This window comes from Archocentrus centrarchus, chromosome 7, assembly GCF_007364275.1.
Source record: "Archocentrus centrarchus isolate MPI-CPG fArcCen1 chromosome 7, fArcCen1, whole genome shotgun sequence".
In the NCBI taxonomy this organism is placed as follows: domain Eukaryota; kingdom Metazoa; phylum Chordata; class Actinopteri; order Cichliformes; family Cichlidae; genus Archocentrus; species Archocentrus centrarchus.
Window position 1 is genome coordinate 2131633 of NC_044352.1, and position 72089 is coordinate 2203721.

Sequence of the window (72089 nt, forward strand, 5' to 3'; positions counted from 1 at the left end):
TAAGATTGAGAGCAATATGGATTTGGCAAACTGGGCCTTCAAGACCATTGATCGAATTTTTTCCACTATGAGATCTGGGAAAGGGGAGCCTGCGTGTCCGAGTGGAACAGACCCGGTTGGATACGTCATCGACTCTTGGAGCTCGTGGAGACCTGTGTGCTTCTCGGCCCTCGAGGTGGAAGACGTGGAAGACGCTTACATATTTGGCTATCTGGTAGCGGTATCTTTTCTGTTTGGGCTTGGAGGATACCTGATTTACCGAGAAATCAAGAAAACCTGGACGGCAGTTCGACATCTGCAGAGGCTGCCGACCCAGGTGGATGGGCTGACCAGAATGGTACAGACTCAGACTCAAAGCCTGATGAACCTGAGCCGTAGACTTGGGGAGTAGCAGGTGAGAGGGGTTCAATCTGGAGATAAGGTACGGTTCTGCTCAGTGAGGACGGTAACAAATGAATTTGGATTATTGGATTTATTGAATGGTTTCCCAGTGAGACTGAAGGCTGTTGAAAAAACAAGCAGCCTGTTCCAAAACAACACCTGCATTATCAGAATTCGGCTCCCTAGCCGGCCTTGGCTGGCAATCATATCTCTCCAGAGCTATGTGTGAAGGCCGCTATCCCCCTCAGCCCTCTCTGTGATTTGTGAAGCTGGATCTGGTGTACCAAGGCCGCTGATGAACTTCCATCACTATCAGCGAACTGTTTGGCTGGGAGCTGGCATCTGGGCTCCACAATGCCCCCACCCTCTCGTCTCCGTCTGCATCCCCTCCTGACCCTGACCCTACCCACCATACTGCTATCCCGGCTTTATATGTGCAATATGCTTTTTGCTGAGGTGTTTTTTGGAACCTCGTAAGGTGTTCTTTATGAACACAGTATGAGATGATTTTTTGAACCTAACTATCCCAGTGTATCTCTTTCTGTCTCTCTGCTAAAGGTAGCGCCGTTGAGAAACGGTTGCATGACCTCAGACATCTGTCCCCCCCCTGTCTGTGTTATGTTTTTGTTCTGGATGGATGTTCTGTTAACTGCAATTTCCCCATTTGTGGGACTAATAAAGGCATTCTTCATCACCACAGTGGACTCTTTTCGCTTCCTGGGAACTACCATCACCCAGGACCTCAAGTGGGAGCCCACCATCACCTCTGTCATCAAAAAGGCCCAGCAGAGGATGTACTTCCTGCGGCGGTTGAAGAAATTCAACTTGCCAGCAAGGACCATGGTGCAGTTCTATACTGCCATCATTGAGTCCATCCTCACCTCCTCCATCACTGTGTGGTACGCTGGAGCCACCACTAGGGACAAACAGAGACTACAGCGCGTTGTGCACTCTGCTGAGAAGGTGATTGGCTGTAACCTCCCATCTCTCCAGGACCTGTACACCTCCAGGACACTGGGGCGTGCAGGTCGGATCACAGCCGACCACTCTCACCCTGGGCACAGACTTTTTGACCCTCTCCCCTCAGGCAGGAGGCTACGGTCCATACGGACCAGAACCTCCCGCCATAAGAACAGTTTCTTCCCCTCTGCTGTTGGACTCATGAACAATTACCCTAAGACTGTTACCACCACCCTCCACAAACGCTGATGACCCTATGTCTATGCACCTGTCTGACTGCACTGATGTACATATTAGTGGAATATAGTCTACATTCTTTTATCTTTTAATTAGTCTCTGCACTGTATATTTTGTAATTTTGTAATATTGTGCTATAGTTATAGCTCTAATATCTCTGTATATTTGCAATTTGTATACTGTATATTGTCTTATAGTTTTTATACTTATTTGTTTTTTTCTGTACGCACGAAGTACCGCAGCAATTTCCTAAGGCTGTGAACCTGTTCACCCATATGGCAATAAAAACCTTCTGATTCTGATTCTTGATTCTTGATTCTTGATTCTTGATATGCTCTTCCAGTATTGCTCCGTCTCCAGCCTTGGTGGGGGTGCTATTCTCATATTGTTCTCCTGCCACTGAGAGTATACCTTGGATGGTTCGGTGGAGAACATCCGGTTTATTTTCCTGGCTTCTGTCTCTCTGGTATACCTCTTCAGGCGGTCAGCCAAGGCTGTGAGTCTTTGCTTGGCAGTCTCTAAGGCCTCAGGTATGGACAGCCCATCTTACTTCTTAGGCACTGCTTTCTTCTTCATCCCACGTTTCTGCAACTCTCAGAGCTGGCTAACTTCCCTCTGTGCTGCCTCGATCTTAGCCTCCAATTGTCATTTCCATGGAAGGTACTGCTCCTTAGTGCTGTTCTTATAGCCAAGCATCTCAAGGATCACTGCTGCTGTGTTATACATTTCAGTGATGGTAGTGGTAGGGATTGTCCGTAGTGCTGCATTCGCATCTTCTAGTAGGTCTTCAGAGAGTACTTCACATAGTCTTGGTAGTTGGCGTCGAGGGGTCCAGTTTGCCGTCTTAGCCATGATGTTATCTTTCAGGTCAGCTGCTCTGGTATTCAGTGTACTTGCTGTTATTATTGGGGCTTGGTACCCAATCTCAGAGTGTGTGTGTGTGTATATATATATATATATATATATATATATATATATATATATACACACACACACACACACACACACACACACACACACACACACACACACACACACACACACACACATAAAGAAACCACTATCCTTGTGTGTGAGAGACAGAGAGAGTAGAAGAAAACAGGATTTTTGCTTTTTCAACAGCTTTTTTTTTTGCTGGTTTGCATACGTAATCATATAAATTTGTAAATTATGCATTAAAGGAATTAAGGAAGTTCACTGAATGTCAGCAACCTTTTCCAGTTACATTTGGTCCTTACTGTAAATATTAATCTCAGTTCCTCTTTGCCATGAACTTGAATCAGTTTCCCACGCTGACACTTAATATGTCATTGTACACTAATTTCAATTCCAGTTACTTTAAGTAAAGAAGTGCCATAAGCATCAGTCCTGGGACCACTCCTTTTTATTCTCTATATTAACAATATTACACAGAATGTAGAGAAAGTGCATTTTCACATTTACACATTTACACTGATGTGTTATATAAGGCTCAGCACCTTCTCAAGCACAAGCAATGTCCCAACTACAGCTGGCTTTTGATACTGTACAACAAAATCTTTAAAACTTGTTTTAAATGCAGATAAAACAAAAGTCATGCTGTTTTCTAACCTGTGAGACTGTCCTGAATATCTACATCTCAGGGTGCCCAAATTGAGTGTGTATCAGAGTACAGATGTCTTTGGATCTTAATAGAAAAATCTGTTTCTTTAACTCTTCACATTCAACAATTAGTCAAAAGACTAAAGCTGAAGCTGGCTTTTTACTTTGGAATTAAATCGTGTTTTTCAGTTGAGTCAGGAAAGAGATTGCTCGCTGCAAGGTTTCTCTCTGTGTTTGACTACACAAATGTTCTTTATGTGCATTCTTGCTCTCAGAGCTGCATGCTCAGAACACTGTGTATCGCGGATACACAGTGTTCTGAGTGTTCTCATGTTCTGAGTTCCAGCAATAAAGCTGATAAACTTAAGTCCTGTCTTGTTCTGAGTCCTGCACTGGGGTCCTCAACCTGCTGCCACAGTGAAGTTCAGGAAAAGCTAAATACATAGAAGTCAAATGAAGGGTGGGTGTACTTTGTTATTTCAAGGAGGATTTAAGTATCATCATCTGGGTGGGCCCAGTTTTTTCTCCTACTTCTTCCTCTTTTCTCTCTTCCTTTCCTGATCACCACCCTCGTTCTCTCCTTCTCTGCATGTTGTTATCTGTAGTGGGTTTAAAGGCTGGTTCATCCCTCCACTCTCTGCCACACTGTTGTTACTAGCAGTAATCAGGCTCAGTGTTTCTGTGCGTAACATTAGAGTTTAACTTTGTTGTTTGATTATTGTTCCTCTCTTGTTACTCCTAGCATGTGGGTGATTATTATGAGTATTTTTAGTATATTTAGAATATTTTTCAGTATAATGCTCATACTGCTTCATGGAAATGGAAACTTTCTGGAAATCTGCCTGCTCCCTGCACGGAGCTGAAAATGATCCTGGAAAGGAAATCAGACTCTACAAGCTTTCCCTAGCTGTCCACTTACAACCAAAGAGCATACTTACCTACCAGCCACTCCTCGTCTAACAAATAAGAAATTGTTCACATTGTTATGACCTAAAAAGTACCCTCAGAAGTACTCTCTCTCTCTCTCTCTCTGCTTGCTCTCTCTACCCACTTCCAGTATACCTATTATTCTGGCCACTTTTCTCACTGAGCTGAAAAATGACCTCCCTGCTAAGCCTTCTTATTGTTAACAGTAAAATTCTTCAGACTGTTGTCTGAGTCTGTGCATGACTCCATCAGTTCTGGTTACTTCTTGTAATCATACTGGAGGTTCGAGCAGCTGACCAACAACCCAGAGGTTGATGGTTTAATTCCCTGTGGTCCTCTCTCTGAGAGAAGCTTTTGAGTGTGATCCCCATCAAAAATAAGCATCCATCCATCTTCTTCCATTTATCCAGCTCAGGGTCATGGTGGGGCTGGAGCCTGTAGGGCCAGAGGCAGGGTCCACCATGAACAGGTTGCCAGTTTGGGAGCAGCAGAGTTTCACCCAGAGGCAGACTCTCTCCAGACCCTCACAACAGAACCTCAGCACCTTTGTTTCTATGTCAAAATATGATAATAATAATAATGTAAACAATGCCTTTACACTATTGTAGCCAGATTTTAAAAAGCTAAGTAAGTAAATATCCACTGAAACAAAATCATTGTACTCAGTGATCATGTTTCACCCTCTACTTCACATGTAAATGTAAGTTTCTGTTCACAGCAAAACTAACTGTGAGGAGCTGTTTGTTCAGTGCAGTCCTTTCATAACACAACTACTACATTATAACAACATTAACAAGTTACTGTGCAGACATTGGCAGGCTGTCAGTGTCCAGCAGCCAGCCCATCAGGGATGCTGTCACAGAGAGCAGCAGCATCACAGCACATCTGAGCAGCTCTAATGCTGCTACAACAGGTAAACATGAGCCAGGCATTCAGAGTTGAACCCTCACACTCTGAGACACAGCGGACTGACTCTTTGACCCCTGTGTGATGAACCTCTGTCCATGTTAACAAATGAATACTATTGAGCCAGCTCATGCCAAACCCATCCAAAACAGGAAGTTAGAAAGTACACTCATGTTCTCTGATCATTTTTCTGCTGGCTGAGCAAAAACAAAGGTCATTTCTATCTTTGTATTGGGTGGGGGCTCTGCTGTTCTTCTTTCTTCTTTTATCTCTCTCTCATCCTGATCCAAGTTTGCTAAACATACTGGAACTCACCCCCCATCAAAGGAGAAGTCTGGTCAGTGTTACCAGTCAGTCAGGTTCACATTAATCCTAATTTAATGCTGTAAAAACTGGCTTCACATCATCATTTTTAACCTTTCTTTGGAAAGTGAATATTTTTATGCTATTGTTGAGAAAACAGTAAAGATGTCAAAGTTCTCATTTACCTTGTCAAGTGAAATTAATGTACTAAGTAAATAAACTGGGTCTTATATACTGTAGCACTTTTGGACTCTACTCTGAGCACTCAAAGCACTTCATACAGCATGTCTCATTCACCCATAATTCATACAAACACTTATGTCTATACCTACTCGACCTCCTGAGTTGCAGCGACACCATACATATAACTACAGACTCTTTAACAAGAGTCCAGGACTTGAATCATGAATCAGTGTAGATCTAATTTAATGTCACACAGAATAAATTAGTTTTGGATAATCAAATTTTAAATAATTTATGATCACTGCTGCTTTAGAACTTACAGTACTGTGCAAAACTCTGGAGTCACCTTGTTATGCCCAGCTTTTTTAGGACATAACAAAGAAGGGAGACCCACACAGCAGCAGTTTTAACAAACCCATTTGTTGGTTAGTTAATTAGTTAATTAGTTAGGGCTGGATCAGGTGACCCTGAACCCTCCCTTAGTTATGCTGCTATAGGTCTAGGCTGCTGGGGGGTTCCCATGATGCACTGAGTGTTTCTTCTTCATTCACCTCTTTTCACTCTGTTTATACTCCACTCTGCATTTAATCATTAGTTATTATTAATCTCTGTCTCTCCCCCCTCTCAGCAGATGACCCCCCCTCCCTGAGCCTGGTTCTGCTGGAGGTTTCTTCCTGTTAAAGGGAGTTTTTCCTTTCCACTGTCACCAAGTGCTGCTCATAGGGGGTCGTTTGGACTGTTGGGTTTTCTCTGTATTATTGTAGGGTCTTTACCCACAATACAAAGCGCCTTGAGGTGACTGTTGTGATTTGGTGCTATATAAATAAAACTGAACTCAATTGGATTGGCTTGGCTTGGACATCAGGGGATTTGTATGCAAAGATGGAGTTTATTTTATATAAAATGTGATGGTATGTGTGGTTTCCACAAAAAAGAACAAAAAAATTACAAGATCATCATAACTGACGACAAACACCAATATTACAACCCTATTGAGGAGTAGAATCACCCTAATTGTGCGCTCAAATACAAGCACTTCAAGTGTTGCTCTTCAGACTTCCAGTTTGCCTCTGTACACCAGGACTATGGTTCAGGAACACTTACACTTAATACAGGAACACGATACAATTTTTAATTTCAATTAAATTCAATGTATTTCAATTATGTAAACAGTATACAGAAAGTCATTTAGGGGACAAGAAATACTGTATTAAATAAAGCAAAATACACTCCAGTATTCTCCTCTATTCTCAAAGGAGTGAGAAGAAGTAAACACTTAAAGTCACATTAAACGTGGAAAGAAACGACTACACCCTGAACCATGGCAGGAACTATCAAATAATCAGACAATTACTGAGGTAATGAGCAATTTACAACTATGCTAAAGGTAGCTACAACAAATATACATGAAAGCAGCAAACACAGTCAAACACATGTGATGCACACCAGTCATATCAAATAAAGGATGGGTAACGTAATCAGCTGCCAACAGCTGTCTGCTTCAGCGACATTCATGGAAATTTGAAACTGCTGGCTAAGGCTAATCGTAGATTTGGTAAGATCGTTATTCACGTCGGCAGTAATGACACCTGGTTACGCCAATCGGAGGTCACTAAAATTAATATTGACTCGGTGTGTAACTTTGCAAAAACGATGTCAGACTCTGTAGTTTTCTCTGGGCCCCTCCCCAATCAGACCAGGAGCGACATGTTTAGCCGCATGTTCTCCTTGAATCGCTGGCTGTCTGAGTGGTGTCCAAAAAACGACGTGGGCTTCATAGATAACTGGCAAAGTTTCTGGGGAAAACCTGGTCTTGTTTGGAGAGACGGCATCCATCCCACTTTGGATGGAGCAGCTCTCATTTCTAGAAATCTGGCCAAATTTATTAACCCTCCTAAAAACTGACTACCCAGGGTTGAGACCAGGAAGCAGAGTTGCAGTCTTACACGCCTCTCTGCAGCTTCTCTCCTCCTGCCATCCCCCCAAAACCCCATCCCCATAGAGTCGGTGCCTGCTCCCAGACCACCAAAAACCAAAGCTAAAATCAGCAAAAAGCTATTTAAGCATAAAAGTTCAAAAACAATAAATAATACAGCTTCATCAACTGCACCAAAAAATAAAACAATTAAATGTGGATTGTTAAACATTAGGTCTCTCTCTTCCAAGTCCCTATTAGTAAATGATTTAATAATTGATCAACGTATTGATTTATTCTGCCTTACAGAAACCTGGTTACAGCAGGATGAATACGTTAGTTTAAATGAATCAACACCCCCGAGTCACAGTAACTGTCAGAATGCTCGAAGCACAGGTCGAGGAGGAGGAGTAGCTGCAATCTTCAATTCCAGCTTATTAATTAATCAAAGACCCAGACAAAGTTTTCATTCTTTTGAAAGCCTGACTCTTAGTCTTGTCCATCCTAATTGGGAAAATCAAAAACCTGTTTTATTTGTTATTATCTATCGTCCACCTGGTCCTTACTCAGAGTTTCTGTCTGATTTCTCAGACTTTTTAACTGATTTAGTGCTCAGTTCAGATAAAATAATTATAGTGGGTGATTTTAATATCCATGTAGATGCTGAGAATGACAGCCTCAACACTGCATTTAATCTATTGTTAGATTCAATTGGCTTCTCTCAAAATGTAAAGGAGCCCACCCACCACTTTAATCATACTCTGGATCTTGTCCTAACATATGGCATAGAAACTGAAGACTTAACAGTATTCCCTGAAAGCCCCCTCCTGTCTGATCATTTCTTAGTAACATTTACATTTACTTTAATGGATTACACAGCAGTGGGGAATAAGTTTTATTACAGTAGAAGTCTTTCTGAAAGTGCTGTAACTAAGTTTAAGGATCTAATTCCTTCATTATTATGCTCTTCAGTGCCAACACAGTGCAGAGCAGCTACCTAAACTCTGCTCCCAGTGAGGTCGATTATCTCGTCAATAGTTTTACATCCTCACTGCGTATAACTTTGGATACTGTGGCTCCTCTGAAAAGGAAAGCTTCAAATCAGAAGTGCCTGACTCCGTGGTATAATTCACAAACGCACAGCTTAAAGCAGATAACCCGAAAGCTGGAGAGGGAATGGCGTCTCACTAAATTAGAAGATGCTCATTTAGCCTGGAAAAAGAGTTTGTTGCTCTATAAAAAAGCCCTCCGTAAAGCTAGGACATCTTACTATTCATCATTAATTGAAGAAAATAAGAACAACCCCAGGTTTGTTTTCAGCACTGTAGCCAGGCTGACAAAGAGTCAGAGCTCTGTAGAGCCGAGTATTCCTTTCACGTTAACTAGTAGTGACTTCATGGATTTCTTTACAAATAAAATTTTAGACATTAGAGAAAAAATTATTCATAACCATCTCAAAGATTGATCTTCATGTTCGGCTGCTTTCAGCACTGCTGGTATTTGTTTAGACTCTTTTGCTCCAGTTGATCTTTCAGAGTTAACTTCTATAGTTACTTCCTCCAAACCAGCAACATGTTTATTAGATCCCATTCCTACTAGACCAGTCATACTCATCTCACGGCCCGCGGGCCAAATCCGGCCCGTGATTGGCTGGTGACCAGCCCGCGGCCATTTCTTGTAATTGCTCAAAATTAAAATAATTTTCCCTTTTATTGTGTAACAAATGCTGAATAATTCCCCCTTGTGTTCACAAAGTGAACTGTCTGTAAGACAGAATCATTAGTTTGTACATGGCCCTTTAGGTCCTAATGATTTGGGCCTTTAAGGTAGTGAACAGTTTGCGCAGGTCAAGAATCACTGCTGATCTGCGAGGAAAAGACGTGTCCTTAAATGAATATCTTGGCAAAAAATGAGTGAGGTTAGTAAGCGGAGAAAAGTTGAGGTCGAAAACAGACAGTTTAATAACAAATGGACAGATGATTTTGCATTCATTTTGCCACCTCATGCCAACGCAAAACCGTTGTGTTTAATTTGCCAAAAGACAGTTGCTGTATGCAAAGTTGCTAACATTAAGCGGCATTACGAGTCAAAACATGCTAGCTTCAGTGCAGCTTTCCCGGTTGGTAGCATTGCACGAAAAGACAAGACTGAGGCCTTAAAGTTGTCTTATGCTACCACATCAACAATCTTGACGACTTCCACTACTGCTGCTGAAAAAGCCACCGCTGCTTCACTGCGTGTAACCTGGGAGCTGGCTAAAAAGGGCAAGCCATTTGTGGACGCTGAGCTTGTGAAAGTGTGCACTTTGGGAATCGTGGAGGAGTTGTTTGCCGGTGACAAACACAAAGATGACATCGTTAACCACGTGAAGCAGGTTCAGGATTCAACGGCGGCACGGAGACTAGAAACTTTGTATGAGGACAGTTTTTCTACTTTACTTGCTGAACTGAAGTGTGTGGATTACATGTCAATAGCTATGGACGAGTCTACAGATGCAACAGACACTGCACAGCTGTCCGTGTTTGTGAGATATTTTAACGGGGAGCTTTTCAAAGAGGAGCTGCTGTGCCTTTTTCCCATCAAGAGCAATGCAACAGGTGAGGCCATGTACAATTCTATGAAAAGTTTCTTTGATAAGAATTCTCTGGAGCTGGATAAAATCAACCTCCTTGTAACTGACGGTGGGCCATCTATGATAGGACAAGAGAGGGGCTTAGCATCACGTCTCATAGCGGACCACCCCACAGTTAGTTCACTACACTGCATCATTCACCAGACGGTGTTGTGTGCCAAACTGTCTGGTGAAATGAAAGGAGTGATGGACACAGTGATCAAAATTGTAAATCACATTTGCTCAACTTCAAGTTTACAGCACCGGCTTTTCAAAATGCTACTACAGGAGCAAGAAGCTCAATATTCAGACCTACTACAGCACAATGATGTCAGATGGCTGAGCAGGGGGCGAGTCCTACAGCGCTTCTTTGCACTGCGCAAAGAAATCACAGAATTTCTTTCCGGTCAAAAAACAAAGAAAGCAGATGAGTTCTCTCAGTTTATGCAAGATCAGGAATCTGTGGCTCTGGTTGCATTTCTGTGTGATATCACTAATCACTTGAACCATCTTAACCTGCAGCTCCAAGGTGGGGATTCGAATGTGGGAGAGCTCTTTGAAAAAGGGAGCGCTTTTCAGACAACCTTGGGCGTATTCATGACGGACATAGAGGGGAAAAAACTTCACTTCCCTACCCTGCGCGATGTTCCTACAAATGGGATTGTGCTGTCACGAATGGTAGCACTGTTAAAAAATCTGTCAGAGAACTTCAGATCGCGGTTTCACAACTTCAAAATCCCACAGCAACTGCTACTGTTTGTGCGCAACCCGTTCGCCGTTGCTGTCACCGGGAGCTGCCCAGCAGAGGCAAAAAACGCTGTGCCTGCTATCAGTGAGGGCGCTTTCCAGCTGGAACTGGTCCAGATGCAGGCTAATGATGTCCTAAAAGCCAAGTTCAGAGAGGAGAGACTGTGTGAATTTTGGGCACACTCTGTTCATCAGTATCCGAACTCTAAAAGACTCGCTATATACATTTTGACAATGTTCGGATCCACTTACATATGCGAGTCGGGGTTTTCAGTGATGAATCTAATTAAGGACAAAAAGCGCAATAGACTCACCGACTCACATCTCAACCAGTGCTTGCATATTGCCTTGACCTCTCAGAAACCAAACTTCAGTAAGCTCTCAAAGGAAATGAGATGTGTTACCTCACATTAAGCATGTAGTCAGTAACTAATAGTATGTGATGCATGAAGAGGTTAAAACATAAACATCTGATTACATACCTGTGCTGTCTGTTCCAAACTTTAAAATAACTGAAATATAGTAAAGCAGTTTTTTTTTTTTTAAATTGTATTTCTGAACTATTCCAACATTTGGTGGCTTGCACTGTGCAGTTATGTGTTTAATATATTTTATAAACAGCTTTCACACCAAAAGAGCTGAAATATGTTCATTCTATGCCTAAGAACTGTTAATAATCATTTTCATTTTTGAATTTGTCCAATATTTGCCTGCATAATAGGAAACGTTCCAGCTATGCTGTTCAAGATGGTTCAAAATATATCTTGCTGAATTGCAGTGGAGCTAATAAAATGCATCAAAATATGAGCACAAGCTATCAGTCTTTTTTAAAGTTTGCTCATTTTATATGAATGTAGTTTAATGGCTGGCCCTCGGCCACTTCTCATTTTCCAAATGTGGCCCTCGGCTAGATCAAGTTGAGTATCCCTGTACTAGACTGTTCAAAGAAGTCTTTCCAATTATTGATGCTTCAATCTTAAAAATGATCAATCAGTCTTTATTAGTTGGCTATGTACCACAGACCTTCAAGGTGGCTGTAATTAAACCTCTGCTTAAAAAGCCATCAGTGACCCAGCTGTCTTAGCTAATTATAGGCCAATCTCCAACCTTCCTTTTCTCTCAAAGATTCTTGAAAGAGTAGTTGTAAAACAGCTAACTGATCATCTGCAGAGGAACGGTTTATTTGAAGAGTTTCAGTCAGGTTTCAGAATTCATCACAGTACAGAAACAGCATTAGTGAAGGTTACAAATGATCTTCTTAGAGCCTCTGACAGTGGACTCATCTCTGTTCTTGTCCTGTTGGACCTCAGTGCAGCTTTGATACTGTTGACCATAACATTTTATTACAAAGATTAGAGCTTGCTATAGGTATTAAAGGTGCTGCACTGCAGTGGTTTGAATCATATTTATCTCATAGACTCCAATTTGTTCATGTAAATGGGGAGTCTTCTTCACACACTAAGGTTAATTATGGAGTTCCACAGGGTTCTGTGCTCGGACCAATTTTATTTACATTATACATGCTTCCCTTAGGCAGTATTATTAAAAAGCACTGCATCAATTTTCATTGTTATGCAGATGATACTCAGCTTTACCTATCAATGAAGCCAGATGACACACATCAATTAGTTAAACTGCAGGAATGTCTTAAAGATATTAAGGCCTGGATGACCTCTAATTTCCTGCTTCTAAATTCAGATAAAACTGAAATTCTTGTACTCGGCCCCACAAATCTTAGAAACATGGTGTCTAACCAGATACTTACTCTGGATGGCATTACTTATGCCTCCAGTAACACTGTGAGAAATCTTGGAGTCATTTTTGACCAGGATATGTCCTTCAATGCACATATTAAACAAATATGTAGGACCGCTTTTTTGCATTTGCGCAATATTTCTAAAATTAGAAACATCCTTTCTCAGAGTGATGCTGAAAAGCTCATTCATGCATTTATTACTTCTAGGCTGGATTATTGTAATTCATTATTATCAGGCTGTCCTAAAAGCTTCCTGAAAAGCCTTCAGCTGATCCAAAATGCTGCAGCTAGAGTACTGACAGGGACTAGAAAGAGAGAGCAGATTTCTCCCATATTCGCTTCTCTTCATTGGCTCCCTGTTAAATCTAGAATAGAATTTAAAATTCTTCTCCTCACCTACAAGGTCTTGAATAATCAGGCACCATCGTATCTCAAAGACCTCATAGTACCATATCACCCCAACAGAGCACTTCCCTCTCAGACTGCTGGCTTACTTGTGGTTCCTAGGATACTTAAGAGTAGAATGGGAGGCAGAGCCTTCAGCTTTCAGGCGCCTCTTCTGTGGAACCAGCTTCCAGCTTGGATTCGGGAGACAGACACCCTCTCTATTTTTAAGATTAGGCTTAAAACTTTCCTTTATGATCAAGCTTATAGTTAGGGCTGGATCAGGTGACCCTGAACCATCCCTTAGTTATGCTGCTATAGGCCTAGTCTGCTGGGGGGTTCACATAATGCACTGTTTCTCATTCACCTTATTTACTTTGTTTATACTCCACTCTGCATTTAATCATTAATTGATATTAATCTCTGGCTCTCTTCCACAGCATGTCTTTCTCTCCCCTCAGCCCAACCGGTCGCGGCAGATGACCCCCCCTCCCTGAGCCTGGTTCTGCTGGAGGTTTCTTCCTGTTAAAAGGGAGTTTTTCCTTTCCACTGTCACCAAGTGCTGCTCATAGGGGGTCGTTTTGACTGTTGGGTTTTCTCTGTATTATTGTAGGGTCTTTACCCACAATACAAAGCACCTTGAGGCAACAGTTTGTTGTGATTTGGCGCTATATAAATAAAATTGAAATTGAATTGAATTCAGTGTGGACCCAGGAGATAATCATACCTGTGCTAGGATGCACAATGTCTAATGACTGAATAAGGGCTGCTGGGTAATGCAGTTCCATGATTAACATGCACTTTTCTACAGCAGTGATCCCAAACACACTGACAGTGCAGTAAAAGCATACCCACTCGCTCCCACTAAAGTGAAACAGTTATTAACTAAAGCCATCATCATATTGAAACACTGCTGGGACCAAGACTCAAATTCATCAAGTGTGTAGCATGAATCAAACAGAATAATTGACTGATTTGAATTCAAGCTTTTGTTTTTCGTCAAAGTGTTTCCTGAGGTCACAGATGGGGTCGTTATCTCAGAGATTTCTGTGCAGTCAGATCTTTATTTTTATTTTTTGCAGCTACAGGAGTCACCCTCCTGCTGACCAATAGCAAGAAAGCAGATTTCATGCTGACAAGTGTGGTTTTTCAGACCTAGAGGCTCCAGCCATCTGTAACAGTCTGTGGTTGGCCTGTGCTGTGTGTGACTCTCCTGTTGTCACACTGCAGCACTGAACTTCCTGTTGGTGCTCAGAGCAGCTCCGGATGTGCCGGTTTAAGCTTAATGTTTCTCATAAACAGATAAATCCACAACAACAGCATCACTCAGTAAATCTGTGAACTAAAAATATAAAATGACTTAATGACTACAATAACTGTATATAAAATACTGTAAATATAGTTGGAAATGTGGCTTCTTTGTAACAAACTGAGTGACTGAAAAAGATGAGTTGTTCAAACACCACCAGAACATGTTTGCTCTTGTATTGTCTGGCTGCTCCATCTTCTTCATCCTTTGTCCAGTATATCCACTCCTCTCTCTCCCTCCTCTGCACATGCCCAAACCACCTCAGCCTTGCTTCTCTAACTTTGTGTCCAAAGTGCTCGACCTGAGCTGTCCCTCCGTCTACTCATGTAATCCTGTCCATCCAGGTCATTCCCAACAGAAATCTCAACATCTTCAGCTCTGCCACCTACAGCTCAACTTCCTGTCTTGTGGTTAGTACCACCATCTCTAAACCATACATCACAGCAGGTCTCACTCTCATCTATTAATCACCCCGACATCTCCTCACACTCCACATTAAACAGTTTAAGTGGCCACGTTTAAGTCTGCTCTTAAGACTCACTTATTTCGTTTGGCCTTTGATTAATATGAGCGGCTGTCTATTGAAATTTGTAACTTATTTATTTCTAAGATAAATTATGCTTTTATTATTGGTTTTATTTGTGTGTATTATTTTATTGATTTATTGTTAGGATAAATTATGCATTTTATAGTTGTTTTATTTGTGTGTAACTTTTAAATCTTTTACCTTTGTAAATGTTATTTTTCTCTTGTCCTGATGTGTTTTATGTACAGCACTTTGGTCAGTGGTTGCTGTTTTTAAAGTGCTTTATAAATAAACTTGGCTTGGCACCCTGCCTGCACTCTCTTCTTCACCCTCTTGCACACTGCCCATTGCTTTGGATGGTTGACCCCAAATATTTAAACTAATTCATCTTCTTAATATAATTGTGAGTATTCACATAAACTTGGAGTACCAGTGGCACAAAGTTCCACTCAGTGTAATGGGGCATGTACCTATAAACGTAAACGTGTGCAGTTCGTCACACAGTGTGTCTGCCAGCTGAAAGAAGAGCTGCTGTATTTCAGGGAGAGCAAAGAGAGAGAAAACTTCACTCAGATGGAGAAAGATGGAAGAAAGAGGCAGAAACGTCCTCCAAGGAGATACTTTTACTTTCTTACTTTGAGTACATTTCAGAGCCTGTACTTTTTTACTTTTACTTGAGTACAGAAGTTGAACCAGTACTTCAACTTTTACCAAAGTATTTTTTCACACAAGTACTTTTACTTAAGTACAGAATGTCAGTACTTTTGCCACCTCTGCTAATGGCTATGTTTGTGGAATTGTGTTGTAATTTCTCCTAGCCAAATTATAGTGCACCAGGTAAATACAGACACTTGGAAAATTGAGAAATTTTGATGTGTAATATAATAGATTCTAAAAGTGTAAAATATTTGTTACTGTTGGAAGAAATGTAAAAAAGTAAGCCTTTACTTAATTGTTGAAGGTGCAGAGTAAATACAAAAAAAGTTAAATAAATACATAGTAAAAGTATTACAATGTATTTCTACTATGGTTAACCCAAAATCTCCTGAATCCCTTTTAGAAAAGTAAATGATTTAATAAATAAATAAATAGGCAGAGAGCTTAACCCCCCCAATGTTGGACCCAAAGTTACGCCCTTGTATGAGAGGAAGCTAGAAAGTTATAGTCACAATGACATCATGCAAAGACAGACAGACTGAAATGCTGTAACTGAGCAGTTACTTAGGTTAATAAACATTTGCTGTCCTCATTTTAATAGCTGAAAACTGAGGTGCATGTGTTTATGCACCAGCACTGTCTTTTTATTCCTGTCATAATTTTATTGTGTTTGTTGCTGTTCATCGACAGAGTAAACACAGAAGAGCAAAGGGAAGCACTGGGATCTTTTTTTTTAAGGAGGAATGACGTGTTGGTTCCTCCTTAATGCCTTGAGCTGCATCAGCTACTACTTTGGAAACCTGATGTAGAAGGAAGGCTGACTTTAGTGCTGCACCAACAATCAACATGTCCAGTGAATGCATCAGCCTCATGTTTGCTTTCACTCTTTCAGAGCTGAGCCATAATATTTAATGTGTGCTTTGAATTAGACTAAAAACTTTGATTTTGTACGTGGTGGTCTTAGTTACATTAAGTGCTAATAAGGATCGTGATTTTCAGGATCGTATCTGGCATTTTTTTCCATCCACAGAACCTCCACTGATCAGTGTGAGACTGCTGTGTCACACTGAGCACAGGCAGAGGACCTCAGCCCTGAGACGAGGAGCTCTGAATGAAAGAGCATCTGAAACAGCACTAGCTAAAGGTTGATTGACAGCTGTGGTCATGTGACAAAACTGACAGCATTAATATTTAGATTGTGCTGTGTTCACTTATGGCATCTGGTCCAATTTATATAAGGAGCATAAAAAGAGCAGACATAAGAAGTATTCACAGTACTTTTACTTGTAACTGTTTCTACAGGTTTCTATAGAGTTGTTTCTTTAAACTGAAGCTTTTCCACTTTTATTGGTGATCGATTATTTGCTATTTTTTGTGTTTTTAAGGAAATACTGCAAAGCTCTGGCTGTGCCAACAGTCACTTTGTCATTAGACCGTCACAGGTCCAAGCTGCCTCTGACAGACACACAACAACTCTGCACTGCATTTCAGAGGTGATGCTGGTGAAAATCCACACAACTGGAGCCATGACTGGAATAACTCCAACACACAAATAACAGGCTCATAAAAGTCTTTGTCACAGTTGCTCCTCAATCAGTAAATTTAAATTGTAAATTTGAAATCATAAACGGTTCACTTAATATCTCCATCAGTTTTTCCTCAATCTGTTTCAATTCTCACATCAGAAATTTCATTCTCACTCTTAATGCACTTTTATACACACTGCTATTGTTTCTATGCACACCTCACTACTGAAGACATTTGTTACTGTGTTGATGCCTGAAACTCAAACTCATCAATGCAGTTTCTGTCGTTATCAGCTGAACTCCAAGCCTCTCACTTTCCTTTATACCGTGCAGCTTCATTTTTCACTCAAATGAATTCAAACTTCAAATATTTATCAAAGCACAAATCCAATCACACACAGTCAGCAGTAGCAGTGAAGCTGCCCTTCAGATGAAAGTAAAGAGAAACACATGCTCTCAGCCTGGTATCACAGGTGTGTGTCATGGCACTGCTAATTACACACAAATGATGCTCGTGTTTCACTCAGTGAGTGAAGAAGGTGTCATTTGGGTACAAGAACCAGGCTTTGTGGGAGATGAGGGGGGGACTGACTAGCTTTCATAGGTGTAAGGAGATGAGGGGCACAACTGTGGACCATGTTATCAACCATGGCCTTATTTTATTTTACATTAAAAAATGAGAACTTTACTGTATTTAGTGTGTTTACTGTATTTCTGTATGAAATATAACATCACATTTCTTGACTGTACTGTGATTAGTAATCAGGATTATAACAGATAAACTGATGATCCTTGTGTTGTTAGAATAGAACCACACCCTCATTCTGGTGGAGATGCTCGCATTGCCATCATGAGCAGCAGATGTGGACATGGTGAGAGAAAACAAGGCCATTAGGCTCAAACAGACTGAGCGAGCTGTTGTGGAGGACAATGGGATTTTTTCCATTACCTCAGAGCAGGGATCCTCACATCCAGGCCTCGAGGTCCGTGTCCTGCAGGTTTTAGATGTGTCTCTGCTTCAACACACCTGAGTCAAATATAGAAGTCATTAGCAGGACTCTGGAGAACTTGACTGCATACTGAGGAGGTAATTCAGCCATTTGAATCAGGTGTGTCAGGTGTTCGCTCTTCAGCCGGGTGGCCACAGCTGTGAGCCTTCGTTTGGCAGTTTCTGGAGCCTCAGTTATGGACATGTTGTTGTTCCTAATTTTCATCTAGAACCTGTCTCACATGATGCCCTTCTGCACCTCAGTTTACTGACTAACATCCTTCTGGGCTTCCCTGACTTTGGCTTACAGCCTTCTTGTCCATAGAGGGCTTCCTCGACCTGCATCCTTGTTGTGGCAGTGGCGTATATGAGCTCACTGGCTTTCTGTGATAGTGGGAGCAGAATAATGTTCACATCTTCCCTGATGGGACTCAGTCAGTGAGCTTCAGGAGTTAAGCTCTTCATCCTGAAGACTCCTAAAAATCCTGGACTCGCATGTTCGTATATGAAGGATAGCAGGACTCAGATATCTTCCCAAAAAACAAGTTTTATTACAATTCCACAGAGAAAGGTTGAGTACACTGTAAAAAAAGAAAAGTTGAGTCAACATAACAAAGTAAAGCAACCAGCTGCGAAGCTTTTTTGAGTTTACTCAACTAAGGACTAATGAGTTGTATCAACTTGAGTTGGGAAGTTCAGTCATGGTGTTATCTTGCGTTTTTCAAACTTAAGATTGCTATTCAGAGCTACTCATGTACTCAAGTCAAATATATTTAAATTACTACATTTGACCAAACTGGAAACTTAATTTAAATTGAAAACATATAGTGACAGCAGTGCATATTTTTTGTTGAGACATACTTACTTTTAACTTAAAATGTTTACTTAGTTCAGCTTAACTGTTCATTAGTTGAGTATACTCCTTTTTAACCAACTAAAAACTGTGCAGTCTTGTAGAAAACTTGAAATCAAAATACAGCAAAGAAGTTTTCAGAGACTTTTTAATATCAAAATTTGAAAACATACCATCTCTATAAGGTTAAAATGGTAGACAGCACAGGGTCAGTATACATCCTTATAATCAATTTTTTTAGCCATCCAATCCAGCATCATTCACTAAGGTTCTGCTATATAAAGTGAATAGGAAAAAAGTAACTTCTTTTATAGCATGTGAAAAGGGAGACACTATGTAGTACCGTATTTTTCGGGCTATAAGGCGCACTTAAAATCCTTAAATTTCCTCAAACATCGGCAGTGCTCCTTATAATCTGGTGCGCCTTACGTGTGAATTTTTGTTGTGCTTACTGACCTTGAAACAATTTTATGTGGTACACTGCGCTCAAAAATCAGTTGAAATGTTTTAGTAACACCCAGCGTACAGTTTTCAAATAGCTGAGCGCTGCCGTCTGACCGCCGATGGCCGAGGAATCCACACCGCTGCACCATTGCGTGGTCTGCAGCGATATTTCCTCCGGTCTGGTGGATCAGTTCAAAGGCCTCATTAAATTCTCTAAAATAGGCCATCATCGATTCACAAAATGACTCTACTGACGATATTAGACAGGAACAAGCTGCTAGTGCAGCGCAGCAGGTGTGGAAAGCAGCCAAAGAAGTGGAAGCATTGTTCCAAAAATAGAAACTGCAGAAAACGATGATGGATTTCATTCTACATGTTCCGGCTTATTTCCATCTATGCTGACCTGGATATTTGTGTGTAATCTGGCGATCAGCGGCCGGTGCTGTTGCCAACTTTTGTGCAACAAAACTCGCTGTTGGCTGTCTCAAAAGTTGCTAAAGGACGAATCGAGGTCCGGGGGTGTGTGTGCTGCTCCCTCGGTGCCAAAGAGAGGTCCGGGTGATGCCACAGCATACTATGAAGGGACGCGGTACGAACGCTGTATGTACGCAAAACACGGTGACAGCAGAGTTTTCAGGTTTCCGGTGTTGAGTCAAAAAGGGATTTCGTTTTTTTTTTTTAAATATTTTTCATTGCTTATATCGATAAATATACTGGTGCACAGGATTTATGAAGGGCTTATATATAAAATGAAGAAATGACTTGTTCTTACCCTCATTAATAAAGAATATATTGAAGCGTCTGTTAAGATGTTGAAGAAGATGGCGACAGATTGCAGCAAAAGTTGCCTTTTTATTAACAATTAAATGGTTGCTGTGTGCCGCAGCCAAAACAAAACAAAACAGTAACAACGAGACTGACTCGGATAATGACAGAGGGAACCCGGCATGCTTGATGCTGAAATCGCCCAACTGTTCAACTCAGACACTGAAGATGAAGATTTGATGGATTTGTGGAAGATGAATGATTTAAAATGTGAGTATTTTTCTGTATTTGTTACAACTGAACAATATTCTGAGTTATTGTGAATGAGTTGAATAACGTTCGACTTACCTGACGCTCTTGCTTCGCTCTACATGCGTTTTATCATGCACCTTATAATGCGGTGCGCCTTATGGTCCGAAAAATACGGTAGTAATAAAAAGTAGATTAAAAAAAATTATAATACATCACAAGTGCAGCATCAGCACTAGATAATTCAGCTGTATTTTAATCAAGCAATGAGATGAAAAAAATAAAAAATAAACTGAAACTTTTCAAATTACTTTGTAAGTACAAAGTACATCAATAACTTAATGCAAAATCTGGTCACTAAAGAAAATCAGGTTAATTGGCGATTCTCAGTTTCCCACAGGTGTGAAGGTGAATGTTTGTCGTTCTCTCTGTGTTAGCCCTGTGACAGATTGGTGACCTGTACAGGTGTACCCTGCCCCTTGCTGTGTAACAGCTGGGATAAGACCCCCCCCCCCCCCAAACTCTGAACAGGATAAGCGTAATTGGATGGATGGAAGCACAAGTGGGTGGATGGAACTTTGTTAGCATGAGCACGTTCCTGGTTGGCTTTTTCAGCAAAGTATTCTTCAGAGCATGAACTCGGGTGAGCGCTGAGTACCAAGCCCCATAAACACCTTTTAAATTACTTCAAAAGTGTACCTTAAGTCCGTTGGATAGTCTGGGTTAAGTGCATAAATGAGTCCAAACAGAAGGACAAATGCAGTTGGGAAGTCACAGATATCATCCAGGACAACTTGCTCTTCAATAACCAGGTCAATGCTTCTTATAGCTGGACTTGAACAGATGGTCTCAACATCATCTTCAACAAGTGAGCATCCTGAGGTCAACTCCCTTGATTCTTCAGGTTCCATATCCTAGAGAAAACATACAGAGACTATAATAAATATTTACTCTGTATTTCAGGTTCTTCTTTTCTTCCCATTAAGATAAGATTAAGATTAAGATAGTGTTTATTTGTCACATGCACAGTTATACACAGTACAATGCACAGTGAAATGTATTTTGTACCTGCAACCATATATACACACACATATAAATAAGAAGAAGAATAAAAATAAAAAAAAGTAATTCACACTATACACTATACTCTATATACTATACACTATACACACTTTTTAAATTATAATATTTACATTGTGCAATAATGGTCCAGTTAGGGCTCAGAGTTGAGCAGACGGATGGCTTGTGGATAAAAACTCTTCTTCAACCTTTCAGTCTTAGTCCTCAGGCAGCGGTAACGCCGGCCTGATGGGAGCAGGGAGAAGAGAGAGTGTCCGGGGTGGCTGGGCTGTTTTAGGATCTTCATGGCCCTCAGCCTGCACTGCTTGGTGTAAATGTCCTGCAGGTTGGGGAGGGTGGTTCTGATGGTCCGTTCAGCTGAAAGAACCACCCTTTTTAGGGCCATGAAGTCCTGCTTGGTGCAGTTTCCCATCCAGGTGGTGATGCTCCCACGCATGATGCTCTCGATGGTGCAGGTGTAAAAGTTCCTGAGCACCTTGAGTGGGAGCTTGAAGTCTCTCAGCCGCCTGAGGAGGTAGAGACGCTGTCTGGCCTTCTTCACAGTGATGTTTATGTGATGAGTCCAGGACAGGTCCTGTGAGATGGTCACTCCCAGGTATTTGAAAGTGTCCACTCTTTCTACCTCAGCACCACTGATGACAAGTGGATGGTAGTCCCTCTGCTGCTTCCTGCTGAAGTCCACAATCAGTTCCTTTGTTTTGCTGACGTTGAGCAGGAGGTGGTTCTCCTGGCACCAGTTCTCCAGGCGGGAGACCTCTCTCCTGTAGGCTGTCTCCTCATTGTGAGAGATTAGTCCCACAACAGCAGTGTCGTCAGCAAACTTGATGATGACGTTGGACTCTGACGTGGCCTCGCAGTCATGGGTGTACAGTGAGTACAGCAGAGGGCTGAGCACACAGCCTTGGGGGGATCCAGTGTTGAGGGTGAGGGAGGATGAGGTGAGGTGACCCACTCGTACCACCTGTGGTCTGCTGGTCAGGAAGCTGTGAACCCACCTGCACAGGGATGGGCCCAGGCCCAGGTCCAGCAGCTTAGAGACCAGCCTGGAGGGAACTATGGTGTTGAATGCTGAGCTGTAATCTACAAACAGCACTCTCACATAGTTCCCCTTACCAGTGTCTATGTGTGAAAGGGTCTTGTGGAGGAGGAAGGATATGGCGTCATCTGTGGATCTGTCTGGCCGGTATGCAAACTGTAGTGGGTCAGGGGTGGTGGGCAGTGAGGAGGTGATGAATGTCTTGATGAGTCTCTCAAAACACTTCATCACCACAGAGGTGAGCGCTATGGGCCTGAAGTCATTGGGGCTGCTGGGGTGTGGTTTCTTTGGGACAGGGACTATGATGGACTTTTTAAAGCAGGTGGGAATCACACACAGTTTCAGTGAGAGGTTGAATATCACTGTAAACACAGGTGCCAGCTGGTCAGCGCAGGTCTTAAGGACACGTCCACTAATACCGTCTGGTCCAGCCGCTTTCCTGGTGTTTACACGTCTAAACGCCCTCCTCACGTCGCGCTCCGTCACAGTGAGTGTCTCCGCCCCTCCGGCCGGGAGCGCAGCGGGCTGTCGGCTTCCCGACTCAAAGCGCGCAAAGATGTTGAGTTCATCAGCCAGAGAAGCGTCGGCACTCACCGGGTGTGTGTGTGGTGCTTTGTAGTCCGTGATGGTGCGTAGTCCCTGCCACAGTCCCCTGGAGTCAGACTGTTGTAGTTTATTTATGTAATAAAATAAAATTTCTAAGTTAAATAACACAATTTTTTTTGGTCAGCAGTTTTTGTCCAGAAAGCCAAAAGATAAACTGTGTAACTTTCATACCAGATTAATCACTCTGCTTCATATTAGTATTACAACATGTGAGCATTTTTAATCTTCAGGATTTGGGTATGTTGTAAACTAATACTGTGAGAGCTTTTAAAAATTTGTTTTCTTGAAAAGATCTCTTTACCAAAAATCAACCATTTTGAATCGATTTTCACAATTTAAAACTAACTTAACCTCCTGATACCTGAGCTCCTGTTTGCGATGCATTTTTAATTTCTCTTAGATATTTGTGATTAGATGGGCCTGATATGTATATAAACTAAGCTTCCTCTTTGAAAAGGAAGTTGTATTTTGTTACATGGTTGTTACATACTTTTGTGAAAAAAATGTCCTCAGATGTGGACGCTGGGATTATTTTATAGCATAACACAACAAAAACAACATGACTTAAAGTAAAAAACACAGCAGAATGAAGTATAAGGTGCAGAAAAGCCAAAATGTGCTGTCCCCATATGTGGAGCAGGGTCTCAGGAGGTTAAAAAAGAAAAAATTGTATATGAATGATTTGTATGGGGGTCTAATTATTTGTGAATACACTGTATATGAGGTCTCAACACTATCATTGAATAATGACAATACAGTCCAATTCAACTTTTTATGTTCACTCATTCTGAAGAATTCATGTAGAAAAATCCATGATATCCATGGTAGGTATGCGTGTGTGTGTGTGTGTGTGTGTGTGTGTGTGTATATATATATATACACACACACACACACACACACACACACACAATGGATGCACAAAATGGATATATTAAAAGCAGTAAAGTACAAAAATGAGGGTTTGCTGCAAGTTTGCACTAGTTTTGTTTAGTGCTCCAGCTTAAAGAAATTAACAGAATTGGCCTTACCAGACATGTCCTCAGAAACCTGTCCGGTTTCTCCCTCAGGAATAAAGGCAGACCTTGTAGAGATGGGACTTCCTACGAGCCAACATGTCATCTGTCTGAAACATACAAAATCAAGACCAAAAAAACATGGCATGAATTTGTTTAATTTCCCAATTATCTCACATCTATAAACCAAATTTTCCAATGCTCTCCTCCTGATAGCATGTACTTGAGGTTGAAAGTGAGATAACCCAGGTTAATCCATGAATGACTGTTTTTGGTGATTTTAAACATTGCCACCTTTCACAGTTTACCCTCCAAAGCTGTGTTTGAAAAGAGAAGCCACTGATTTCATCTCTGAGAACCCCAATCTATAATATCAATCACTAATGGTTGTTTGCTTATCAGCAGTGCATTTGAAATTTATTTTGTGTATGGTTATAAACTGGCTCCAGTAAATCATCATGAAGCCTTAAATATTTAGTTCAAGAGTGTAACTGTAATTTTTACGGCCTTCATATTAATAAATTAATTTAACCTTATTCAATGCATTAAACACTACATTATCACTATTTATTTATTTATTTAAAATGCAAAAACTGCATGTAGGAATACCTCCAGGGAAGTTTCATATTGTTTTGTCTTTCAATCACAAAACTTAAACTTAGTGGAAAAATATACCACGGGGCAGGGAAGAACCCAACATCAGCTACTTCCAGGCTAGACTATTGTAATTCATTATTATCAGGCTGTCCTAAAAGCTCCCTGAAAAGCCTTCAGCTGATCCAAAATGCTGCAGCTAGAGTACTGACAGGGACTAGAAAGAGAGAGCAGATTTCTCCCATATTCGCTTCTCTTCATTGGCTCCCTGTTAAATCTAGAATAGAATTTAAAATCCTTCTCCTCACATACAAGGTCTTGAATAATCAGGCACCATCTTATCTCAAAGACCTCATAGTACCATATCACCCCAACAGAGCACTTCGCTCTCAGACTGCTGGCTTACTTGTGGTTCCTAGGATACTTAAGAGTAGAATGGGAGGCAGAGCCTTCAGCTTTCAGGCCCCTCTTCTGTGGAACCAGCTTCCAGCTTGGATTCAGGAGACAGACACCCTCTCTATTTTTAAGATTAGGCTTAAAACTTTCCTTTATGATCAAGCAAACTGCCATTCCTGTAAAGATAGTGTAGTAGTGTGACAAGTAAAGCACGTTCTTGTATATCTCAGTGCATTTATTCAACGTAGCACATCAGGCACAAAACTAAAACGAAGGAGCACAGTCCCGTAAGGTATATGTAAACATTCTCATTCTCACTCTGCCTACCATTTTCATTTTATCAGCAGCGCCACCTGGTGGCGTGGAGTGGCATGACGCTACATAACACAACATTTCCTCCCTTCTTAAGGTTTGAATTTCCTCCCAAGGAATACTTTAACAGAATTTACTAAAGAGGCTAACCCATTAAGAAAATACATTTGAAAATTATCTGCACATTGTAGCAACAGCATTGTACATCAAAGGTACTAGTAACAAAAAGTAATCCTGTAATTTTAATGAAATGTCCTCTCAACTTTACTCCTGTAGTGAACAAATTAACCCATGTCAATACTTAAAGAAGACTTTTGTAACCAACGGCGTTAATAGCATTTTCTCAACCATTCTATAATCTTAGGTAACAATTATCAACATGTTTCTACACAATGTTTATGACATGACAAAATCTCTGTGCCAACTAGGTTTATATTTTGCACGTGGAAGCTTCCGAAGAGGATGTGAATCGTGCTGGGCATTTTCCAGTCCTGTAGCAGTAGGATCCTGTTCAGCAACTGGAGCACAGCGTGCAAGGTGGGATGCATTCCAATTCCTTCCATCACTCAGCATATAGGTGTGTTTACCTTTAATCATTTTGACAGTTGCAGGAGGGGTAAACCTAGGGTGACCTTTTGGAACGTGCAGTGGATTCCGTATCCTCACCCTCTCACCTATCTGGAATGAAGGCACCTTTGCACTGCGTTTGGCATCAGTGTAGCGTTTCATTTTGGTTTGATGTTTCAGGACTTCACGTTGTGCCCTGTCATGTAGTGGAGATGTGGCAGGAGACAAGGGGAGTATGTTCAGTTTAGTACGCATTTTCCTACCAAAGAGAAGTTCATATGGAGAGGTGGCGGTGGTGGCATGAGGCGTTGCACGATATACTTGTAGCCATTCTAACACAGTGGCTTTCCACGGTGTAGATTGTTGGATTGCAGTTTGAATGCAGGTGCGGAGGGCGCGATGAAACCTTTCGACGGCCCCGTTGGCAGCTGGATAGTAGACAGATGTTCTGGTATGAGATATTCCTCTATTCTGGAGGAATGATGCAAAGGCTTCAGATGTAAATTGAGTGCCATTGTCTGTCACAATGTTCTCAGGGTTGCCATGACGACTGAAAACCGATGATAAGAATTGAACAACGTCATTCGTAGTTACAGTGTGTGAGAAAGCAAGCTCAGGCCATTTAGAATAATAATCAGCCAGTGTAATGGCAAATCTGCAGGAAGGAATAGCCGTGTCAAACGGTCCTACAATGTCAAGTCCAAGTTTTTTCCATGGCCCGTCTGGCAGCTGTACAGGCTGAAGGGGGGCAGGGCGTGTCTGAGCAGTTTTGTCATTGGACTGGCACATGACACATGATGTTATGGCAGCCTGAACCTGTGAGTCCATTTTTGGCCACCAGTAGAGGTCTCTCAAGCGCTGTTTTGTGCGCACAATTCCTTGGTGACTTTAATGTGCAAGTGTAATCAGTGCATGTCTGACAGAAAGTGGTGCGATGAGTCTCGTACCTCTGAGAATGTAGTCATTGTAGGTGGAGAGTTCATCTCTGATCTTGTAGTAAGGAGCAAGTGAATCACTGACTGATTTAATGGAGGCGGGCCAGCCTTTTTCCATTTGCACACGCAGACCTGTTAGTTCAGGACAAGAGGAGCAAGCTGAATCAAAGTCAGTAACAGAAAGAGCAGACAGAGTAGCAGAAATCTGAGCTACCATTTCTGGATCGGCGTCTGGTACCAGATCCGAAATCACCGGCAGAGGCAGGCGTGATAGGCAATCTGCTGTATAGTTCTGAGAACCCGGTCGGTAAACGACATCATAGTCAAAACACAACAGGCGGGCAGACCATCGTGCAATGCGCATTCCAGCTCTGTTCATTCCTTTTGTGCTCAGAAGTGTGGTCAGAGCTTGATGGTCCGTTCGAAGGGTGAAGCGTCGACCCCATAAGTATGTTCTCCATTTCTCTGTAGCCCACACGCATGCTAGTGCTTCCTTCTCGACAGTAGAGTACTTTTGTTCAGGTGCAGAAAGTGTGCGGGAAGCAAAGGCCACAGGCTTCTCTGTTCCATCAGGCTGAACTTGGGCAAAAACAGCACCCAGTCCATAATCACTGGCATCAGTGGATATCACGATGCGTAGGTTAGGATTAAACAGTGCAAGAGCAGGGCTGTTCACCAGAAGCTGCTTAATTTCTTCAAAGCTTTTCTGTGCTTCAGTGGTCCATACATAGTTGCTTGTTCCACTTCCACAAGAACGCATTGGAGCCACAATAGTTGCAAAGTTGGGCAAGAACTTGGAATACCAAGACACCAACCCAAGGAAGGACCTCAATGCAGCAGCATCAGTGGGTGGAGGAGCATTCAAAACAGCATCAATGTGTTCTTTGTCTGGGAGAATGCCATCTGCTGTTATGACATGACCCAAAAAGCGTAAAGATGTCTTTCTGTAGTGGCATTTGTTTTCATTTAGCACCAGGCCAGCAGTTTTGAGCTTGTGAAGCACTGCATTCAGGTTGCTGTCATGCTCAGCAGGAGTTTTACCGTAGATGATGAGGTCATCCAGGTAATTCTGGACACCAGGAAGACCTTGGAGAATCTCAGACATCATTTTTTGAAAAGCTGAGGGCGCGGAGGCAAGTCCATAAGGAACTCTGCGGAATCTGAAGAGACCTTCATGTGTAATGAATGCAGTTAAATCTCTGCTATCTTCATGCAGAGGCAGCTGGTAGTACGCATTGGCCAGGTCAATCGTAGAAAATAGTGTGGCACCTTGTAAACTGACAAACAACTCATCCACATGTGGCAGAGGATAGCAGTCTGTGATCACAGCTTTGTTTGGTTCACGGAGGTCTGCACACAGTCGTATTCCTCCTGTTTTACGTCCTGTTACCACAATTGGTGAAACCCATGGTGATGCATCGATTTGTTCAATGACTCCAGCTTTCAGGAGGCGGTCCAGTTCGGCTGCAACTGGAGCTCTCACTGCGAAAGGAAGGCGTCTAAGCTTCTGCCGTACAGGTTTAACTGAAGGATCTAGTTTTACTTTATGAACAAAGGATTTCACACAGCCTATATCAGGAGCAGCAGGGATGGGCGATGTAGGTGATCCATCTGTTGTCATCACGGGAGCAGCAGGGGCAGTGCATGGAGGAAGAACAGCACCTCCAGCGATGCAGATGTGCAGTGTCTCCATCAAGTCACGGCCAAGAAGAGGAGTTCCCTGTTTTACAACAAAAAATGTAGCTGGCATAGTAGTAATTCCTCTACTTGCTTCAACTTGTAAGCAGCCTAGTATAGGGATTGTTTTCTTTGTATAAGTAACTAGGCGGAGGTCAGGGGGGCACAGTGGTGTTCCACTGAAGTGTTCTTTGTAGGTTTGATGAGGCAGTATGGAAACTGCAGAGCCTGTATCGACAGTGAGACGAAGGGTCTTGGTAGGTGAAGTAGGCGTGCTTAATTCAATGTCACACTGTAGGGTTTTTGATGCATGCAAAGTGTCTCCCAAATATAGCACAGTTAGATCTGGTAGCTGAACTTCACGAACTTGTCTTGTCTTAGATGAGCAGCAGACACGAGCAAAGTGACCAACTTTTTGGCAGAGGTTACATGTAGCTTTAGCAGCTGGACACTGGCGAGCATTAGCAAGGTGTTTGTTTGAACTAGGGCTGCATAAAACGATTATTTTAGTAATCGAGTATTCTATCGATTATTCCAGCGATTAATCGAGTAATCGGATAAGAAATACTTTTTTTTGTTAACAGTTTATCTGCATATTTTAACTTCCGTAATGTAGTTTCTCGCCATGTGAACAAACAGCGGTGAATGGAGCAGCTACAAAGTTCTCTTTTCTTCACCTTAACACTTGCTGATCAGGTGCTTGATGAAGGACCTCCAGCTGTTTCACAGATTTAATGGTGGTTACTAAAAGAAAAAGCTGCTGTTTTGGACGCTGGAAAAACGTTTCCTTTTTCACTACTTGAGCTCACCGTCACAGCTTCGCCTCTTTGCGCTTGCGCAGTTAAAACCGCTGCCTGCTATGAGTGTTTTGAAAAACTAGTGGCTGCGGGAGCCATGGCGCATGTGTGAGTAATGGTGTAATGCTTTGTATTCACAAGCATTCTCGAAAATACGTTTCTACTGCAGGTCTATATTTAATAAGGGATTAAAGTATAAAAAATATTTTGAAGGAGCCCCTCGGTCCTGGGGGGGGCCTTCCGGTACCGAACCATCGCTAGTGCTAATGGCCCGCGCTCGCTAGCAAACCAGTTCTGGTAGCTACAGCTGAAGTAAAGACAAAAATAGCAGCTGAAATTCTCAGCGAGCACAACACACACAGACACACAGAGAGCAGTGGAGGCATGGAAATGCATGTCAGCGACAGTTGCCACCCGTCCCGTAAAGTACGGAACCCCGCATGTTATGGAGCCGTATTCCACGGAGTCCCGTAACATACGGGGTTCTGTATTTTACGAGACAGGTGGCAACTCTAGTGATGATCCACTCTGTGTTAAATGAAATCCATCGCAGCGACGGAGAGCTTTTTAGAATGTGTGCTTGTGTATACGTGAGTGATTCACACTCCAGTCCAGTAGGTGGCGGTAATGCAGTCCTATGTTGGTTTGCCAGCCCCCAATAAACCCACAAAAAAACGTCAGCACTAATGCTGCTAATGCTAGTGAGGAGCGCCGCTTACACCGAGACAGCTGAGCGCTGCAGAGTTTAAACGAAGCATCGACACAGTAAATTTGTGTCGATAAATTTTTAGAATCGATTTAATCGAGTTAATCGATGAATCGTTGCAGCCCTAGTTTGAACCACACCTAAAGCAACTTTTAGCAGGCGTTGATGTAGCAGAAGGTGACTTAACAGGTCGAACACCAGATTTATTACGCTGTGTAGCTGAGTATGAACGAGATTGTATGGCTTGGACATGTCTGTTGCTGTTAACTGTTAGTGCTTTAGCTTGGTAAGCTGCGGATTCCATTTGTGCTGCGAGAGTAACAGCTTTATCTAATGTCAGGTCAGGTTCGAGCAGAAGTCTCTCTCTTATGCTGGAGTTGGAAATGTGTTCGACTAACTGATCACGGATCATTTCCTCTGTCTTATCATCAAAGTCACATTTAGAACCAAGGTCACGTAAGGCAGTCACATACTGCTCAACTGTCTCATGTGGTGCTTGTGTTCGCTTTCTGAAAGCATGCCGTTCTACAACAATGTTGACTTTAGGCGAGAAGTGTTTTTCCAAAGCAGCAACAGTGGAAGAAAAAGTGTCACCTGTGTTTGTTAGGCAGTAGAAAGTTCGTTGACCTTTGGCTCCTAAGCAGTGTAATAATGTCGCTCTCTTCCGGGCATCAGGCCAAGCATTCCCTGTTGCATTAATTACCAGCAAGTAATTGCTGAACATACGCATCCACATGTTGAATGGTAAAGCAGGTTCTCCTGGGCAAGGTAAAAACAACGGTGGTGGATGAACGTTAGCAGCCATGCTAATTCAGCAGGAAGAAAAAAAAACATCGGCAGAAAAAAACACGCAGGATCCCTCGTCGCCAATTTGTAGTAGTGTGACAAGTAAAGCACGTTCTTGTATATCTCAGTGCATTTATTCAACGTAGCACATCAGGCACAAAACTAAAACGAAGGAGCACAGTCCCGTAAGGTATATGTAAACATTCTCATTCTCACTCTGCCTACCATTTTCATTTTATCAGCAGCGCCACCTAGTGGCATGGAGTGGCATGACGCTACATAACACAACAGATAGCGATCGTTTTCGATCGCTATCAGCTGAAATTCTTAGCCAAAATGCAGCACCAGGCGATCAGCCACTGGCTAAGTTCCTTAATTTGCTTTTGCAGTTCTCAGCTGTGATTCATCCTGCAGGTTAAAACAAATGCTTATCTGAAGAATGTTTAACAGACCTGTGAGATGCTGTGTTATTAAACAAAAGACCAGCATTGTTTTCTTATGGATTAGATGGATTTCTAGATGAAGACATAAAGGGCAGCTGGACACTGAAGACACTTAACTTCATATTTATTAAAAAAAAAGAGCCTCAGAACAAGACGCCCACTCTGTCCTCAGTTTTATCAGTTCTGCATGCAGCGCAAGATACAAAGGAAGGAAATGTTAAATGAGGAAGTGATTCTTTTTTTAATGATACAGAGTTTAGGCAGACAGAGTGAACGAACTGAAGAGCTAAACGCAGTTCTCCCATCATTGAATCAGCATCAAATTCATAATGACTATCCTCCACGTTCTGATCCTCTGCTTCTTATCAGGTGAGAACTGATGATCTGGATGTCTCTTTGATGCAGCACGCACTGCTTTTGGACATTTGCTGTTTGCATTTGTCAAAGTATGTGATGATTTTTTAAAATGTTTTTTTATTGTTCTCTGATGTATTCTGTGATATTTTCTTATAACCTTAATAAGATGCTCCTCACTAACTGTTGATGATACAGTCAGATATGAAATTTGCATGTTATCTGTTTTTGAGGGGTTCAGTTTCCTCTTTTTTCACTAACTGGTTGAGTAAACAGCTGCAGCGCTCTGACAGCAGTGCTGGCAGAAAGAGCTGGTTGTACTTGTGTAATAGTGACACAATATTTTTAGATTTTTGGTCATAGTTTCAGATTTGATTGAATTTTTAGTATCTTGTATGCCATCATCATACATCATTGAAAAGTATACTGAGTTATGCAGATTATGCTGGGGCTTCCTGATGCAGTTGGGCGTAGGCTGTTGTGTGGTGTCCTTGAATGCACCAGCATGTGTGACAGGGCTTTGGGCTTTCACTGTTTCACTGAAGCTCTGAACAGATCAAGAAGAGTCTTATTGTCAGTGTGCTGCTTTTCACAGAGATGAGACACAAATGTTTAACAGAGGTGTGAAGTAATGAAGTACAAATACTTCATATGCTTATAGAATTTCAAGTGGCTGTACTTTATTTGAGTATTTCTTGTTCTGACTACTTTTTAATTTTCCCACATCTGTACACAAACATCTGTACTTTCTACCTGTTACATTTTCAGAACAGACTCGTTACTTTAGGTTTAACACATCAAACTCCTCCGTGAATCGCCACCTTATCGTGGTGGAGGGGTTTGTGTGTCCCAGTGATCCCAGGAGCTATGTTGCCCGGGGGCTTGTCCCCCTGGTAGGGTCTCCCATGGCAAATTGGTCCTGGGTGAGGGTCCAGACAAAGAGCGGTTCAGAAGACCCCTATGTCTATAAAAGAAAGGGAACAGTTTACCCTGCCCGGGATAGGGTTACCGGGGCCCCACCCTGGAGCCAGGCCTGGGGAGGGAGCTCGAGGGAGAACGTCTGGTGGCCGGGCATTAGCCCGTGGTGCTCTGCCGGGCGCAGCCCGAAGAGGTTACATGGGCCCGCCCTCCTGTAGGCCCACCACCCGCAGGAGGTGTCGTAGGGGTCGGGTGCAGTGTGTGTCGGGCGGTGGCCGAGGGCGGAGGCCCTGGCGGACCGATCCCCAGCTATCAAGACTGGCTATTGGGACATGGAATGTCACCTCTCTGGTGGGGAAGGAGCCTGAGCTAGTGCGTGAGGTTGAGAGATACCAGCTAGATATAGCTGGTATCAACGCATGGCCTGGGCTCTGGAACCAGACTCCTGGAGAAGGGCTGGACTCTGTTCCAGTCTGGAGTTGTCCTCGGTGAGAGGCGGCGAGCTGGGGTGGGTATTCTTGTATCCCCCCGGCTTGCTGCCCATACGTCAAGAGTTTTCACCGGTGGACGAGAGGGTAGTTTCCCTGCGCCTTCGGGCCGGGGAACGGGTCCTGACTGTTGTTTGCACTTATGCGCCGAATGACAGTTCAGAGTACCCACCCTTTTTGGAGTCACTGGGCGGGGTGCTGGAGAGTGCTCCATCTGGTGACCCCATAGTCTTGCTGGGAGACTTCAACGCTTACGTGGGCAATGACAGTGAGACCTGGAGGGGCGTGATTGGGAGGAACGGCCTGCCCGATCTGAACCCGAAAGGTGTCTTGTTATTGGACTTCTGTGCAAACCACAGTTTGTCCATAAAAAACACCATGTTTGAACATAAGGATGTCCATAAATGCACATGGCACCAGGACACCCTACATCGCAGGTCGATGATCGATTTTGTAATCGTATCATCAGATCTGCGGCCGTATGTTTTGGACACTCGGGTGAAGAGAGGAGCTGAGCTGTCAACTGATCACCACCTGGTGGTGAGTTGGATCAGGTGGCGGGGGAAGATGCTGGACAGACCTGGCACACCTAAACGTATTGTGAGGGTGCGCTGGGAACGCCTGGCAGAAGCCCCAGTCCGGGAGATCTTCAACTCCCACCTCCGGCAGAACTTCGACAGCATTCCGAGGGAGGCTGAGGACATTGAGTCCGAATGGACCATGTTCCGCACCTCCATTGTTGAGGCTGCTACTCAGAGCTGTGGCTGCAAGGTGGTTGGTGCCTGTCGTGGTGGTAACCCCCGAACCAGATGGTGGTCACCGGAGGTGAAGGGAGCTGAAGAAAGAGTCCTATTGGGCTTGGTTAGCCTGTGGGACTTCGGAGGCAGCTGACAGGTATCGACAGGCCAAGCGGAACGCAGCTTGGGCAGTGGCCGACGCAAAAACTCAGGTGTGGGATTAGTTCGGTGAGGCTATGGAACAAGACTTTCGGACGGCATCGAAGCGATTCTGGCACACCGTCAGGCGACTCAGGAGGGGAAAGCAGTGCTCCACTCACACAGTTTATAGTGCGGGTGGGGTGCTGCTGACCTCAACTGAGGCTATAGTTGGACGGTGGAAGGAATACTTCGAGGACCTCCTGAATCCCACTGACACGCCTTCTGTAGTGGAAGCAGAGTCTGGGGACGAGGGGAATGACCTGGCCATCACTGGGGGTGAGGTCACTGAGGCAGTTAAGCAACTCCTTGGTGGCAAGGCCCCAGGGGTGGACGAGATTCGCCCTGAGTTCCTGAAGGCTCTGGATGTTGTAGGGCTGTCTTGGTTGACACGCCTCTGCAACATCGTGTGGAGATCTGGGGCAGTGCCATTGGATTGGCAGACCGGGGTGGTGGTCCCCATCTTTAAGAAGGGAGACCGGAGGGTGTGCTCCAACTTTCGAGGGATCACACTCCTCAGCCTCCCCGGAAAGGTCTATGCCAGGGTGCTGGAAAGGAGGGTCCGTCCGTTAGTCGAACCTCGGATCCAGGAGGAACAATGCGGTTTTCGTCCTGGTCGCGGAACGCTGGACCAGCTCTTTATCCTCTCAAGGATATTCGAGTGCGCATGGGAGTTTGCCCAACCAGTCTACATGTGATTTGTGGACTTGGAGAAGGCATTCGACCGTGTCCCTCGGGGTATCCTCTGGGAGGTCCTGCGGGAGTATGGGGTGTCTGGCCCGTTCAGTCATTCAGCGGGCCATTCAGTCTCTGTACAACCGCAGTGAGAGCTTGGTCCGTATAGCCGGTAATAAGTCGGATTCATTTCCTGTGGGTGTTGGACTCCACCAGGGCTGCCCTTTGTCACCGATTCTGTTCATAACTTTTATGGACAGAATTTCTAGGCGTAGCCAGGTGGCGGAAGGCTTCTTCCTCGGTGGCCTCAGAGTCTCATCTCTGCTCTTTGCAGATGATGCGGTCCTGTTGGCTTCATCAGGGGGTGGCCTCCAGCTCGCAGTGGAACGGTTCGCAGCCAAGTCTGAAGCGGCCGGCATGAGAATCAGCATCTCTAAGTCTGAGGCCATGGTCCTCAGCCGGAAAAGGGTGGAGTACCCTCTCCGGCTCAGGAACGAGTTCTTGCCCCAAGTGGAGGAGTTCAAGTATCTCAGGGTCTTGTTAACGAGTGATGGGAGAAGGGAGCGGGAGATCGACAGACAGATCGGGGTTGTTTCTGCAGTAATGCGGACGCTGCACCGGTCTGTCGTGGTGAAGAGGGAGCTTAGTGTAAAAGCGAAGCTCTCGATTTACTGGTCGATCTACATTCCTACCCTCACCTATGGTCACGAGCTTTGGGTAGTGACCGAAAGAAAAAGATCGCAAATACAAGCGGCAGAAATTAGTTTCCTTCGAAGGGTGGCTGGTCTCTCCCTTAGAGATAAGGTGAGGAGTGCAGCTATCCGGGAGGGGCTCAGAGTAGAGCCGCTGCTCCTCCACATCGAAAGGAGCCAGTTGAGGTGGCTCGGGCATCTCATTAGGATGCCTCCTGGCCGCCTCTTGGGTGAGGTGTTCCGGGCATGTCCCAGCGGGAGGAGGCCCTGTGGTAGACCCAGGACACGCTGGAGAGATTATATCTCTCGGCTGGCCTGGGAATGTCTTGGGGTCCCCCTGGATGAGCTAGAGGAGGTGGCTGGGGAGAGGGAAGCCTGGGCTTCTCTGCTTAGGCTCCTGCCCCCGCGACCGGGCTCCGGATAAGCAGAAGAAAATGGATGGATGGATGGACATCAAACTGGTTTGAGCCTAAATGACACACAAAAGCCAATCTCATTGGTGTATCCTCCATCACTGATGCTTCTCGCATACAGAGAGACGAAAGAGGCAAAAACATAGATGATCATTTGTAGCGCTGTACTCGGGTTCCGGTGTCGATAAGCTGTTATCACAGTCCTTCAGCAACTTGCTAGCACTACTGAGGAGGAGCCTAAATAGAGTAACATGTTAACATGTTGCAAACATGTTACATGTTCAGCAAACACACAAACTGTTTGTGTGCAGTTTGTCACACAGTGTGTCTGCGAGCTGAAGGTCCGGCTGCTGTTTCCTAGAATGAGAGAAGTTCACTCAGAGATGGAAGAACGAGGAAGCAGAGAGGTTAGATTTAAGGGAGTGGAGGGACGTTTAGTGCAGGATAAACAGGTTAGCTTGCTCAGGAATGTGTTTACAGCTGTCTCACTCCTGCAGCTGGACCAGGCTGCAAGCTGAGCTTTCTTACTTTGAGTACATTTCAGAGCCTGTTCTTTTTCACTTTTCCTTGAGTAAAGAAGTTACTGCAAACTTAGACAGAAACAGAGAGAAAGAGGAAGAAAAGGTTCACTTAAAGCAGCTTCAGCTTCCCGACTCAGAGAGAAAGAGGAAGGAGTGAAGAGGGAAAAGCTGTTTGGCAGATTCATGACTTTTTCTCCAGCAGACTGAAGTTGATCCAGTCCCCTGCAACTTCATAAAGCACATTTCAAGCAACAAAGTTGACCAATGCTGAATATTAAATAGTCACACAATGAGAACATAGTAAAATACAAAAGTTCAAAATGATGTTCATGTTCTCATCTTCTGCCTCTTAACAGATGAGAACTGAGCTGCAGCTCACACTGCTTGTCATGGCAGGCCGCCGTGCAGGCAGGAAGGAGGACCCCAAATAGCAGACTCGGGACAGGTGTAATTCATTCACTCGCTTTATTTACCCCAATCTGACAGACATTAACATGAGCTCTCCCTGGCATACACTTAACGGAGAGACGTGAAACTAACTAGACTTGACTTGAGCAAACAGACGTACATGCAGGACAGCAGAGAACAACCATCAATGACGCGACAAAGAACAAAGCAAACCCAGGGGCTTAAATACATACAGAAGGCAATGGTGGGTAACAAGAAACAGCTGGGGAACACAGGGCACAGGTGAACAGAATCTACCTAATCAACAAGGGAAGACAACTAGACAGGACACACAGGGAGTACTAAACTATCAAACTAAAACAGGAAGTAAACAAAGACATAATGCAGACTAAGCACAAACCCATAACCAACTGAAGACCCACATGAGAGAAACCAAACATACATAATCAGAGATAACCAAACATAACCAAAAGAACACAAAGCACTGGGCCACCGGCCCAGGATCATGACAGTACCCCCCCCTCAAGGGCCGGCTCCCGACGGCCGCAACGAAAAACAAAACCCCAACCAGGGTGGGAGGCGGGGGACCAGGACGGAGGGCTCGAGACAATAAGGCCAAAAGGGCAGCAAAGTCCAAAAAACGAACTAGTACAGAAACAAAAGCGGCAGCACAAGGCTGGAAAAAGAGTCCAAAAACAAAACATGAGTGACCAAACACCCCAAAGACACCATTCAGGGGGCCTGCCAAGGAAACCACAAAAGTGGCAACTCAGTCTTGGGGGCCGCCCGCGCCTCCAGCGGCGGCGGCGTGGACGTGGCGTGGCTTGAGGCCGACCGCGCTCCCAGCGGCGGCGGCAGCAACGAAGAGGAGTCACTGGAGGCCGACCGCGCTCCCAGCGGCGGCGGCAGCAACGAAGAGGAGTCACTGGAGGCCGACCGCGCTCCCAGCGGCGGCGGCGAAGAGACGAGACTGGAGGCCGACCGCGCTCCCAGCGGCGGCGGCGAAGAGACGAGACTGGAGGCCGACCGCGCTCCCAGCGGCGGCGGCGAAGAGACGAGACTGGAGGCCGACCGCGCTCCCAGCGGCGGCGGCGACGACGACGACGAAGAGACGAGACTGGAGGCCGACCGCGCGGCATGCGGCGCCGACGAGGAGGGGTCACTGGAGGCCGACCGCGCTCCCAGCGGCGGCGGCGACGAGGAGGGGTCACTGGAGGCCGACCGCGGGGCATGCGGCGGCGGCGACGGGGAGCAGACACTGGAGGCCGACCGCGGGGCATGCGGCGGCGGAGAAGGGCGACCCCGGGCTCTGGTGGGGAACCCTCGGGTGACGTGGAGCGCTCGGACTGAGCAGAGACCCCCACCGGCTCGGACTGAGCGGGACCCCCTGGCTCAGAGCGCTCGGACTGAGCGGAGACCCCCATCGGCTCGGACTGAGCGGGACCCGCGTGCGCGGAGCGCTCGGACTGAGCGGGACCCTCTGGCGCGGAGCGCTCGGACTGAGCGGAGACCCCCATCGGCTCGGACTGAGCGGGACCCTCTGGCGCGGAGCGCTCGGACTGAGCGGAGACCCCCATCGGCTCGGACTGAGCGGGACCCTCTGGCGCGGAGCGCTCGGACTGAGCGGGACCCCCTGGCTCGGACTGAGCGGAGACCCCCATCGGCTCGGACTGAGCGGGACCCTCTGGCGCGGAGCGCTCGGACTGAGCGGGACCCTCTGGCGCGGAGCGCTCGGACTGAGCGGGACCCCCTGGCTCGGACTGAGCGGAACTCCCTGGCTGCATTGCAGGGCGCGCAGCCGTCTCCTCCGACGACTGGGGCTGCTTTGCAGATAGATCGGGTGAGTCAGATGGTGAGGATGAGGGTGACAGGAGAGCTGACTGAGGGCGAGCTAGTGCTACAGGAGCGAACTGCGTGGAAGCAGACTGAGACTGGGAGGTGGCTGGAGCTACAGCAGACTGAGGCTGAGGGAGAGCGGCTGGCTGAGAGCTAGGGAAATCAGGCTGCGTGGAAACTGACCGAGAGCTAGGGAAATCAGGCTGCGTGGAAACTGACCGAGAGCTAGGGAAATCAGGCTGCGTGGAAACTGACCGAGAGCTAGGGAAATCAGGCTGCGTGGAAACTGACCGAGAGCTAGGGAAATCAGGCTGCGTGGAAACTGACCGAGAGCTAGGGAAATCAGGCTGCGTGGAAACTGACCGAGAGCTAGGGAAATCAGGCTGCGTGGAAACTGACCGAGAGCTAGGGAAATCAGGCTGCGTGGAAACTGACCGAGAGCTAGGGAAATCAGGCTGCGTGGAAACTGACCGAGAGCTAGGGAAATCAGGCTGCGTGGAAACTGACCGAGAGCTAGGGAAATCAGGCTGCGTGGAAACTGACCGAGAGCTAGGGAAATCTGGCTGCGTGGAAACTGACCGAGAGCTAGGGAAATCTGGCTGCGTGGAAACTGACCGAGAGTGAGGGAGAGCTGACTGAGATGGCTGGGAGTGAGCTGAGGCTGAGGCTGACTGAGACCCTGCTGCTGCAGTTAACGCTGAAAACCGATGCGAAGGCTTGGACCTGGCTGCCCCCACCCGCGGAACAGGAACGGGTGCAGAGGTCAGCCCGTCCGTGGCTGCCCCCACCCGCGGAACAGGAACGGGTGCAGAGGTCAGCCCGTCCGTGGCTGCCCCCACCCGCGGAACAGGAACGGGTGCAGAGGTCAGCCCGTCCGTGGCTGCCCCCACCCGCGGAACAGGAACGGGTGCAGAGGTCAGCCCGTCCGTGGCTGCCCCCACCCGCGGAACAGGACCGGGTGCAGAGGTCAGCCCGTCCGTGGCTGCCCCCACCCGCGGAACAGGAACGGGTGCAGAGGTCAGCCCGTCCGTGGCTGCCCCCACCCGCGGAACAGGAACGGGTGCAGAGGTCAGCCCGTCCGTGGCTGCCCCCACCCGCGGAACAGGAACGGGTGCAGAGGACAGCCCGTCCGTGGCTGCCTCCCCCCGCGAAACAGGTACGGGTGCAGAGGACAGCCCGTCCGTGGCTGCCTCCACCCGCGAAACAGGTACGGGTGCAGAGGACAGCCCGTCCGTGGCTGCCTCCACCCGCGGAACATCTCTTGCATGGAAATGGGTGTCTGCAGTCTTTTCTGTGGCCAAAGTATCAGAAGTAGTTTTATGGGTCTTTGAAGGAAAAGGGAGTTCAGTCCAACTCAGTATTCGCTCTACATAACTATGAGTTAATGGTGGTAATGAGTCCGTAAGCCAGGGGTGTTCTATTATTAGTCCATGAAGTCTGTGTGCTATGGCTTTCCCCTGCTTGTCACAGGGTTGCCGAAACCACTGAATGCACAATTCCAAAACATGTTTACAGGAGTCCTGCTTAAATCCCTCACTGGGCTGTTTACACAGTGGTTTACAACAATCTGGTTCCATTATTTTCTTTTTGGGGTGCAAAGAAACAGGCATAGACAAAGAGTCACTCACGGACATGATTAATGGTGTATGAAGCGGTGACGGCTGTGTGGAAACCTGAAGCTGTGGTGACTGACTCCGCGGCGATTCTCTCCGATGCTGCCGGGAGCTTGGCCTTCCTCCCTCAGCGGCAGGCAGCGGCGAAGCGGAAGCGCTGGGAGGCCAGGGACCCCTGTGTCCCAGGAACCGGAAAAACGACTCCTCCGGAGTCATTCCGGGCGGCGGCTCCGGCGAAAAGTCTCTTTGCTTCCTCCGGGTTCTCGTCCTCCGTGGCTGCGGCGTGGAAAACCGCGGCGTCATACCGCACGGCTCCGGGGACGAATCATGCAGCTGCTGCCAGGAATTCCCCTTCCGCCATGGCTGCGGCGCCCGCTGAGGAGGGGAGGGACCAGTGAGCGGAGTGACAGGTGAGCGAGCGGCAGGAGACAAAAAAATTCCGCCAGTGCGGATAACTCGTGGCTTAGGAGGAGGAGGTGAGTGGCGTCGCCGGGGACCGTTCCAAAAAGCAGGTCCCCCCAGCGCCAGGCGAGTGCCACTGTAGGGGTCGGAGTCTGCGGGGTCCATTCGTGGTCGCGTCATTCTGTCATGGCAGGCCGCCGTGCAGGCAGGAAGGAGGACCCCAAATAGCAGACTCGGGACAGGTGTAATTCATTCACTCGCTTTATTTACCCCAATCTGACAGACATTAACATGAGCTCTCCCTGGCATACACTTAACGGAGAGACGTGAAACTAACTAGACTTGACTTGAGCAAACAGACGTACATGCAGGACAGCAGAGAACAACCATCAATGACGCGACAAAGAACAAAGCAAACCCAGGGGCTTAAATACATACAGAAGGCAATGGTGGGTAACAAGAAACAGCTGGGGAACACAGGGCACAGGTGAACAGAATCTACCTAATCAACAAGGGAAGACAACTAGACAGGACACACAGGGAGTACTAAACTATCAAACTAAAACAGGAAGTAAACAAAGACATAATGCAGACTAAGCACAAACCCATAACCAACTGAAGACCCACATGAGAGAAACCAAACATACATAATCAGAGATAACCAAACATAACCAAAAGAACACAAAGCACTGGGCCACCGGCCCAGGATCATGACACTGCTTTTGGACATCTAAATGTTGTTCACATATTTGAGCAAATATATTTTTATGCAGAATAATTCTTGACATTCTGTTGCTAGGAGCTGCTGCAAGCTCTCTGATCTCATCTATTTAATGTAAAATAATAATAATAATATTAATCAGAGGTCATTAGTAATTTGGTAGTTGAAATAATAAAAGTGAGAGAACATTGTGGATGTGACAAAGATCTGCATTAGTCTGAAGGCAATTCATAAAAGAGGCATTAATATTATCTATTCATTGATAACAATGAATTGCAGAGCTTCCAGTATGAAGGAACTACAAAGTGAGTCTTAGGTGCAGGAGATGAAGATTGTGGCATAAATCATACATCAAAGTAGAAGTCTTTACATTTTATTTGGCATTATTTCTACACTAATGTTGCATTTAGGGTCAGTTTCCTTTCACCTGATAGAACACCTTTGGGATAAATTAGAACAGAGACTGTGAGCCAGGCCTTCTCTCCAACATCAGTGTCTGACCTCACAGATGTGCTTCTGAAAGAATAGTCATAAATTCCCATAAACACTCCTAAACCTGTGGAAAGCCTTCCCAGAAGAGTTGAAGCTGTTATAGCTGCAGAGGGTGGGCCACATCATATTAAACCCTCTGGATGGGGAAAAAAGAAAAACAAACAGGTTACCAACAGCTGTATCAGTAATGAAACACATTAAAACAAACAAAAAGCATCGGAAAGAGAGAACAACAAAAACCGATGCATAAACACATGATCTTGCTGTGTTGTGTGTTTTTGCCATGAAATGTACTTAATAAAGATGAGAAGCTGCAGCAACACCCCCGGGAGCCAGAAGCAACTGCTGTCTGCAGACCCCCACCCCCCCAAAGAGTGCTTGTTCTATGTCCAACCATGGACTGTCTAATAAGTTTGTTTTGGTCTATTTTGAAACATACTACAGTCAATTTCAGTGAATGTCAACTGGTGGCCCGCGGGCCACACCTAGCTCCCCAGAGCTTTCCATCCGGCCCCCAGAATGTTACTGAATTCAGGAATAGCCTGGTGAAGAGGGAAAAGTTCCTATCTCTATTTTTTAATCAAATGAAACAATGCTCTCTGTGAGGTAGAATGGATAGAATAGAATGCCTTAATTGTCATTATACAGGATGTACAATGAGATTGGATCTCCTGATGAAAAAAGAGCCAGCTCTTAGAGCTGAAATGTTCGTGACTGACCATCACTGTCTGCATTTGTGGCCGCGCGAGCACTGCTGTGCTTAATTGGGTAAGAAAAAAAAAAATCAGCCTGGAAATGACCGGCCATTCGAGAAACCTCCCGGACTTCCCGATGGCCACCACGCCCCTGATTCTATTCTATTCTAAGTAACATGTGCCATAGCCTGCTTTCAATATCAATTTCAAGCATTTCTTTTATTGTTTCTCATGCCCATTTTATCTATTGTCATTTTTAACAAATATCCTTGATTGGGCTTTTTTTCCCTTCCACACATTGCTCGGCTATGTTTAGAAAAAAAAAATCAGTGTTTGGGGGAAAAAATGTTTATTACATGTGTAAAAACTTCCTTTCTTTGTGACCTAGCTCAGAGGAGTCTTCATTAAATTAATTGGGCTTATCTGAAAGTTCCCATTGAAATGCATTTGTTGCACCAGTTGGGCTGACTGTCACAAAAAAGATAATTCATGAAGCTGAGGCCTGCACTGTGTAGATGTCTTATTCGGGTAATTTCAGTGTTAAACCTGGGTTTTCTGACCAGGGTAAATCACCACTGTACCTTCTGCTGTAAACCTAACCTGCTCCTGAACAGGTCAGGTATGAAATCACCACCTACTGACCAATCAGATATCTAGAAAATAGCATCACCATTCCTGAAAAAGCCCTCAGACCTCTGTGGGGAGAGAAGGAGAGTCTGAAGGTTTAAGTAGCATCTAAAAAATTCTGTTTGACAACTCTCCCTTTGTTCACAGCAGCATATGATCTGCTGCTGAGTCGCTTTCACACCAATAATACTTTTAATCAATCAAAGGAATTTCACTTTGATCTGTAAGATACGGAAGCGATCTCCTTCATCAGGCTGTGGGACAGGACCCTTTAATGTTTAAATGGATCCAATTTAAAGTTAGAAATAAGTTAGAAATAAACAGCAGCACTGAGAGCGACTCAGCAATAAAATTATTAACTGGGATTAAAATGGTTATTTTACTGCTCTGTGTGCTAAATCACCAGATTAATGATTTGCTGCAGCAAATTTTATTGGTATATTTTTCATGTTCTTTATAGATTTGATAATTCTCTAGAATAGAGACATTATTATCATTAATACTTATAAGGATAATTTTCTGTGGAAGAAAAGTTATATGACCCATGAAAAGCCCTTTTTGATTGGTCAGATGCAGCCAACCCCGCCCCACAAATACTTCGTTACTGTACTTAAGTAGATTTTTCAGGTATCTGTACTTTACTTGAGCATTTATTTTTCTGACAACTTTTTACTTTTACTCCCTACATTTTTACACAAGTATCTGTACTTTCTACTTCTTACATTTTCAAAATAAACTCGTTACTTTAGGTTTAATGCGTCTGAGAAACATTTGCATTTCCGGTCAGTGCGGGAGCCGGCTCCTGATGGGATTAGAGACCCCACACGGTAGAGGGAGAGGCTCCTGCAACGCTCGCTCGGAGACCGGAAAGAGCCAGAGGAAGTTACGCTTTACATAGAGGCTGCGCGCCGGAACGGTGAGGAAAATAAATGACAGAAAACGTAAAGGACAAAAAAAGTGTGTGCAGTTTGTCACACAGTGTGTCTGTTAGCTAAAAGAACAGCTGCTGTATTTTAAGGGACAGCAAAGAATGAGATAACTTCACTCGGATGCATACCTGTCAAGTTTTGTATTTAAAAATACGGGAAATTTTCTGCTGCTGAAAATGGACGTCATATATGACGTCATCACCTAATTTGCATAATTGTTCATTCCTAAGTACTGTAGTTGCAATCGAGGCTGCAGAAGGGAGGAAAAACATCTTTGGAGAGACAAAAAGTGAAGAAAAAAAACCCACCATAAATATGTTTAGAACTACAAATAAACTTTATGAAATAACTTAATAACTTTAATGTTTTGCCTAGACCCACATTACATAGATCAATTTTGTCCCATATTGTTTAGAACATCAAATTTAATGAAAACACTGTGAGGTGAGACTGCTAGCTACGTTCAATCTCCTCCTTTATCTGAGCCACTGTTGCCAACTTGTGTAAGAAAACTGTCGCATGTCTCCAAGGTTGATAAAGGCCGAAGCGAGGCCCGGGAATGGGAGCGGAGGGAGCGGGTGGGCAGGCTCGGTGTTTAAGTGAGGTTCGGGGGCTGGAGGGTGGAGACAAAGTGAGGTCTGGACGACGTCAAAGTGTACGGACACAGTAAGAAGGCTTTATGTACACAAAACATGGTGACAGCGGAGGATTTCGCTGTCGCTATATGGCTTTATGAGGCAAAAAATCAAATAAACAAAAAAATGCTAAGTTGGCGACACTGAGCCCTAGCGCGGCTTTGTTTACGCTGCTAAACTAACCCGGAAACACGTCACCGAACTGTGTGAAAAAGGCGCACTGAGGTCCAGTTGTTTTTACGGGGTTGTTCCGGCTGTCGGCACTAACCTAGTGATAGTGACAATTCAGTTTGGAGCAGCACAGGAATGCTTTAAAAAAATTGAAAACTGATAATACGGGAAAATAAAAATACGGGATGACGCCGGGACAGAGGGGTAAAATACGGGAATTTCCCGGCCAAAACGGGAGACTTGACAGGTATGCACAGATGGAGAAAGATGTAAGAAAGAGGTAGAAACATCCTCCAAGGAGCTTACTTTCTTACTTTGAGTACATTTCAGAACCTGTACTTTTTTACTTTTACTTCAGTACACAAGTTGAACCAGTACTTCAACTTTTACCAGAGTAGTTTTTAACACAAGTACTTGTACTTCTACTTAAGTACAGAATGTCGGTACGTTGTCTACCACTGCTTTTATGTGAGCGCACCCGGGAAACCCTGGGCCACCTTGATGAGTTGATGGTTGATAGTTGGGTGTGTTGAACTTTGTAATATTGGATTCACATAGAAAGTCCTGATCATCAGTATTTACTATCTATCTGTCCAACAGATGCAGCCAGGTTTGCCAGAGCAGGCATTTGGGTTGGACCTGAAGGAGGAAATTTATCACTTTACAACCACTTCACTCGATCTGGAAGCACAAAGTTCTTCTGTAAGAAGAAATGTGAGCGAACAGAAGATATTCTCTTAAAAACAGATGGAACCACAGCTCAGAGCGGCAGATACAGCATTGAATACAAAGAAGGATCTTCAGGATCTTCAGGAAGAGGGAGGCTGTCTTTTACCATCACACATATGACAGCCTCTGACTCAGGAATGTACCGGTTTGGTTTGGGCAACTCTTCTGCTCCAGATTCATACTCTAACTTTAACGTCAGAGTTTCAAATGGTGAGTTTATGCTAAAAGTCATTAAAGTCAAAATTTTAACACATCAACCAACTCTCATAGAGCCATAAAATCCCTGCCTAATAAAGACCACTTTTAGCTCAGGCTGTTTAATCCTTTATTACATAATTCATAGAGTACACTAACGTGAAGTCAATACATAACTATATTGATCAGGCATAACATAAAGACCACTGACAAGTGAAGTGAAAAAATGGGTGAGCGTAAAGATCTGAGTGAGTTTGATGGGGGCCTGTGAAGGTCCAGGTGATGGTTAGATGACTGAGTCAGAGCATCTCCAAAACTGTGGGGTGTTCTCAGTCTGCAGTGATCAGTCTAACAAAAGTGAGCAAAGGAAGGAACAGCAGTGAACCAGCGACAGGGTCATGGGTGGCAGAGGGTTACAGGTGAGGAGAGAAGGCTGGCCTGTGTGGTCCCAACCAACAGACGAGCTGCTGGCGCTCACAATGACAATAAAGTTAATACTGGTTGTGATAGAAAGGACTCAGAATACACAGAGCAGCAGAGTTTGTTGCATAACAGGCTGCATAGCTGCAGATTAGTCACACAGCACAACAACAAGTCCAAACCATGGAAGCCCCACCTCACAACTTACAGGACTTAAAATATCTGCTGCTCACATCTTGGTGCAGATACCAGAGCACACCTTCGGGGGTCTAGTGGAGACCATGCCTCAACGGGTCAGGGCTGTTTTGGCAGCAAAATACAATATTAGGCAGGTGGTCATGATGTTATGCTTGATCGTATACCATAACAGGTTAGATCTGTTAGATCTGTGTTATTATAATATAGGAAATGTTCTCATTAGAATGCAACAGCTGACAGGAAGTACAGGCAGTAATTAAAGAGTGTTTTTCTATTTTTACAGACTTTCATAAAAACTCCAAATTCATCCGTGCAGAAACTGAAGGAGAACAAATACAATTTCCATGTGCCAATGCCAAACATGGAACGAGGAAGTTCCTTTGTAAGAATCCATGTAACAATGAAGGGAACGTTCTCATTGACACAACCAATGAGAAAGCTGAGAATGGCAGATACAGCATTGAATACACAGCAGGATCTGCATTTGGACTGTACGCAGCTATCACACAGCTGACCGAGGCTGATAATGGACAATACAGATGTGGTTATGGCAACCCTCTGACTCCAGATTCATACATGACTCAAGATATTGTTGTCATAGGTGGTAAGTTTCTTTTATAAATCATAAAAATGTTTATTCACATTCCATGAATTTGATTTTTCCAATGACACAGAAACATCGTCTCATATTTTAGACACGGTGGAGTGTGTTTTATTTTTGATGAATTTTTAAAAATTTGATGATCAAGGTTTTGATACCACACAACTGGTCATTTTTAGATGAAGAGAAAACATGTGTTGAGGGGTTTCAGTGGAGTTAGGCTGGCATTAAGATCAGCTGGACATGAGCTCACAGTCTATCTGAACTAATGTTATTGTTACCGGTGGCAGACTCAGAGGGACTCTGGACCTGCAGCAAGCAGCAGACAGACCACAGAGGACTGTGTAGCCTGATCTATAAAGCTGTGGATCAGTGGGAAGAGGACCAAAATTAGCATCAGACCTCATTTATTTCTATGATTTAATTAATCCGTTCACATCAAATTAACTATAACATCATTAAACAATAAATTTCATAAACAAAAGTAAACAAAAGGACCTAAAACATCCTTTTAAAAACCAAAATTAGTGCACAAAGTAAACATACATTAACATGCACGTAACTTTGATTCAAAAAATACTACAAGCTAAATAATAAATAATACGACGGTAATTACCCAACATAACTAAAATGCCAGTATAACCCCAACATGGCGCGCTACCATGGATGCACTCTAGTTGAAACACAGGGTTTCTCTTAATTCATATACCCAGTAATATTTGAGCACATGATCTGAGCCTATCCCAGCTGTCATAGGGCGAGAGGCAGGGTACACCCTGAACAGGTCGTCAGCCTGTGGCAGAGCCAACACAGAGAGACAAACTTTCAGACTGATGGGCAATTTAGAGTAGCCAATTAACATAACCCCAGTAAGTGCATGTCTTTGGAGTGTGGGAGGAAACCCACACAGAGAGAGGTGGATTCGAACCCAGACCTTTCAGATGTTATTCTAACTGTGAGGCAGTAGTGCTAACCACTGCGCCACCGTGCTGCCCTCTTCTCTACAGGCCAGCTTCTTTAATTCTGAGCTGCTCATGCAGCTAAAATCTCTGTAGTGGGTCCACAGCAGTACAAGAGCGCCCTCTACTGATGTAATAAGGTAAAATCTCAGTACATCAGTCTGTGTTTGTCCCCATAAACTAAACATAACCTACTACATTATATTTGATTTAATTTATGGTTAATGCCACATTGGGTTTTAGATCATGCAGACAGCATTACTTAACATTATGTGTTGATCTGGATCTGTATTGATTTCATCATTGATTTATTGTTTTGTGTTTATTGTTCACAGCTTCAAAGTCAGCAGCCTCCACAGCACAGCCAACAACACAGAGTCAAAGTTTCACCTCAACCATCTCCACACCTTCATCAGTTTATCCTCAGTCTGGGAGCAGGAGCTGGGATAGAGGTGGGTTACCAAGCAGCTTGCAGCTGCATTCTTTCAGAAATTTCCAAACTGGATGCACACAAAGGAAATGGACCGAGATCTGCTGTCAGTCAGAATCCATTAACCGCTTTGTATTTTTCACAGCTTCACACCCACCCAGCTCTACACCACAAACAACAACACAGAGTCAGAGTTTCACTCCAGGATTCACTTCATCAGATTGTCCTGACTTCTTCTTCCCTCTGGTCGTGTGTGCGTCCTTGGCCGGAGTTTTACTGCTGTCTGTTTTCCTGCTGCTCCTCTACATCTGTAAGACAAAGAGGAACACTGTACTGAACATCAGAGAGAATGACTACACAAACATGAAGGTGAGTTTCTTTAACTTGTGTCTGCTGACAGCTGTGCTGTGTGTTTACAACAGTCTTCAGTTATTAGTGACTCTGCTGACACAGTTTCTGAGTTTAGCCATAATTCTAGTCTGTGGATGGAAATCTGCAGCTGTCATTTGGTCCATAAGAATATATCCAGTCAAAGTCAGTGACCATGATAATCATAAACAACACAACAAATGAAACAAGAAGGTGATTTTCCAGAATAATACAGCACTTCACCAGCAGAGAGAAAACAGTGAAGGTGGTGCACAGCATCAGGTTCAACGCCTGAGAGCATAAACAACATTTATAACATCGGACACCAAAAGTTTTGCTGCAGAAGGTGTCAGGGTGTCACATCACTGTGTGGAAGCACTTTCAGTCCTGTTACTCAACACTGCAGCGTGCTGCTCTGAAGGAAACCAGCTTCTCATGATGTCATCATGTTCCATCACATGTTTCTTCCTTCTTTTTGGATATTGATTTTCAGAAGTTTAAACATGTCGTCTGCTGCTCTGTCTGAGCTTTCATGTTGTTTTTGTTCTTATTTTATTATTTCAGTTTTCTGCCATCAGAGATGATTAGCTTCCTTCAAGCATGAAGACTCCACCAGGACCAAAGAGACTGCATTCATAAAGACAGAGCTCTAAAAGTTGGGCTTTTTTGGAGCAGCTTAATAGATTTAATCAAAAAGTTAAAAATCAAAAACCTTACCTAATACAATTTTGTCCCACCTCCCCTCCGAGATAATTTCCTGTCAAAGAAAGGCCTCATCCACCTGGGACTGTCTAAATAAGGGACTTAACATTCAGCCCTATGATAACTGGTAAACTACGGAGTCAGAAATAAATTTGTGCTAAAGATAATTTTGCTTGAAATGCAGCATCATAAATGTGAGATTAAGCATTCTGTAATGATTCTGAATGAGAGAAGTGCGATGATGTCATGAACAGGAGGTCTTCCTGTATATGAGCCACGATGGGCAGAAAAACTGGAAAATAAATGGTGCAGCTGGAGTCGTGTGCAGCAAAGGTGTGAGATCCTCTGGCTCATCTCAGGCCAAGAGTGGTAAAATAAAGGGCTCAGCATCCAGCCTCCTCCTGGTTACAGTAACACAGAGAGCTGTAACAAAATGCACGTGATTCTGATGATAGCTAATCATGCATAATTGTAATCTATGGAATTATTATCGGGTATAAACCTAATGAGTTTAATGAAATAAGCAGAATGTGTAATCCTGTACTGATTTCAAATAGAGAAGTGCAGCCTGTGTTGGTGTAGCAGTGGAAAGTTTCAGGGTAAGTCCACAAGAAGTTAGTGATGGAGGGGGTGGACAAAGTGATGCATGTGGGTAAATGAGTATAGAAGGAGCTTTTTAGGAAGTTCAGGGTTCTTCCTCTAGTTTCCTGCTGATGAGTAGAGACAACATCTGAACAAATTTCAATGAGAAGCAGCAGAGGATTATCGACCGCCCGCCCACGGTGGACTTCATCAGACCCGAGGGAGTCCGGGGAGTCAGGCCCGGGCGCACTTCCTCTGCTCTCTCTGGTCTCAGATATCAGCAGAGAGTAGATCAGTTAGGTTTGGATCAAATTCAGCTGATTTTGACTGTGTGATTCTTATTTGATTGAGCTTTTGCTTCTAAAATGCTTAAATAAAAAGTTCTGCATTCAAAAATCTCAGTTGTGGACGTTCTCTTTATGAATCTTTGTTCAGCAGCAAGTGTTAAAGCTTCAGCAGCATCACATCTCTTTAATGGTTCTTATGGTTGCTGTGGCCCTTAAAATGAACAGATTCCTGGGGCCGATTCAATTCCTGGCCACTAAAGTAAGAACCCAGCCAAAGTTACCAGCAGCAAGATTCACAGAGGAGAACTGCTGTTAATGAGTGTGGCTGATAATCAAGAGCTCAGCTCTAAAGAACATTGACTGAATCTGAACATTAAACCTCAGACTTCAGATAAGCTGAGGGTTCAAAACCAAGACAGAACTCAGGGACGGTGGCCAAAGGCCGTGGTTCTGTTGTCTGGTATCTGTTCTTCATTATTAAATTGAGAAGTAAAGAAAATGCTGGAATTTTAAGTCACAGTTTGGGAGACTTTTGAACGTCAAACACTTGCATCCAGGGAGCACTGAGAGCCCAGCAGATGTGAGAGGGAGGAGCTGCATGTAGATGATCAGTGTGGGATCAAAGTCCAGGGACAAAGGGGTTGTTGGCTGTTCTGGGATCTGCATTTCTGCTGTAGTGTCTGGTATTTTGGCTATATTAAAATAATTGGCTTAAAAAAAAAGTTATGTAGGAAAATGTCTGTGTGTGTGTGTGTGTGTGTCTTGATAGAGTGCCTGAGTCATATTGCAAACATCATGAGCATCTTATTTCATAATTTTCTCTTTGACTGTTGATAATGTGAGTGAAATTTATGAAACATGTGTTGTCTGTATTATTGTAGGGTCTTTACAGTATGAAGCACTTTGAGGCAACTGTTTGTTTTGATTTGGTGATATATAAATGAAACTGAATTGAATTGAATTGAACTGTAGTTTATGTGCATTCTTCTTTGTTACAGAACTCAGTTTGAAATAATCTGATTACTTTTTGCAGATTTGGTTTGTCAAAAACTAATTTCTTCTATATCAGTCATAATTTTCATAAAGAGCAAAGAGACTTCTGATACATACAAGTGTGAGTCTAATTTGTGAGGCTCCTCTTGAACATCCAGACCAATCACAGTGACTCAATGTGAAGAAAGCTGACACACTTCCATGTGCTTCAGGCACCTGAGTCTGAGGAATGTAAAGTTTAACCTCACTCACGCTGCAGTAACTCTCAGTAAAATTCTGCCAAATGAGTCAGTCTTTGGCTTCATTTCATCTTCTGTCCTGCCCCCCCTCACAGCAGATGACCCCCCCTCCCTGAGCCTGGTTCTGCTGGAGGTTTCTTCCTGTTAAAGGGAGTTTTTCCTTCCCACTGTCACCAAGTGCTGCTCATAGGGGGTCGTTCTGACTGTTGGGTTTTCTCTGTATTACTGTAGGGTCTTTACCTAAAATACAAAGCACCTTGAGGCGACTGTTTGTTGTAATTTGGCGATATATAAATAAAATTGAATTGAATTGAATTTAAATGTTTTAGTGATCAGCTGCTAAAAGCATTTCCTACATTCAAATATCAGTCACCATGTTGTAAGTGACTGATATTTTAAAGATTTTTTAAAGAAATTTTATCTAGTATAGGGCAGCCTGTTCTTACCATTATAAATAGCAGTCTGTCCTCAGGTGTGGTCCCTGCTATTTTTAAACATGCAGTAGTCCAGCCACTGCTTAAGAAACCTGGTCTTGATCCTGCTGTGCTGGCTAATTATCGGCCTATTTCCAAGCTGCCTTTTCTTTCTAAGGTTTTAGAAAAAATTGTGTACTGTCAGCTGAAACAGTTTTTAGATGAGAATAGCACCCTGGAGGTTTTTCAGTCAGGTTTTAAAACCCTTCATAGCACAGAATCTGCTTTATTAAGGGTTTTTAACGACATCCTTCTTGCATGTGATTCTGGGAACCATGTTGTTCTGGTTTTACTTGACCTAACTGCTGCCTTTGATACAGTAGATCACAACATTTTAATATCTCGTTTACACCACTTAGTAGGCATTGGTGGCACTGTTCTTAAATGGTTCAGTTCTTACCTGGCAGAGAGAACATTTTCTGTGAGCATTCTTGATGCTGAATCATCTGCTGCTTCTCTGCCATGTGGTGTACCGCAGGGCTCAATTCTGGGCCCACTGCTTTTCTCACTGTATTTACTGCCTCTGGGTTCTATCCTCAGAAAACATGGAATCTCATTTCATTGTTATGCTGACGATTGTCAAATTTATTTGCCCTTGAAGAAGAAGGATATCCATTCCATAAAACATCTCCTGGCATGTCTAGGTGATATTAAAGCTTGGTTGGCCTTGAACTTTTTAAATTTTAATGAAAAGAAAACAGAGTTGATGGTGTTTGGACCCAGTGGCTCCTGTGAGTCCTCCTCTGTTGACCTGGGACCCTTGGAGGTATATTTTAAACCCATTATTACTGATCTTGGTTTTAAGGTGGACAGTGATTTTAAATTGGACAGCCAAATCAGAGCTGTGGTTAAGTCCAGTTTTTATCATTTGAAGCAATTGGTATCAGTAAAAGCATTTCTATCTAGGCAGCATTTTGAAACAGTGATCCATGCTTTTATTTTATCTCGACTGGATTACTGTAATTCACTTTATTTTGGAGTCAGTCAGTCGCTACTCTCACGTCTGCAGCTGGTTCAAAATGCTGCTGCACGACTTTTGATGGGAACTCAAAAGAGAGAGCACATGACCTCTGTCCTGGCCTCACTTCACTGGTTGCCTGTACATTTTAGGATTCATTTTAAGATTCTTATGTTTGTTTTTAAATCTTTGCACAATCTTGCCCCGCCTTACCTCTCTGAGCTTCTTCACCCCTACATACCTTGCCGGTCTCTCAGGTCAGCAGACCAGCTGCTCTTGGAGGTACCAAGATCAAGAAGGAAGCTCAGAGGGGACAGGGCTTTCTCTGTTGTTGGTCCTAAGTTATGGAATGACTTGCCTTTGCAGGTTAGAGCAGCCCCTTCACTGTCCACTTTTAAAGTTCGTCTTAAAACCCATCTTTTTTCCTTGGCTTTTAACTCCAGCGGGATCTAGTTTTAAACTGTTTTTTTTTTTTTTTTTTTTTTTTTTTTAACCTGAAAGAGTTATTAAATTGTTATTTATTTGTGTTTTAATGTACAGCACTTTGTGTCAGCTGTGGTTGTTTTAAAGTGCTTTATAAATAAAGATGGTATGGTATGGTATGGTAAGTAGTGATGTGTCGTTTTGTGTTGAGGCTTTGAAGTGTATGGCAGGCCGTTTTACTACTACTACTACTTTATTTATAAAGCACTTTAAAACAACAGCAATTGCAACAAAGTGCTGTACAGATAGAAGTCAAATAAACTAATACACATAACACATGTTTTAACATAAAATCCAGTTGTCTGACTATCCGTAATTACATTTCAGATATCTAAAACTACATTTTGACTATCCAGAATGTTAATTTAAGATATCCACGATTACATTCTGACTAGTAAGAATAATAATTCAAGATATCTTCAATTACATTTTGACAAGTCAAAATTCCTTTCAAGATATCTCAAATGACGTCACCGGATTTGTCATTTGATGGGTCACACATCCATAATTACAATTTAACATATCTCACACGTAATTATGACTAGTCAAAATTACGTTTTAGATATCTGAATTTAACGATTGCGCGAAGGCCCCCTTGTGCTGTACTGAGCTGTCCAAACAATTGCCTGTGTAGAATTTCAGGTGCCTGCAATGGTGCTGGCCGTTATAGACAAAATTGTAATAAAATGCAACATTATAGGAAGAGCTCTTCAGTATGGGATATGCGGAGAGCGCGAGAATTGTGTACTTAAAGACTGCTTCAGAAATCTGCACAGAATCTGATTTTATGACCATTTCAACAAACTGACTTATAAACACTCCGCCAAAATGCTCCGTAATTCAAGATATCTCAAACGTCATTCTGACTAGTCAGAATGTCAATTTAAGATACCTTAAATAGAAAATCCGTCTAATTCAATATATCTGGCGATATCTTAAAAGGCATTTTGACTAGTCAAAATTACAGTTCTAGATATCTCTAATTTAGTTTTTCCTAGTCATTATTTGCTTCCAAGATATCTAGAATTTAATTTGCACTACTCAAATTTATTTATCGCCTATCTAAAAATACATTTAAGATATCTTAAATTAGGTTGTCATTTAAGATATCTTTAATTAGAATTATGACTAGTCAGAACAAAAATCAAGCCGCCATACAAATCAATGGTAAATCTGACATCTTTTCAACTAGTCAGAATGTAATTAGAGATATCTCAAATAGGTATTTTGTCTAGTTACAACATAATTAGAGATATCTTAATTTACTAATACATCTAGTCATAAATCAATTTCAGATATCTGGAATGTAACTGTGGTGAATCGGATTTTATGTTAAAATGGCCTGCCATATGAAGTGTGTATCAAGTAATTGAGGGAGACTTTTGTGAAGCGCGTATCGAGGCTTGTGTCGGTGACGTTTGAAGCCTCCCAAGCCGACCGTACCACGTGATTGATTGAGGAAAATGATTCGCGGGTTCGGCGTGCAATTGGAAATATAAGGGGCAGCAAAACACAATGGAACCCCCCCCCCCCCCCTCACATTTTGTGGTATTGTGGACTATTGCATGTTGGTTTGCAATCTATATGAACTGTTTCTTTTTTGGTGATGGAACCAGCCAGAAAGACGAGATTTTTCCCTGTCTGGGAACATTTTGAGCTGAGCTCTCCTAATAAGGAGTGCGCATAGTATTAAATTATTACTCCAGCTTCATCTGTGCCCTGTGAAAGGGTATTTTCTAAAGCAGGCAAAATCATTTCAAGCAAAAGAAACCACCTGAAGCCCAGCATTGTGCCAAAGCTGTTATTTCTAAATAAAAATGAATAAATAAAATGTCCCTAGTGAGCACAGTTCCAAACCAAGTAACACAATCACATTCACATCACAATTCTCCCCAATTTATTTCCACTTTCCCTCTTGACCCCACCATTGCATCATAAAGACAGACACCATGTTGATTTGTTCAGGATTTATTTATCACAAAAATAATTCATTTATTCTGTTCAAAGCTTCACGCACCAAAGCCATGGTGAGTATAATCACTCTGCCTGTTTTACATTGACTGTCCACTTGATAGCGCAGTAGAGCAAATGAAGCACAGTGAAGCTTCGACCCATGGGCTCACCGATTCAATGGAACGCTTCAATGCCTTTCATATCACCATCACTAGTTGTAAGCATAAACTGTCATGTTTTTAATGCAACAACAGGAAGTGACATCATCTTCTTGGGAACTGTAGTTTTTTTCTTGAAGGCCTTTCATAGCTCCACTGGTGCCGAAAAGTAATGTTTGACTATGGCTTTCTGAATACAATTTAATCGAGTAGTCTATCGATTACTCCATCCATTAAAGTAAGTAATCTGCATATTTTAACTTCCGTACTGCGGATTTTTCTCTGTGTGAAACAAACAGTGGTGGATGGAGCAGCTACAAAGTTCTCTGTTCTTCATGTTGCTGATCGGGTGGTTGATGAAGGACCTCCAGCTGTTTCCCAATAAAAGTTTTAAAGTGGTTACAGGAACAAGCACTGCTGCTTTGGATGCTAGAAAGACGTCTCCTTTAGTGGTGTGCGATACTGCAAATTTTGGTATCGATCCGATACAAGTAAATACAGGGCCAGTATTGCCGACACCGATACCAATACCGATACTTTTAACTTATAACGGCTGCTTATGTAGGGGAGAGCAGTGTGTCATGATTTATGATGTGAATCATCATCACTTTGCCAAATCTGAACACATTTTAATGACCACTAAATCACTGTGATGTTCCACAATAATTAGTTAACACAATAAAACACACCTTTCAGCTTTTCATGTATTTTGAAACTGGATATTCTTTGGAAACCAGGGACCTGCACTATGAAGCAAATTCAACATACACTGGCGATCAGGATAAACAATGGCTATCAACTTAAGTTAACCAGTTAAATTAAGTTAGTTAATAGCAGGTTTGTCCTGCAGGTTAACATGAAAGGGTGGTGTTGGCAGCATCTAACCAATCTAAAAGGGGCGTTTCACGCATCACGTGACTCTTCCACATAAAATGGTCTCTATGAGTGCCACCTACTGCTGATACATTATCACATAAAAACATTTTAAAAAATATACCAGTAAAAGGCAACACTGTTGTAAAAAAGGACACATGATTAACGCAGGACCAAATCGTTAATCTGGTGATTTAGTGCACAGAGCAGTAAAATAAACATTTTTATTCCACAAAATAATTTTATTGCTGAGTGCACTCTCAGTGCTGCCAAATATTAGAGCTCTGAATCTTTAAACTGCATCCAGTTAAACATTTAAGGTTACTATCCCACAGCCTGATAAAGGAGACACAGAAATCAGTTCATTGTCTTGGGAGATCAAAGTGAAATGAATGTGATTAACAGCTGTTCTTGGTGTGTGTTTGTGTTTCCATCAGTGTCAAACAGGCTCAGCAGCAGATCAGAATCAAGGAGAACAGCATTTTATAAATTTGCTAAATCACCAAATTAATACACACATTCCCGTGACAAGAAGACACGCAGTTTGTGCTTCATTCAGGGTTTTAGTAGGTACCGATAAACCTATTCCCCCAGCAGAGAATCTATCCACGGGTTTCTGGAAGAGCACACGTAGGCTGCCATGACAGACTGCTACTTCCACTGTACGGTTTTATCGGTTACCCAAAGTTACAGCCAGAGTTAATGACAAAATTCGGTTACTTTGTGCTGTATCAGGCGGCTTTATTAGTTGGAACATGAGCTTGGATTCAACTTGTGCTGTTGTCGGTTGTCACTACATCAGTCTGTACATTTTTTCAAATTATTTTATTCTGTAAATTTGTTCTTTTACCACCTGAATAGGCCAGGTAAAAGAAACTGCAGTGTCAAAATGTTTAAATGAACAGCAAGTGTGTAAGCCCTCAACCGTGAACAACAGCGCAAACGGAAGTAAACTACCGGCTTCCGCTATGAATTATGGGTAGTGGCGCGAAGTCAGGAATACTGTGGATACTGTGCTTTAGAAATGCTTTAAATTAAAAAAAAAAAAAAAACTGAAATCATGGCGCTTCGAGTTGATTAGAAAGTTAAACTCTGAACATAACCTGCTCCCGACAGTTTGAGTTTTTATTCTCTCGCTGCAGACTCAATCAAGAGTAAAAATAAAATATAAAACCAATTAAATCTAATTTAATCTGCTACAGAGTTAATGAGTTCGCACAAAGGGTTATTTTCAATAAAATATTTTAACATAGTTTAACAGGCTGCATATATATTTGACTGCCTGAATATTGCCTATAGGAAATCAGTCTGCTGAAGTAACAGCTAAGATTATGTTACATTTTAAAATTAAATAATCCTGAAGAACCGACATGAGTGATGACTGAAACATCAATTTCACCACTATATGAGCTACCTGGTTATTCTTAGCCTCTCTGAAAGGACTGTGACAGTGGGCTCTGTCTCCGGGTCGGGTCTGTCTGAGGGATACCCTTCCTCCTGCTCCTCGGGAACCAAGCCTTTTATTTTTCGTCCTCTTTCACATCTTTAAATAAGTCCATGGTGTTCCCACAGTATAGAATTTCCTCCCAAAACACATCATTGTTTACATTGTTTTCATTTCCAGCTGTAAAGCACAGCTGCACGATGCTCCGCTTTCTCACTCACTGCAGCCCATAACCGCTCAGTGCTGCTGAGACACGTGACCGCAGACAACTAATCACAGCAGTGCAGGGAGGAGGGGGCGGAGCAAAGAGTGCCTGCATGAGAGGAGCTGTTTTTGCACAGACAAATCTGCTCTCTGAACAGGAGCAACATACTGAACTTACAGGAGACAAACTAAAGTATCGATCCTATCACGCTAGTATTGTTCGATACCAATACCAGCGCTGTATCGATACTATCGATATTTTGGATTGATCCGCCCACCACTAGTCTCCTTTGCTCCACCTGAGCTCACCGTCTTAGTAACGGCTACGCCTTTCTGTGCTTGCTGCGTGTGTGCAGACAGACTGCACATAAAACAGCTGCTTTTTGATGAAAAGCAAACTGGCTACAGCGATCTGTTCTGGTGGCTACAGCTGATAAATTCTCAGCACAGCACACGCACACTCACAGCACAGGGCAGTGGGGGCGTGGAAAAACTTGTCAAGGGTGATCCACTCTTGTTAAATGGTTGGTTTTTTCCCAAATGATGGAAATCCGTAGCAGCAACAGAGAACTTTAATGCTGCTAATGTGGATGAAATGCTCCACTTATATGGAGACACCTGAGCTGCAGAGTTAAAACGAAACATCGAATCAACAAATTTGTGTAGAGGAATTTTAATAATAGAATTATCTGAGTTCCTTGTGGAATTGTTGCAGCCCTGAAATTTGGGTTAAATTTCCAATTTGTGTATCAAAATACACGAAGGTTGGTATTTACCTTTCATGCTCGGATTGTTTTGTTGAATAGGAAGCCTGAAATTTTCATTTGATCTTCATTTTTCCTCTTACTTCTTCATGCCGGTTGTCATTTCAATTTCTGTAGTCGCAAAATCAAGCGCACACACGACCATAGCGAGGTCACGCTTGCACATTGTGCACCCTGTGGCAGACTGCAAATTGTGTTTAAGCCAGGGCGGAGTCCGCGGGGTGTGCTCGCGTTTGCTAAATGCAGTCACAGCAGAGCTCCGAAAGTGAAGCGGTGAAATCCTCAGCAAGGCACAGCGTCTGGCCATCAACCGCTAGCTAGAACACTGGGTTAGGTTCACAGAGTCTGTTACCATGGTAACTGTCTCAGAGATGACACCATCGCTTAATATGTATTTGCATGTAGTTGTAATCAAGGCTGCAGGAGAGAGGAATAACATCTTTGGAGAGAAAACCAAGTGAAGAAAAAACACCTGAAATATGTTTAGAACTACAAAAGAATTTCATGAAATAACTTCATGACTTTGCCCAGACGCACATTACATAAATCAAGTTTGTCCAGTATAGTTTAATGTTAGAGTATCAAATTTAACGAACACACTGTTATGTAGGGTGTGATTGCTAGTTCTACATTCAACCCTCCTCCTTTATCTGGGCCACTGTTGACAATATTTGTGTAAGAAAACTCGCTGTCGACTGCCTCAAAAGTCATAAAAGGGGCGGTGCTAAAGCGTATGAAGGCTGTATGTACACAAAACACTGTGACAGTGGAGGCTTTCGGGTTTCCGGTTCTCCAAAAGTCACCCATGTCACCGGCAAAGTAGCTAAATTTGTCGCTAGTTGCTTTTTAGGTTTAGATCAAATTTGTGCAACTGTGCATTTGATTGGATGTTTTCCTAACTTGTCCCTGCCTTTCATAAAATTAAATAAGTTCTGATTGGATGTCGTCCCCGCCAAGCATTTTCATCTCGTTTTCATTTGTTGATGAAAGTGTCAATTAATTTTGTCATCGTTTTTATCCTTTTAGGTAGTTTTTATTTTGTTATCGTCTCGTTTTCGTCATTAAAAAAAAAAAGGGTTGTTGACGAAAACTATGAAGAAAATAGTTCGTCAACGAAATTAACACTATGGTGGAGCAGAGAGGAGGGTGGAGAAAATGAAAGAAAATGGAGACAGACTGTCAAAGGTGTGGGAGCGTTTGACAGAAACTAAAATAAAGCTGAATGCAGAGCAGAGCTTTCCTTCCATGGCAGCATCACTGCGTTTGCTGAGCGCCACCATTTCAGTGATGTTAGCTAACGAGCGAAGGACAATAGGAGCAGCTACGTTGGCTACTATTTTTTGTTTCTAGCATTAATATCAGCGTTCATTCTGAATAATAAACCTCTGTATGAACTGAATCATCTGTAAACTTTTCAGCTGTTTTGAACGGAAAAATCTTTTTGATTTAATTTGAAGCCTTATTTGAACTTTTGGACAGAGGCCATTTTTATTTATTTTCACATTATATTTTCATTTAAAAATAAAAATTGCATTTACTTTAATATGCATTGTTTAAGTGATATTTATTGTGATAGTCACATTAATGTTAAAATACATTTGATTAGTTTCAAACTTGTATTTTTATGCGTCATTATTTTAATTGTGAGAAGAGAACAAGGTGATGTTAACAGCAATAATCTTTAGTTGCAGCCCGACTCCAAATACTTAAACTTCACCCCAAATCAGCAGCTAGATGGTTTAAACTTGGACACAGTTGGATGTTCCAACAGGACAAGAATCCCCAACATACATCAGAACTGGTTTTGGAAAGCAGGATAACATGAAGCTTCTGGAATGGCCTTCCCAAAGCCCCTACCTCAATCCTATTGAAAGTTTCACTGCACGAAAAGAGGCATATCCGTCCCCGTATACTGACGCGGGCGCACCTAGTTATTGTCAGCTTTCGTCAGCATACGGGGCAGCGCATATTCGTTCGCCTGAGACGGATATGGTCGTTTACGTACCACCCGAAGCAGCGGGGGGTAGAGGTACGGGGGGAGCCGGCAGGCGCGAGGTGTTAACGACTCCACTTTACATATGAAAAGCAGCTGCAAGCCGAAGCAGCGGCAAGAGACCCACGTGGCTTCTCAGTCATTGGATGATAAAAATGACATCACAGTTCAGTATTCACATGTGATTGGTTGGTAGATCTGTCCCCCCATTGGCCTTTATAAAGACAGGCCTGGGTAAGCCCCTCCCTAATAAATAATAACCCGGTAATAAAAATTATTTTTAATTATTATTTCTGTGATATACCTTGTATGTTATGTTGTATTCATGCCATGCTAATAACCTCAACTAAAAGGAATTCAATTAAGAGAAACAAATTGTGAGGCACAAGTTTGAATATTTTTTTTTGTTTTATTTATAAAGCAATATGCACACACACACACACACACACACACACACACACACACACACACACACACACACACACATCATATAATCTATATATATAAAGAAAACAAAAACATTATGACATATAATGCTTTGCTACTTCTGGGCCATGTGGTGGTGGCTTTCTCTCAGAGCATGGTCCAGCATACAAACACTTATGGTGCACAGTGTTGTATTTAGGGTGAGCTTCTAGTCTGTCTTGCAGTTTGGCTCAGAGGTCACTGAGCTCCTGGCTGGGGAAGCTTGGGGGTCTTAATCCAGCCCGACACGCCCTCTGAGACGCCATCCTCCTCATCCAACATGAGGTCAGTGGTGACACCGTCCCAGAAGGCAACCTCCTTCACTGCCAGGACACTCGCCCTTGCCTCCAGCAGCTGCTGACACAGAGCACACATTAAGTCATTATGAAACTGTATGAAATATTGTGAAAAATCAGGAAACTACACTGAAAGTTTGAGTCTCTTGACTTTGAATGCACACATAGCAGATAAGACCCTGAATGCAAAAAAAAAAAAATTAATCAGCCCATCTTTGTCACCAAAAACAATGGTTATGTGACAAAGTACCAACTCCTGCATCCTGTGAATAAAAGACAAATGAACAAGTACTTTGAAAAAATTTAACACTGATAAAAGTACTTCAGTGATTTTGGTCATTAACCCTTGAGGCACCTTTAAACTGATTATACACTTTTTATCTTTTAGGTACCAAATGTTACAGCTGCTAAAACTATAAACATTCAATGTTAATTATTTTCACCTGCACTGCATCACCTTTTTATTAAAAAGGTGATGCAGTGCAGTGGTGGGCCGTCAGGGCCTGCAAGGCCTTCTCTGCTGGCCTAAAAAATATCTGAATCACAGACTGATGTTAATTATATCCTGTCCATCAATACTTGTTAAATTATTCCAAATGGTTTGTACGGTTCCTTTCACAGCTTTTCCTGTGGTCGCGCTGTTTCCAGATGTGTATTTTCATATTAAAGCATTTAACCAATCACATTTCAGCCATCATTTGTTGCCAGGGTCAAAGAAATCTGCCTGGAGGCCTTCATAATCAGTTCTGCGGGCCCTGCACAAAAATATCGTCGATCAAACAGTTTGATCAACCAATCAGATTATGAGTTGGCAACACCGAGGCCCTCTAGCAGGCGTACGGTAACGTCAGCATATTCATACACTTTGATTGGATAGTCAGTGTACTAGCCAGAGCTAGCAAACTGCATCTGTAGCCAGCTGCACAAGCAAAAATATGGTTGTGTTGATTTTATAGCTGTTTTGTCGACCCACAATGGCTGAAGGAGAAGAAATGGATTTGGTTGCAGATTTATTGCCAAAGCCAAGACGGACTTTTCAAGAAAAGCTGGACATCATTAAGAAAGGTCGGGCAACTCCGAAGCTAGCAAGCCTGTCACAACCGGGAAAAGGATGTGTCCACCACTTTCAGTCCACTAATTACGAGCGGTACCACTGGCTCACAGGCCCCGAGGAACACTGCAAATTGTATTGCTGGGAGTGCTTGTTGTTTGCCACTGATCGACATGGTGTTTGGAGCCACACTGGGTTTGTAAATTTGACTTGCCTAACTGAGGCAGCAACGAGACACCAAAGCACTGCCGGACACTTACAAGCAAAACATTCGGGGACACCAGAGCGGATCAGCTGAGCGAGCAAGTGCGCAGGGAAGCGGAGCTCCACGACGTAAAGGTGAAGAATAATAGGGAAATCTTAAAGAGACTGTTAGATTGGCTTTTTTTTGGGGGGGGGGGCAAGCCGGAACTTTCATTTCGGGGTCACGATGACTAAATTGTTTCTCTCTTAATAATAATTTTAGGAGGTTGTTATCAATGCATTTTTATGTGTGTTGCAGCTGTAGCGGCAGTAAAAGCAGACTTGTGCACCTTGGGTTTGTTTCTTCTGTAAATGCTTTTATTCTGGCTACATGAGCTCTCAATCTGCGATGCAACAGCTCTTTCTACTGCATTTCTGCATAAAAAGATGTTTTTATTGCCATAAAATAGTTATTGAGGGTGGAGTGATTCAGGCGGATCACTACTGAAGGCGTAGGTGTGAAATGCACGGCCGCCACTGCTTTTTATATACATTTTGGGTTGTTCAGAAGAAGCCAGATTTTATAGAAAGTTAAAAAAACAATAAGTAATATTTTCCAAAAATAAAACTGCATTTCCAAGCTCACTACACAAATACAGCAGACCAACAAAACAATCCAATACGTCTTACCGGCTTCCTTCTTGCACGACACCGGGCAGAGTTTTTAATGGCTGCCGCCTTTTCCAGACCGTGAGGCTGACTGTAGCGGAAGCTGCGGCGAACCGTCTGTAGGTTTTTCAAGAAGCTGAAAAACATTTTTGTACATTGTAAATAAACACAGTGTAAACACAGTGCATACATAAACAATATTCAGGCAAAAAAACACACACACAAACATACAACACCAATAGACACTTACACACAATTATATCACTGTCCACGCATTAGAAACCCACTTGCGTTGTGAGGCGAACAGTCTGTGGAAAAAAACGTGAAAATAAATAAGAGTAAAAACATTTGAAGTTCTTCTCTCCTCCACACATTGAATACTGCTGCTTTGTTTCTGATTCTTACCTCTGCAGAGGATCATACCGGCTTTTATTGGATTCAGAGTTGTGCAGGCCGCGAACTGCTTCCTGTAAGATGAAATAAAAATAAGAAACCAAATCACAATACGTCTGTCAGCTTACTGTGACCATTCCTCCACTCTTAGTGTTTTTGTTTTAGAAACGACCAAGTCTTACCGCAGTTTTTGGATCGTGCTGCCGTCTTTTCCTCGAGTCCTTCTGTAGGTGAGGCTTTGTTTGGAGCATGGAGTCTCTACACAATAGACACCATGTTGTCTTTCAGTCGCGCTCGTAGAAACTTGAGTAACTGAGGAGATAACCCACTCACTGCAGCCAGCAGCGTCTTCTCGTCTGCAGCGGGCCTGGTTGAGGCTGGCCGGTAGAGAGGCCCGCTTTCACCGGGAGCTTCTGGGGTGTTGAAATATAGACGACGTCCTCCATTGTCGTACCGGGAAAGCAGCGTAGACAAAAACCGCCATTCAGTTTGAACGGAAGAGAAGGAAGGCACTGATTGGTCCTACAGACCTTCAGCGTGATCCCGCACGTGATCTGTATTGTCCAATCACAGGCGAGGAAGCTGCCACACGGATTTCAATTCATTTCATTTCAAGTGAATTCAATTTTATTTATATAGCAGCAAATCACAACAAACAGTCGCCTCAAGGCGCTTTGTATTGTGGGTAAAGACCCTACAATAATACAGAGAAAACCCAACAGTCAAAATGACCCCTATGAGCTGGAAGATGTGTTGTTCACACATCAACTGTCTGTTTAAGCAGGACAACTGAGAAGGTGACTGTTGCATTAAAATTTTCCTTATTTTTTTTTTATTTACCTTTTTACATTTACATTTTTCTCATGAAGGTTTTGCTGTTATCTCTTATGTACATCCATGTATAGCAAAATAAAAGTTTATACATTTTCGTATTCCATCTGCCTTGGTAGTCTTTAATGTCATTAATGCATGTGAACATTCACTGAACGTTTATAGCAGCGTTCATGGGATGTTGTCTGAATGTTCAATGCTAGCTGGGAAGCCACTGCACAGGAGAGGATGATGGTGTGACAGACTTTTAGTTACAGTGAATTAGACTGAAAACTGAGTTTGCTTTTCAATGAAAATAATGCTTGTGGTGTCACCAAAATCAAGTTATAGCCTTTGTTTATCTCCCTCAGTCACTAAAGTTCAGGGTTCACAAAAAACTCCATGACAAAGGCTCACAGACAGAAGCTCACAGACAGAAGCTCACAGACAGAAGCTCACAGACAGAAGCTCACAGCCTTATTGGAAAAAAGGGACAAAAGCTGAAAACTTTCCAACTAGATAATACTAATTTATAAATTAGAATGATTTCTTGTGAGATTAGTCTTGTTTGAATGTTTTGCTGTAGAAATAAAAATATGTTGGTTACAACTTGGGAGGGGTAGACCACTGGTGAGTATTGGTGACCCCTGGTGAGTACTTGATTTGCATTTGTATGACTCACAGAAACCTCCTTTACATATGAGAGCCTGCCCCAGACCTGAGGAGAGGGGGGAGCTGAGGGAGCACTGACACAGAGAGTCCACGGCAGTTTCCCTACAGTTTACTGTTCTGGCCAAAGCCTCCTGCTGAGAGCCCTGAAGCTCAAGGCGCGCGTCAGTATTACATGCAAGAAACTGTCGAAAAACCCACTTTTCATGCAGTGTTTGGGGATTATGCATAAAAGCTGGCTCTGTGCCAGGAAACAAACCAGTTTAAATGAACTTTACCAACTCTGCCAAGAAGAAATATCCAGCCAGAATTATGACAGAACTGTGTTGATGGCTACCAAAAGCATCTGGTTGGGGTGCAACTTGCTAAGGAACATTTAATGAAATATTAGTGGGGGTGCATGTATGTATTTGAGTATGTTGATTAGAGAGAATCTAAAATAAATCAAAACTTGTGCACCAAGTTCTTGTTTTTTAAAGTAATTTTTTAAAAGTATTTAAAGTAATTAAAGATGTGTTTTCAGTTGTTCTGAACAATCTCAGAGTTTTATTACCATCATGTAAAACTGGGAGCATCAAAGGAAGACAAAGTGGAAATCCACTGAAAATGGTAAAATAAATGAATAAATAAAAATTCAACATAAATAATGAAATTGTGTCTCCCATACATCTCATGATTTTGGATGATAGATTATCAGAATAATTCCTTTCAGCAATTGATTAACTTTAGGAGATATGAGATTGAGTCAAGTCAGAAAAATGTAGGAGCCCAGCAGGTTAGGTTATATTATATTTCTCACACAAACCTCAAAGTATGTGAACACATTTGCTGACTGCTGTTTAGGCCAGAGATAATCCAGCGCCAGAGAAACATAACCATTAGATGCCATCAAGGCAGCGCGATACTCCATCAGCCCTCCACCACCTCCCCACAGGTCCAGCAGCCTGGGGAAGGTTCCCGGACCTGAAGGTGGACAAACGGGACACAAGGACTTTGGTGCAAGTAATTCCTATGAGTCAAAAGCAGGATAGTTTTTTCCTACTCTTGGACCTGTATAATATCAAAGAGAGAGGACATTCCTAATATGGTCACAGCAGTCACAGAAGCCCCACCAACATGCTGTTCAAAGCCTGAGAATTAAGAACGGCCTGAGACCTGAGCTTTTACTTTGTTACCATGGGTTACTTGTACAGGGCATTTTTTTTATGAGAGTGTGTGTATGTGTATATATATATATATATATATATATATATATATATATATATATATATATATATATATATATATATATATATATATAAAGTTTGTTCTCCGTTTAACAGCTGCTTTTACACAGCTGTGCTTCGCACTCACGGTTGCTAGGCGACATGAGCTACGCAGAGGTGAGAGCAGCTGATATGAAGGCTAGCTGCTCACTTCCGGCCTTTGTGGGGTTTGTGGGCTGCGAAAGACGTGGGCCGGGTCCTTCGCAGGATGCGGCCCCTAATTTGGACATTGTGCGTCGATATAATTTGTATGCCGGGAACTCGTGCACTGAGAAAAGTTCCACGGTGCAAAGTGCGTTAATTTCCCCATAATTAATTAATTAATTATGGAAAATGTAGTTTTCACAACTTTGGCTCGATGACCTGGCAAAGACTGGCTTAACCCTCCGGAGCGCACGGACGCGCTGGCGCGTCAAAATGACATCGCCGATTTTAGATGACGTAGCTGATGCCATGAATCGAAAGTGCAGACTTCAAACTATGTACCAGTTTTTAAATGACGTTGATAGGCCAAGTAAAACCAGAATTATGCCCAATAATTTACGCCAGGCTTTTTCCTGTATATCGTCCTCACCTTCGATGCGCGTTTTGTGCAGAAAGAAACGGCGAAAATGTGAGTTTCGCTAACAGGAAGTGCTTGCTAATAAAAACAACAAAACAAAATAATTCCCGACAACCCCTTTCCTATTGGTGGAAAAATCAACCAATTGGTGGAAAAATCTTTCAGTGGAAAAATCAACCAATTGGTGGAAAAATCAACCTGTCCTGGACTCATCACATAAACATCACTGTGAAGAAGGCCAGACAGCGTCTCTACCTCCTCAGGCGGCTGAGAGACTTCAAGCTCCCACTCAAGGTGCTCAGGAACTTTTACACCTGCACCATCGAGAGCATCATGCGTGGGAGCATCACCACCTGGATGGGAAACTGCACCAAGCAGGACTTCATGGCCCTAAAAAGGGTGGTTCGTTCAGCTGAACGGACCATCAGAACCACCCTCCCCAACCTGCAGGACATTTACACCAAGCAGTGCAGGCTGAGGGCCATGAAGATCCTAAAACAGCCCAGCCACCCCGGACACTCTCTCTTCTCCCTGCTCCCATCAGGCCGGCGTTACCGCTGCCTGAGGGCTAAGACTGAAAGTTTGAAGAAGAGTTTTTACCCACAAGCCATCCGTCTGCTCAACTCTGAGCCCTAACTGGACCATTATTGCACAATGTAAATATTATAATTTATAAAAGTGTGTATAGTGTATAGTATATAGAGTATAGTGTATAGTGTGAATTACTTTTTTTATTTTTATTCTTCTTATTTATATGTGTGTGTATATATGGTTGCAGGTACAAAATACATTTCACTGTGCATTGTACTGTGTATAACTGTGCATGTGACAAATAAACACTATCTTAATCTTAATCTTAATTATGCGGTAACACGATGCATTTGGGTGCATTTGACTGCTGCGGAGCAGGTGAAAAAGTGGTAAAAGAGACATTACTGTCAGGTTTTGATTGTGATGGGCCCCTCAGTCTTGTGGAGGACAGAAACTATTTTTTGAGGTGGCATAAATAATTTGTGTAGCATCTTAACGTGAGTCCTGATTACTCTGCAAATAGTTGTACACAAAAACACCTGAGGCCTTTCCTGCATTTTAATGTAAATAGTTGTATTTAACTTTATTATTTACTATATTTTTACACAAGTTTTGCAAATTTACAACTTATATTTACATTTTAATTGTAAAAATAATTTGTTAAGCATGTTTGTGATTTTTAACTTTTTTCTACTCTGATCCAATGTCTTGGATGTCAAAATGAAAGAATAACTATACAGTCACACACATGAGGTCGTGCTGAAAAAAAATTATACCAAACAAGGCAAGGTAAACAGTTTCTAAGGTCAACTATGAAGCTAAAAACAAAAGTAGTCAAAAATGGCCAAATATACCCCGGACCCCAGAGGGTTAAACCGGTCATGGGGAATGATCGAGAGGCGTTTTGTAAAGTGTGCAGAAAAAATATAAATTTGACCTGAAACGGTGTGACGGCGATTAAATCACACCGAGCATCCACCGTTCACCAGCAGTGGATTCGTGCACGTAGGGAGCAGATCCCTATTTTGTTTTTGGTGCTACACAAAGCACTGAAACTGCAACCTCAAGGTCAGCTACGAGCACAAGTATCACTGTCACACCTCAGCAGCAAACCAGTATTCCAAGATTTTATTGGAAAATAAATAATCAGCTTGTGAAACTTGAATTTCATTGCATTTTGTTTATATTCTTAAAAAAACTAATTTAGACAGATTCAACTCATTGTCATTGTGCACACAAGGCACACAACAAAATGATTGTTCCAGATCACTCATCCAGAGACGAGCATCTGCGGTCATGCAGCCAGAGACCGGCACTACCGTTAGGCAATGTGGTTTAAGTGTCTTTGCCCAAGGACACAACGCAGCGCAGGGACAGGGACTCAAACCGGCAACCCACTGGCTGCAAGATGGGCGCCTACCTACTGCGCCACTTTTTGAAATGTGTTTGGAATATTAATGTGTATGAGGTCTTAGTCAAGACAAAGTCACAGTTACACCTTCAAGTAAGTGGGATACAGTTTTGTCTTTGGTGAGAGATGGGCGATCATCTTACATGGCTTAGTGCTGTGAATTCATCGCTACTCCAAAAAAGGCTGCTGCTCGATTTCGTCCTGGTAGTAAAAATATTTTAAAGGTAGTAAAAATAGGTAGTAAAAGGTAGTAAATTTAACTCTAGGATTCCTGTATAAACCCTGTAAATGTTTCAGAGGAACTGACTGACAGTCTGACAGCTGCAGCTGCCTCATTATAAATCTCTGACATCATCGCTGTCTCCATCCTTACAGCCTGTTGATGAGTGAACGACTGTAAAAGCTTCATGTTACGTACAAAAATAACAAACTAACGTCTAACTGGGATTTCAGTACTTGTAGTATTATTCCAGGAAGCAGGTTCAACAAACTGAGTTTATAAACCTACTCTGAGTTGATCAACTCAGAGATCGGCAACTCCGAGTTTCCTGTTCCAGAACAGCTGATCAGAGTCAGTTCAATCAGCTCTGAGTATGATCACCCTGATTTAGCGCGTGCGTGAGTAAGGAAAGAAAGCCATCATCAATGGAGCTCTGATACCAGGATTCACCATGGTAACGAGTAAATAAAGGGCGGAGCCTCCATTTTAATCCGGTGGATGGAGGATCGCACGTGTCAGTGTGCAGCGTGACGAGTCACTTTAATCAGCCTGACCCACTCTAACATCATCATAGACAGAATAAAAGTTTGTTATCAAATATATCATTTCTTTATAATGTCTGCTGTCATCATTTACACAACTTGAATCTCCATCAGATGAAGCTGAATCCTAATTTTACATTTGATTTATAAAATCTAATTCAGCCTGACGGACAAACTGCAGAGACAGAAAGTGAAGATAAAACTGGAGAAACAGCTCAGAGTTTACTGACCGACCTGTTAGAGACTGAGACAGCAGCAGACCCCAGAGCTGACCTCAGGTCAGTTTTTATTTAATAAAAGCTGTTTTTGCTGCAGTTTATGACAGTTCAGTTTATGAACATTTGTTTAAATAATTGTACAGTAAAAATTTAATCTATTGATGGAATAGCAACGTCACTTTATTTTAATTGATTTAATTATTTCTGCCATTACTGGATAAAAATGAGATTGACAGAAAAACTGCTTTAATGCCATCCATCCATCCATTTTCTTCCGCTTATCCGGGGCCGGGTCGCGGGGGCAGAAGCCTAAGCAGAGAAGCCCAGGCTTCCCTCTCCCCAGCCACCTCCTCCAGCTCATCCGGAGGGACCCCAAGGCGTTCCCAGGCCAGCCGAGATACATAATCTCTCCAGCGTGTCCTGGGTCTACCACGGGGCCTCTTCCCGGTGGGACATGCCCGGAACACCTCACCCAGGAGGCGGCCAGGAGGCATCCTAATCAGATGCCCGAGCCACCTCAACTGGCTCCTGCTTTAATGTTTCCAGTTTAACCAATCTGATCTTGGATCAGCTGGAGTTGATCAAAGATCAGCTTCACTGAGAGATGGCAGTGCTCTGACAGCCACAGCAGAGATGTTTCACTGAGTCCCTGTTAAAGGTCAGAGGTCAGTCACAGCTTCATGTTCTCAGAAATGTCTCAGCTTTATAGGTTTTAAATATTTCAGTACATTTTGGGAGGATGAGACATTTTAATTAAAGAATGCAGATCGTGTTGGGAAAATGAATCCATTATGAACAGATCCGGACTGGATGAGCTGGAAAATGACTGGAGCCTGAACTGGATACGGACCTTATCAGGTCTGAATCCCTGATCCTGATCCGTTTGGATCCTCCTGCTGTGCAGGTGGACTCGGAGTTTGCTGATCTATTGTAGAGCCTCTGATCACTGATTTAGGTGATTTTCAGTGAAAATATGTGGAGATTCATCAATGAATTTCAGACTCCAGAACTTTGTAAATGTTTATTTCAGTCACTTTAAATCCATTTAGTTCAGTTTTGAAGTCTTCAAATAATGTCAGCCTCATCTTCACTCAAATGTTTGCACAGTAGTCACATCCCTACAGACACATGCAGTGCAAACACATTTGGTCAAAATGTGTTAAGTTGCAACAACTGAGTATACTGTATACATGTGTGCATGTTTAACACCACGACAGGCAAAATTTAATATAAAAATTATGAATTTTTGTATAATTATTCCTTCTGTATTTGTTTCTCTTTAAGTTTAATTCATTTGCCATAAAATAAAGACAAATTTCACTGATGTGTAAAAAGTCACCATCTCATGATAACATTAACGAATATATTGATTACTGAAGTCAAAAGCTTTGCTGCAACATAACCAGCTGCAAAAACCAAGATCCAGATCACTGCTGCTCACTTTCACTTGCAGTAGGTTTGCTGCTGCTTGGATCGAGGCTTTCATAGGCAGGCTCATGTGTGAAGGTTGGAGCTGAGATCTCACATGTGACCAAAAACTGAAAAATCAAAATCATCATCCAAACTGAAACACAGCAGTAGCCACAGCAGTGCAGCAGGGATCACTTTGCTCTTGTCACTTTTCCCAGTTTTGCCTACTTTTGAACTTACTTGAGCTCTACCCCAGTCATCTTCACCTCTCCCACCATCTACCTCTGCTCTCATTTCACTTCCTGAGCCAACAGTTGCCTCTGCCAGCTGGGCAGCCATCCCTGAAAGCAGTTGCAATAGATCTTCCCACAACAAGGAACTAAGGAAAACTGAGGGTTTAAAAACACATGTAATTAGGGGAAAGAGGACACAGCTGGGGAGAAAACAAGACACCTGTGAACAGAACCAAACTAATGAGACAGGGTGGAAGCAACACCAAACACAGCACACAAGAGCCTAACAAAATAAAACAGGAAGTAACTAAACAAGGAAATATCTAATCCAATGACGGGGACTTAACGAGAAAACACAGGGAACACAGGAAGCCTGGAAAACTGAAACTCAGGGGAATTAAGAAAACTAGAAGGGCACCCAGCAGAGTGCATTCCTCCCCCATCCCAAATTTTCTGTGTGCTGATACTTTGCA

General features: G+C 43.2%; 2 protein-coding genes across 2 annotated transcripts in view; one reads left to right on the forward strand and one right to left on the reverse strand.

The window, feature by feature from the left end:
* Positions 1-31457: 31457 nt before the first annotated feature.
* Positions 31458-50212, forward strand: LOC115783366 (uncharacterized). The gene is made up of 6 exons (XM_030734169.1): positions 31458-31525; positions 45282-45620; positions 46507-46827; positions 48119-48235; positions 48359-48582; positions 49147-50212. Exons 1-6 carry the CDS (start codon positions 31486-31488, stop codon positions 49168-49170), a joined length of 1065 nt encoding a protein of 354 aa, XP_030590029.1. The 5' UTR covers positions 31458-31485; the 3' UTR covers positions 49171-50212.
* A 15921-nt stretch (positions 50213-66133) lies between these two features.
* Positions 66134-72089, reverse strand: part of LOC115783105 (uncharacterized) — a 13806-nt gene continuing 7850 nt past the window's right edge. Inside the window, exon 4 of the mRNA XM_030733757.1 lies at positions 66134-66187. Coding sequence (XP_030589617.1) covers positions 66134-66187 — 54 coding nt within the window. The remainder of the gene's footprint in view (positions 66188-72089) is intronic.

Coding starts and splice junctions, on each gene's coding strand:
- LOC115783366 (XM_030734169.1), top strand. CDS start 31,486: ATGACTATCCTCCACGTTCTGATCCTCTGCTTCTTATCAG. Junction 46,828..48,118: donor AGATATTGTTGTCATAGGTG/GTAAGTTTCTTT, acceptor TATTGTTCACAG/CTTCAAAGTCAGCAGCCTCC. Junction 48,236..48,358: donor GAGCAGGAGCTGGGATAGAG/GTGGGTTACCAA, acceptor TATTTTTCACAG/CTTCACACCCACCCAGCTCT.